Genomic DNA, 62,374 nt, shown 5'->3' on the forward strand with positions numbered 1-62,374 from the left:
ATCGCAGATTCAGAGATGTATGTTTTGTTGTCAAGTCATTTAACCCAACATATCTCAGACACAAAGAGTGTCCAAATTTGTGCAAACAATTAAATTAAAACTAAGACATTTATCGATTGTCATTACCTGCTGTATAATTTATTTGTGTACTGACATATATTCAATTGTGGTGAAATCAACCGGGATCACCTTGGTGAGAATCTGGTGGAAAAATCACTGCACTAACCTGAGGCATCAGAGTGTCATGATTGATTGCTCAGTTGTACATATTTTTCTAATTCTGGCTACCATAACTTTAAATGTCGCTTTTTATGATTTTTGACTGGCGCGACTTTATAGTTATGGACCAACCCCATTAGGAAAGTCAACCAGAAAATGCCGAAAGTCGACAGTTAACAAAGACCGGTCCAAAACAGCTTTTAAATGCAGTTATTGGCCCATATCAATCACTTGATTGGAAAGATTGACATTTTTCACATTTAACTGATACATTCTTTCACAAAATACTATCTTAAACATTTAAAATTTATCTATTCTGCTCTTTCATATCGAGAAAAACAGCGATGTGACAGACTTTCTTGAAATGCGAATCTCCCGAGATTTCACGGTCATATGATGGTATTTCTACTTTTAGTAACATACCATGTGCTCAAGTGTTTTCAAATTCAGAATGACATTTCCCGGTATTTTAGAATATTCTGGCTTGTTTTGTGAACAAATTGTAGTGTAAATACAAACTCAAAGTAAATATTTAAAACTACCCGATTCACACTGAAATCATTTTTATAATCCACCAGACTTGTTGTTAATCACAAATAATAGATTTCAGAAAACGAAAGTAATGTTTACAATTTCAGCAAAAAATGTCAAGGTCGTTCGAAAGTATCCAAATTAAAACTAGTCTTGGACAAAGCGACAATGGCGTCAAAATTGTGAATTTCAGACTGATGAGAGTTATTTTCATCTATTGTAAGATGCATTTGAAACATTTGAACCTTAAAATATTCCTCGGTGCAGTAATTTATATTCATTCACCAATATATGTAGAAATGTATCCAAGAAAATGAGTATTCTTTGATTTATAGCGTGACATAAATATGTTACGACTCTGGTTGACTTTCGATACGGGGTTGGCTTCATCATACAGGTATGTCAATACTATATCAGTGTCCGACAAATTTCTTATTTTTCAGGGAGCCCACTGGGCTACCAATAAAAATATTTGGTAGCCCATATAATTTTCCTACAAAATGATAAGATGCAGGCTTTCATCTTTATTTTATTTCTTCATTTACATATATACATAATATGTATACATACATATACATAATACAGCAAGTAGTCTGATGTACACAGTCAATATCGTTAATTAATGTTACAGTACAGGCACCGTGTACTTAAATGTAAATGTACCAAAGAAAATCATATACTACATGTAGATATTACATGTATGTGCACATGTATGTGTACTTAAATTCGGACAGCACATTAAGTTGGAAACGTAAATAAAGCGTTTAGATGATCAATACGACTGACTCGTATGGTGTTAATCAATGCAATTGCTCTTTTTAACAACAAATACCGAGTTTCAAGAAATCAAGAGTATTAAATCATTTGTTTACTTGTGTCCGACTTTAAGTTCTGTCCGAATTTACGTATTGCATCCGTATGTTACGACACTAGTGTGCAGTCAGTATACAATACAATAATTGTTTCAATAATGAAGGAACTGATACAGTGTAACGGTAACGATACAGCGTGTTTACATTATATTTTATGAAGAGGAAATGTCAATGCCAAATAATTCGCGAGATACCCCGGTACTTTAGTTGAAATTCACAACGAAACTTTTAATGGAAATTAAATGATCTCAATGATGTACCCACTACGAAATTTTTATTTACAAATAAATACACCCATGCCAATTTGTGCGCGCTTTTTATCTGGACCAGGGGCCTATACGTTTGTATAGGTCCCTGTCTGGACAAAGAAATTCATTTATTAAATGTAGAATTTTGTAACCTAAAATAGCTGTACACAACGTGTGCAAACCGTCGCAGGTGATTTACGCAAGTTGCAATTGAACGGTCCTGATTGGGAGCTTATTTCATCATATCTTTAAATAGAATCATATGCCGAAATTCAATTGACACTTAAGAAAATTTCAAACGTTTGTGTTTATGACTCTCGTCTATATTACCCTCCCATAATTTGGTTTAAAAAAAATTAAATTGGGCATATATGGGATTATTGATTAACAGTCGATCAATCCAATTATTAATTGACAATGCAAACTAATTAGCAGGTGTTAACCGCGTTGTTATTAATATTCATTTTCGGTTTCATTACCGTTTTGAAGAATCCGCTATTGTTTTGATTTATTTAATGTTCTGCATCCTTGGATATTTAACGACATAAAAAACGTAGTCGCTCTTACTCATTGTTGCGGTTAACAAAGAATTCCAAACTGCGAAATGATGTTGCATCATGTGCGCCAACTATCCAACCGGCTCTCATTATATTATTAGCAGACGACAAATGTTGATTCTGATTGAATGATTAAAATTCACTCTTACTGTTTACGACATTACCGCAAGTGATCGGTGACTGATAAGATAATTGATTGCACTTTGTTATCGGATTATAAACAAGACACGGTGTAGAAACACATGGTCAGCGTGTTTATTCTACGTATGTCTGTCAATAAAACGGGCTACCGCTCTTATAGATTTATAGTAGCCCGGCGGGCGTCAGCTGGAACATTTCAGTAGCCCGATGAAAAAATGGATTTGTCGGACACTGCTATATAAATTGTACGCTGAAGTTTCTTTAGCTAATATTTTTCTTATGTTGACAGACCATTGACATTGCTGGGGTTTGTTGAGATAAATACTTATTATCATCAGGGGCAGGAAGACATTATAGACATTTAACAGCGTATCATTACGTAGACAACAGTTGCATAACTGTATGCGTAAAAGGTAAATCAGTATATTAATAATTATGTTGACAACTAGCTTACGTAGCAACGTCCGAAAATATGAATAATCCGACATCTATTTCAATATTTAAAATTCAAGATATAATGACTACTGAACTGTTTTACTTTAAGGAAAAAACAGTAAAAGTATGTTTTTAATGAAAATGAAACACAACAAACAATATACTTATCATGATAACGGCTAAACGACTTATTATCCCAATATAACACTGTCATTGAATCGCACATTTCAATTTAAAATTATTCCCCTTGAAAGTAAATGCATATTGATATAACGAATTCATCAAACGTTATCAAACATGAGTAATTTGCATTGCATCGGATTCCCACAATATTATGTGGATGTAAATCGGATCCGGTTGTTGTTGATGTGTCAAGCTCATTTTGCCAGCGAGATACTTAAATTTCTTGCGTAGTAAAATCGGCTAGATTGAACTTTACCGGTACGCAGTTGTTTACCACTATCAAATCTACTGTAAAGTACACAAAGATACTTACATAATTCTGCCGTATCTGTCTTAATAAACATCCGCTGCACAAAATATAGACATTTGTATTAATGATTATAAAACACAATCATATTTTTCTGTGTTTATTGAATTAATGACACTGAGTTTCTTTGTTGCGTGACAAGATGGCGGATCTCTAGCGCTGTTTGTGAAGTGACGTCACAATGTTTATTTGAGCGCGTGCCCGTTCCCACAAAAAAAGTTTAAACACAAAATACTCGAAAACTTGATTTTTGCCAGGTATAACGCCTACGCCAACAGGTAGATCGCATTCTTGTCCATATACATGTCAAATTTCAGGCACAGTGCTGGGCCAGTTTTCAAGACTCCCAAATCGCAGTGATTCTCGCCAGCTTAACGAAACTTAGCCCCCTTTATCATTCGTTCAATTGAACGTCATCAATGATGACGTCCAATACATCACTCATTCCATACTAGAGTTGCGACACCTTAAGGGTTTCGCGGGATGGAATGAGTGGTGAAATGAAATAAAATTAAGAACCTATTTCTTTTTGTGCATTTAATGATGGTAACCAAAGTTCTCGCAAAAATTTAATATACACATCACATGAAATTAACCATAATACTCGCAGACATGTTTATTGTTTCGAAGCCGTTCGATTAGCTACCTTAAAAAGTAGAACTTCAATTCCCATTACTATAATATTAAAAACGTGAAAAGAGCAAACCACTGCATTGTGTCGGACATCCCCATCTTAAACACTATCGACTAGCATTAAGCCTTTTTCTGTGTTTACAAAATTCTGTGTATTTTATTGAAACATCATTATAGCGTTGCGTTCAAGATAGTGTTGAATTCATTTTGCAATGCAATCAGCGCTTTGATTTTATATTACGAAATGTACTACGCAGTACATTGTGTGACGTCATTTCGGTGACGAAACACAACAGTTTTATTTACACTCTCTGGAATTTAAGAACATGTCGCGGACGTTGTGTTTTTTATCTGTAAACTATTTGTTTAAAGCATCGAACGAATGCAAAACGTGTTTCGGATTGTGTGTTCATCATGCATAAATGTAAACATAGATAGAAATACAATACAATTGTGTGGTTTGAACTAAGTTTCGACAAAGACATGGATTAATAAAGGTGGAAGTGCATATCGTTTCAAGGTGTTTGTTATAAACTTTGGATTAAAGTAGTCAACTTATTGTTACAAACATTGGATTAACGATGTCATTTAGATACGCGTGACGTTTATACTTAATTAAGTATTTTTATAACTCTTGTTAAAGCTGAAATTGAGTCATCAAATTTCGCTACAAAACGGTGTCAGTTGCAATAGATATTTTAATGTGCTACGTGAAATTATAATTATGTTTGATTATTTTGTTTATTTGTTACGCACTTTATGCTGCTAATGATGTGTTGCTCACGGCAAGCCTCGCCGTGTAAACCTTTCTTCAACTCGTCGGACAAATTCAAGTACACGTGATACTTACATTGTATTTTATTTTTTCTGTGTATTTGATGATGGTATCCAAAGATATCACAGATATTTTAATATACATGAAACTATTTCAATTAATGCTATTTTGAGAAGTCCGTCACCACTCTATCGTTTGTTATTGTTTATATCATACTTTTTTGCTCCTCTATATAAACATTTCTCAAAACCGGCTTTCCGTACTTTTATTTTGCATGCAACTGATTGCGCAATTTATGACGTATGTTGTGTGACGTAATTTATTTGTCAAAGCAAACAATTTTAAGTTAAATTCTCTGGATGTTTTTAACAGTTATTTAATTGTTTAAAGCATCGAACGAATGCAAAAACGTATTTCGGATTGTGTGTTTATCATACATAATTGTAATTGTTATATTATATTGGATTATTGTCGTCATTAAGGTAAGCTAGTTGTTTATACTCAATTGATTTACTGCTCACGTTTCTTTATTGATTCAATAATTAAACTCTAAATTAACAATGTATTTGTCTCATGATTATCATGTATATTAAAGATATTATCGGATAAATAGAATACCTTGTTAATACCAGTGTGTACTTACATTTATCCGACACGTCTCGGAAAGCCTCGCCGTGTAAACCTTTCTTCAACTCGTCGCACACAATAACATAGATTTATGTCATGAATATCTAAACAACCACACTCGATCTGCACAAAAGACATGCATGTGTACTTCGTATTGATATTTAAACACAATTATTACGTCGTTGTTTATAGATTTAACGCATAACTGTATAATATTATATTGAATTAATAACGCGTAACTTAGTTTCTTAACAAGATGGAAGCTAGCCTAAGCGCTTTTAATGACGTTACGTCACAATGTTTATCTACGCGCGTTGTGTTTCGCAGAAAAAAAATTAAACACAAAATACTCGAAAACTTGATTTTTCCCAGGTATAACGCCTACGCCAACAGGTAGATCGCATTCTTGTCCATATACATGTCAAATTTCAGCAAACGTGTTCGACCAGTTTTCAAGCGCCTCAAATCGCAGTGATTTGCCCCAGCTTAACGAAACTTAGCCCCCTTTATCATTCGTTCGAATGAACGTCATCAATGATGACGTCCAATACTTCACTCATTCCATACTAGAGTTGCGACACCTTAAGGGTTTCGCGGGATGGAATGAGTGGAGAGTTCAAATCAAATCGAAAATCGATTATTTCTAAAAAAAAAATTGGTACGAAAAAATATGTGGGCAGTGGGTACGAAAAAGAAATAAAATTTGGGTACGAAAACAAATTGGAGTACGAAAAAAAAGGGTACGAACAAAATAAAGGTACGAAAAACTATTTGGGTACGAAAATAATGGGTACGAATAAAAAATTAGGTACGAACAAATTTGTGTACGAAAAAAAATTGAGTACGAACAAATGGGTACGAAAAAAATTTGGGTATGAACAAATTTGTGTACAAAGAAATAATGGGTACGAACATAATATGGGCAGGAAAAAAAACTAATTTGGTTACGAAAACAAATTAGAGTACGAAAAAATAAAGGAAACTAAAAAAAATAAGGGTACGAAAAACTATTTGGGTAAAAAAAATGGGTACAAATAAAAATTTAGTTTCGAAAAAATCTGGGTACGAAACAAATTTGGGTACTAAAAAAATGGGTACGAATTTTTTTATTTGGGTACGAAAAAAATGGGTATGAAAAAAAAATTGGGTACGAACAAATTTGGGTACGAAAAAGATTGGTACGAAAAAAAAATGGGTACGAACAAATTTGGGTACGAAAAACATTTGGGTACGAAAAAAATGGGTACGAAAAAAAAATATTTGGTACGAAAACAATTGGGAACAAAAAACATTTGGGTACGAAAAAAATGGGTACGAAAAAAAAAAATTGGTACGTAAAAAATTTGGTACGAACAAAAATTTAGGTATGAAAAAAATGGGTAAGAACAAAATTGGGTACGAAAAAAATTGGGTACGAAAAAAAAAGGGGTACGAAAAAATTGGGTACAACAAAAATTGGGTACGAAAAATTTGGTACCAAAAACATTTGGGTACGAAAATAATGGGTACGAATTTTTTTTAGGTACGAACAAATTTGGGTACTAAAAACATTTGGGTACGAAAAAAATGATTACCAAAATTGAAAAATTGGGTTATGAAAAATCTAATTTTAATTGTCTAGCCCTTGAATTGTCTCCTGGGGGTGAATTGTCTTGGGGTTGCTATTAAAGCTACATGTACTTCCGGCCAAGCCACGTGTTTATAGCGATTGCACAATAAAAAACACCACTTTTTCGTGATTTAATCAAAAAGTATATTTTTCCAAGTTATAACGAATACGCCAACAGGTAGATCGCGTTATATGTACAGTTAATGGAAAATTTCAAAGGGCCATACATTGTAACTCTGTGAAAAATCATCCGACCAGAACCGGCTGATAATATGCATGTGTCCTCTTGGTAGTGAAGCTACCCATAAAGTTTAATTGAATTCCAGTCATTAGTTGCTGAGAAATAGCCCAGACAAAAATTGTGCACGAACGGACAGACGAAGCGGCGACTATATGCTCCCCCCTTAAAAAATTTGGGGGGAGCATAATAAAGAAGTTGTGGCAATTTAAAGGTGGTACGCAAACTTTTAAATAGATTTATCAATTATATGCTTATTCTTAGTGAAAAAAAAGGCCATAATTGTTACAAAATGCTTGATACAGTTATCTGCTTTTGTTTATACATTGGGGTCATGTTGGTTAAGAAGCAAAATACATGTTTGAAAGCAATATGTCAAGGGACATAGAAAATATTTAAGGTGGTATGCAAACTTTAACATAGATTTATCTATAATATGCATATTCTAAGTGAAAAAGGGCCTAATTCTGTTAAAATGCTTGATAAAGTTGTCTGCTCTTGTTTATAGATTGGGGTTATGTTGGTAAAGAAGTATGCAAAATATAATAGCAATATGTCAATGGACATAGGAAATATATTTGAGGTGGTACGCAAACATTCCAATGCGGGCACCTACGCCGGGGTGAGTAGGATAGGTCCACTATATATATTTCATATATAATAGTCGAGCTAAAAAGTAAATATACTATAAACAACAAGCTTACCTCAATCACAATTTTAATGCAATGCAGTTAAACAATAAAGTTACAATGATATGCCAGGGATTGAAACTAACTTTTTACTATTGTGGGCAACCATCTTTAGTATTTTGGTTGCCCAGATAAAGAATAACGAGCCCAGAAATATGAACATGTGAATATTATTATACATTTTTTTAATAAAATAATAGATAATTATATACATTTGCTGACAATACACATGTTCAATGCATGATGTATTATTATGAGCCTGAATTGAATCATCTCCTATTCCTAAATAATGAATGTTATTTAACTAGTATTGATCCATGGTGATCAATTGTTTTTCAATTTTTATTGCACTGAATTGATTTAAACTTTAAAAAAAAGAAGTTTACCAACTTTTGAAAATGAGTTGCCCAGGCCAAAATCTACTTGCCCAGGGCTCACGGGAAACTACTTATTTCCATCCCTGTATGCTCTTCATTTTCTGTTTTTCCATCCCATTCTCAAAATTAATTTTAAAGCACAATATTTTTCAATAACATTTGTATGAATTGCTAACCATTGTCACCCAAAAAACAATTTTACAAAGCTGTAATCCTGTCGTAGAGGTTTAGTTTACTATTATCAGTGTTCTCTTAACTTAAATACCGGCAGCCAGCGATTTTGCCGGTAACATTTACTCTTGATGCCGGCTACTTTTCCCAAATATATCAAGTAAATGTCACAAATGCTTTCTTTTAACTGCATAGTTGCCGGCCATATGACTGGCTACTCAAATTTTTCTGGAAAACACTGAATTATGCATGACAAACACACAATACTTACATGTAAATACATCTTAGATTCGTTTTTAAAATAAATTGACACTTCCAGCTTGTCGTCATTAAAATCCAAAGATTCAAATAATTTTCCACGAGATACGTCAACAATTGCGTAATCAAATGAATGAAAAATAAAAGTAAAGAAAGTCGGATTTTACATAAATTTCAGGTTGATAAACACAACAAGGTAAAGGTAGTCGGTGAGATATAATAATAATACAGTTAGTAAGGCCCAAACCCTGGGTACGATAAATATACTAAAACATACCCGGGAATTTTAACACTAAATCGGTTGTTGTCGGCTATTTTGTAAAAATTAATTATGTTCACATTTATGTCAATTTTCTGTTAAATGGAATTTATATTATCAAAACTCATTGTTAAAATCATTAATGTGATTTAATTTTAAATCTTAAATTGTTTAAAGTCGCGTCATTGTATGACGTCGTCAAGTATAATATTTACCGCGATGTCGCACGTTCACTTTTTACCGCCATAGATTTTTTTAAAGAAACATTATTTGGTTTGCGAGGTCCGTTTTATGGGGAACACCATATTCGGTATTTATATTATGTTTTAACAATTAATTAATGCTGTGTAATAAATATTGTATAAGATATTTCGATATTTATTGAAAATGTTTCAAATTGTTATTTATGAAACCTCTTATTCTAATGAGTGTATGCTATTATATTATACTTTGAAAAGCATATCTGTTATTATTCATTTTTTATTGTTAATTTCATTTATTGTAGAGAATCGTCAATGTTACATCTAGTCGCCAATGCTTGTTGTGAGTGTTAGTCGTAAATGCTTGTGATCATTGTTGTCAATGTTAGTCGTCAATCCTTATCGTCATTATACATGAAGGAAATAAAAGCAGAAACAGAGACGTATTCTTGATTACTTGCTTATTCCTACGGCGTCCTCTCAACACTCATACTAAAAAGCATGTTGATGCAGATTTTTTAAAAGAGAAGTTTGTTTAAGGTTAACAATATTGTTTTACGTTAATCGGTAGCATGTTTAACGACATCGGATTTTGGGCGGATATACAACTCGGATACAATCTAATATTTGCGGGTATGTTTAAGTTTATTTACCGTACCCGGGGAACATGTAAGTAAAGTTAAGAGTACCCGGGGTACATGTACCGGTAAGTAGTACCCGAGCCGAGAATGACCAATCGAGCCTTAGTAAGTGATTTTGATGGTGTATGGGATAACATGCACTGAGGGTGTATATTTTTCATGAACAAGTCAATTGAAGGTGTTAGAGATGCATTGATCCATAACATTAAAAAGGGTAATTAACCAAGGGCTTATTAAAATTAAAACGATGATATTACATTGTACCAGCTGTTTATTGTTGAGTACTGTAAGCTTGCAATATTTTAAATATTGTAAACAACTTACCTTGTATTAAGTTGGCACATTGTTGTCAGGTGTAGAAACTTTTTATACTTATTTCTGTTAAGTTGCACTGGCTGAACCAAAAGAATTATGTAGTCGTTTCTGAATAATCACGAAACAACCTACTAATGCATATATGCTTGCCAGTTACTGAGTTTGTGCATTTCCATTCATTATATTATCGGCCTTGGCAAACAGCGTAGACCCAGATGAGACGCTGTGTGATGTCTGCTATTTCGTTACGCTGAAGATTTCCATATGCACGGGTGTTTTTGTGTCAAATGTTATGGTTTTTCAATAGATCGTATACTTATCTACAAAACAGCGAATTAGCGTTCACTTTACATCATCTATGTTATTTTGTTAATACTTTCTCGCGTTCTTTTCGAACCTGTATTGACAGCCATTGGTCGACGCCGTCTGCTATTTCCAACGATGAAGATTTCCATATCCACTGGCGTTTTTTTATGTCAAATGTTAGTATTTTCCAATTGATCGTATACTTATCTACAAAACGGATAAGTAGCGTTCACTTTACATCGTTTGTGATGATGTTATTTTGTAAATACTTATAAAGCGTTCTTTCTGTCGAGGTCGGCCATTTTGACGTGTGTGAAAAAATACCGACGTTCCCGCAATTACCAAAATCCCCAGAAATCCCCGAGATCCCACGAAATCCCCATTAATATTGATTATTTATCGAAAAACTGTGTATTTTAATATAGATTGATGCGAAATACACTGAAATCACTGATGAAACATTGTTTTTATCAAAGTTTGATTTCGGGGATTTCGGTAGGGAATTCGGTATATCCACATACCGCATTTTGTAATTCCGGTTTTGTCAAACTTGCGAAATTTTTTCGTGATTTTATCAAAAACTAGATTTTTCCCAGGTATAACGCCTACGCCAACAGGTAGATCGCATTCTTGTCCATATACATGTCAAATTTCAGCAAAAGTTCCCGACCAGTTTTCAAGCGCCTCAAATCGCAGTGATTTGCCTCAGCTTAACGAAACTTAGCCCCCTTTATCATTCGTTCGAATGAACGTCATCAATGATGACGTCCAATACATCACTCATTCCATACTAGACTTGCGACACCTTAAGGGTTTCGCGGGATGGAATAAGTGGGGAGATCATATACAATTTTCAGCTTCCGGAAGCAAGGACCCTCTTGACGTGAAACACCAGCTTTCCAACACTGTATGATTCCAGTTCCAAAGCACATATTGCATTAGTTCAATGAGAAGAACATAAAACGGCATATTCACAAATCTCTGAAAAACAAACAGTGCTAAAAAATATTTTAAGTAGTCATTTACTATTTAATTGATTATGTCCTCTGAAAGTTGCATTTTAAATTTAAATATGTGTTCCTATATGCATTTATTGTTGTATTGACTTAAAAAACTAAAATGGATGCCCATTCTTAGTTTGCTGTCTTAGTCTACCAGTGCTCACTCTGGCCTTCAGAAAATAATAGCCATAATTTTTTTCCTTAAAAAAATAATAGCCAAAACATATGCGGACTTTTCCGCAAAACGGTACTGAAGGCAAAAAAAAAAAGAAAAACAATGAATCTCATTTTATCTATGTTTTATGAAATGTATATCTATTGGTTTTAAGTTATAATTTAAATATATACTTAAAAACAAGCATAATATCAGTGTGTCATTTTCTTATAAAATATTATCATGGCTTTACAATAAAGAATACATTCAATGTTGTGGGTGTGACTTAACAAACCAGATCTAAGCTCCAGTTACATACACATAAGAATTAAGGGCAGAGGCCCCAACCCACCCAGAGCCCTGGGCTATACTATTTTTTATAGTTTTTCCAATTGCAATTTTTGGTGAATACAACTCGAAATATTATCAACCACACCTTCCGTATCACCGCATGTGTATTCGTCATTCTATTTTTGCTATTATGAACTTCGAAAATAAATCATAATCGACGAAAAAATACAGAATCCGAAAACGGTAATCCGAAAAATTGTACGCGTTTTGCACATGAAATATGCATAATATAAAATATTAATATGCATAATCTAAAATGTGCATATCGTTCGACTACTTTATCTCTTTATACGACGTTTGCCATCGGCCGCAATATTGTAGGCAGAGGCCAATATCAATTGTAAATGATTTATTCCATCAATTAACGTCACAGCGCGTGAGTTAAAATACACCACCTCAGTGTAATTCCAAACACGTGTTTGCTGGCCATGGAATATGCCGGGTCCCTTTGAATTGGAAAAACCAGGTTACCTGGTTAAAAATTGAAATCATTATGTTAAAGCAGACGACAACAGCGGTAATTACGGGGATAATTAGTTGATGGCGATTAAATAATTATTTCATCAAGCAATGTTCAGCGTAATCTAATTGCAGAAAAAACGGCGTGAAAAACTAAACCAGCCGACAATATAAGCGGCGATTTCATGACGATTAAATAATAATTGGCGAAAATTTATCAAAGATCTAACAGTTACCGATAATTGGTAAAGCAAGGGGAGATTAAAAACGTTTTTTCCGAAATATATCACTGCTGTCGGACACTGATTGAGAAAAACGCTCCAGGCCACAATGTCGCAAAAGTTATTGACGCGTGTATGACAATACACAGGGTCGAGTGTGTACACAGGTAATCTCGTTTATCGATTTTCCTGCTTGATGGACCGATTTGCAGGCGTTTCGCATTCGCCGGACAACATTAAGAGGCAATTTGTTTTTTGATGTAGGAGGATAAAATAATCGCCATTTTTTCTAGACAATTTTAAGAAATAATAGCCAGTTGGATAAAATAATCGCCATTGGCGATAATGTCTGGCAGCAGCGTGAGCACTGGTCTACCCTAAAATTATACATGTTTTTTGCATAATTGAATTATCAAAAACTGCATACTTTTAAAGTCATTGTCAGAGTTATTTGGTAAAGTTAGAGAGAAAGTAAAGCAAATATATTCATTTTTCTTAAAATGAATCATCCTCTGAAGCCCCCACTGGGATTCAAACCCAGATCTCTTTCCTCTGGGAAGGAAAGTATTCTATCTTGAAATACAAGGGCAAGTAAGAGGACAATTTGCAATTTTAAACCTATAAACATATAAACTTAATTTTTCACATGACCTTCGAAACAAAACAGACATCTCTGAATCTGAAATACATTACAGTTACAATTCAGGTTTTTAGTATTGTGCATTGTACATGAATGTTTAAGTATTGTATTTATCCTTGGTACACAGAACTGCCTAAAGATGCGTAAAATACCTGTATTCAAATCTGAAAATATCCCATGTGTTTGTTTTACTCTGTAAGTATCTCTATTTTATTTCAATAAAGCAGTTTTTTCCTTCTCCTGAAAATTTAACTAAATGTCAGTTATGCTTCTTAATATTATTAAACAGTTGATGTATGTCACCTTAATCAAAAACACAAAAATGGAAAAAAAAGATAAAATGTATAAAAATGTCAGTTACATGACTTATAACATTAAGTAGACGATATAGCTTTGATACTTTAGGATAAGAGTAGACCTTAACACAAATAGGATAAGAGTAGACCAGAACACAAAATTTAACCAAATTTTCAATTTTCTAACTATAAAAGGGGGCATTATTCTGTCAAAAAACAGAAAAAAATTGGTACCAAAAAAATGTGTGTACGAAAACAATTGGGTAAGAAAAAATTATGCCGAAAACAATAAATGCTGAAATAGCTTGGGGTCTTGACCACCAAAACGGCTTGGATTTTAATTATGCTGAAATAACTCGGGGTCATGACCACCAAACTGGCTTAGAATTAAATTATGCTGAAATTGCTCAGGATCTTGACCACCAACCTGGCTTGGATTTCTATTATGCTGAAGAAGCTAGGGGTCTTGACCACCAAACTGGCTTGGATTTTAATTATGCTGAAATAGCTCGGGATCTTTACCACCAAACTGGCTTGGATTTAAATTATGCTCATAGTTCGGGTTCTTGACCTCCAAACTGGCTTGGATTTTAATTATGCTGAAATAGCTCGGGATCTTGACCACCAAACTGGCTTGGATTTTAATTATGCCGAAATATTTCAGGATCTTCACCACCAAACTGGCTTGGATTTTAAATATGCGGAAATAGCTCGAGGTCTCGGCCATGAAACTGGCTAGGATTTTAATTATGCTGAAAAAGCTCGGGTTCTTGACCACCAAACTGGCCTTGATTTTAATTATACCGAAATAGTTCAGGATCTTGACCACTAAACTGACTTGGATTTTAAATATGCTGAAATAGCTCAGGGTCTACCCCACGAAACTGGCTAGGATTTTAATTATGCTGAAAAAGCTTGGGGTCTTGACCACCAAACTTGCCTGGATTTTAATTATACAGAAATAGTTCAGGATCTTGAACACTAAACTGACTTGGATTTTTATTATGCTGAAATAGCTCGGGGTCTCCGCCACCAAACTGGCTTGGATTTTAATAATGGTTAGAAATCTCTGGGTCTTTACCACAAAAATGGCTTGAATTTTAATTATGCTAAAAAAGCTCGGGGTCTTGACCACCAAACTGGCTTGGATTTTAATTATACCGAAATAGTTCAGGATCTTGACCACTAAACTGACTTGGAATTTAATTATGCTGAAATAGCTCGGGGTCTCTGCCACCAAACTGGCTTGGATTTTAATTATGGTGAGAAAGCTCGGGTCTTGACCACAAAAATGGCTTGGATTTTAATTATGCTGAAAAAGCTTGGGATCTTAACCACCAAAGTGGGCAGGGTCCTGGGGTGGGTAATGTGAACATGGATGGTCAAGATAGACTGTGTTGTCATAAGAAATCTTTAGTATTAATTTGAAGTCGATTGGTGAAAAATGGTGCGGCAGAGGCTGACGCGTATTCCCACGCCGCATGTTTGACCCAGGAGGCGCCCCCAGGGTTTGTAATGCGGCCATGCATGGTTGAGATTGACCGTATTGTCATAAGAGATTTCGAGTGCTTGACAGGTTAATGTAAGCCATCATGGAGAGCGGGGGTTTATGTGGGTTGGTGGTAATTTAAAAGATGAACTTTCAAAAATAATTATAAAAAAAAATTTGGGGGGGGGATTCTGGGGTGGGGCATGGGGGATAGTTTGGGTGCAGTGCATTGTGGTATGTCAGGTAAGTGTTGTTTTGTCAAAGTATGAATCAAATGTGATCATAAATAAAGAAGTTATGGCAATTTAAGCAAAATGTTCAATTATCTAAGTATAAAAGGGGCAATAATTCTGTCAAATGCTTGATACAGTTGTCTGTTCTTGTTTATAGATTGGGATCATGTTGGTAAAGAAGTATGCAAAATATGAAAGCAATATGTCAAAGGACATAGAAAATATTTGAGGTGGTATGCAAACTTTAACATAGATTTATCAATTATATATGCATATTCAAAGTATAAAAGGGCAATAATTCTGTCAAAATGCTTGATACAGTTGTCTGCTCTTGTTTATAGATTGGGATCATGTTGGTAATGAAGTATGCAAAATATGAAAGCAATATGTCAAAGGACATAGAAAATATTTGAGGTGGTATGCAAACTTTAACATAGATTTATCAATAATATGCATATTCTAAGTATAAAAAGGGCAATAATTCTGTCAAAATGCTTGATACAGTTGTCTGCTCTTGTTTATAGATTAGGGTCATGTTGGTAAAGAAGTACATGTATGAACTAGTGACCTCAAAATCAATAGGGGTCATCTGCGAGTCATGATCAATGTACCTATCAAGTTTCATGATCCTAGGCATAAGCGTTTTTGAGTTATCATCCGGAAACCATTTTACTATTTCGGGTTACCGTGACCTTAACCTTTGACCTAGTGACCTGAAAATCTATAGGGGTCATCTGCGAGTCATGATCAATCTACCTATCAAGTTTCATTATCCTAGGCATAAGCGTTCTTGAATTATCATCCGGAAACCATTTTACTATTTCGGGTCACAGTGACCTTGACCTTTGACCTAGTGACCTCAAAATCAATAAGGGTCATCTGTGAGTCATGATCAATGTACCTATGAAGTTTCATGATCCTAGGCCTAAGCGTTCTTGAGTTATTATCCGGAAACCACCTGGTGGACGGACCGACAGACCGACTGACCGACATGTGCAAAGCAATATACCCCCTCTTCTTCGAAGGGGGGGCATAAAAATATAAAAGTAATTTGTTAAAGGACAAAGAAAATATTTAGGGTAGTACACAAACTTTAACATGTGCACGCTAACGGTAATGCCGACGTGATCAGGATAGCTCCATTATATATATATAATAGTCGAGCTAAAAATGAGTGAAAATCTCTGACCCCACCCCAACCCCTATAACTTTTGACCCAAGGGTCAGATCAAAATTCCAAATAGTTCAGGGTCGCACATAATGCTCATAGCTACCATGTGTTTAAGTTTCAAGGTTCTAGTGCTTATGGTGTAAGAGATAGTGGCTAGGACAGACGGACAGACTGATTGTGGAGATAACCACAATGAACCTGTTAACAGCCAACTAACGCTGCCAACAAAGCACAAGCTTTACGTGTCAGGATGCGGCACTATCTTTACAAACTGCATAAGGAATAACAAGACGCTTAGGGTTTGAGGGACACCAAACCTGATTATGAGTCTTCCACACCTAAAGCATCTTAACCCTTTGCATGCTGGGAAATTTGTCGTCTGCTAAAATGTCGTCTGCTGAATTTTTAAAATTAGCATTTTCTTTGATTTTTTTTCAAAAAATACTATCAGAATAGCAAACAGTTTGGATCCTGATGCTACGCCACGTTCCGTGGTGTCTCATCTGGATCCAAACTGTTTTCAAAGGCCTTTAAAATTCGGTCCCCGCACTGAAAGGGTTAAATATACTTATTTGCTTGTGTACATGTACCTGATAATAAATTATTATTTTTACCTGTTTTGGCATCAACAAGCTTTATCAATTGGCCCTCAAATTTTGCACATAAACGCTACACGATCAACCAATATGCCTTTTCATTTCAAGTCGGAAAGCAATTTAGCCCTTATTCGGCCATAATAGGGTGGAGGATCGATTTAAAATACAACTATTCCAGATACAAAAATATGAATTCATTTATTTAATGCACTTATTTTCTTCTCTTTTGCTACGAAATGACCATAAACCAGCTTTCCCAGTCATATTTTGCACTAGCAGATGATATTTCTTTTTTTTACATACATGTATGAAAGGTAAAAAGAAATTCAAGCAGCATTTTATAATATAAATTTAAAAATGCACTCAATCATGCACTTAAAAACAATATTATTGTAATTCTGTTATTTATAATCATATTAATAATGCCTCATTTTTCTCAATTTTATGGTTTACTATCTATTTTTCCCAATTTTATGGTTTATCTTTCGTATTTTCTAAATTCAAAAGGCACTGGCTTAAAAAAAACTGTCTATGCATGTAACTGTATATTGAAATCTCTTTATGAGTGATTATAAATGCATGATAAAATTCTAACATGTTATGTAATAGATAAATCGATATTGAATTTGTTTGTATTTTTCGTAAACATTATTAGCCACCGTTGTGGTCAAACATATTTTTTGTTTTATTAATGATGTTGTTTCACAGATTACTGTAACAGAGCTACAGATAAGATGCGCATTTGTGTAAATACCCAATGTAAAATTGCCGATCACGCATAGAAAAATAAAACCATGCGTTCCCAAACCCAATTGAAATTGCCGATTATGCATAACATATTTTTCCTTTGCATAACGAGTAAATCTTTCCCGGAAATACCCTGGTCCGAAATACCCGGATTCTTTCCGCTTTGTCCAAGCGCTTTCAGTATACGTGTTATTGTTGTGAAAACGTCGAAACCGTGAGGCCTTAAAAATGGAAACATCGTATCCCAAGCACAAACAAACTCAATTTTAAGATATTTAACCGCAGGCAACACAAAATCAGAAGCGGAAAATATAGTGAAACTAATTCTTCACATTATGGTGTCAGAGGCAATCGCTGTCAGTGCTTACATTGTAAGAAAACTGGTGGAAAATATCGTAGAACTTTTTTTTTTAATCAAGACTGTATATTATGGATACATCTACATAATTACACAAAATCTCTGAAACTAATCAATTAAGAGTGGAACTGCAACCAGCTTATTCAGGTAAGCAGGTGAGAATTTAAGACAATGAACATACCCAATTTTAAAACAAAAGTACACAATTGTCAATTAAAGTAGTGGGTTCCGACTTTTTTGTACCCAATTGAATTTGAAAATACCCAATTGAACTCAAAAGTAGTGGGTATTTACCCAATTACTCAGAAAAGTTATCTGGAGCTCTGCTGTAACGTACGATCTTTATACGGAATGAAGGAGTTTTAATTTACCAGTACACTTTTTGTATTCTTTTGATAGTCTACTTAATTTTTGTTTTACTATTAAATAAAATAACGCCGCACCCGTCAGACTAATGTCGTTAAAATCTAGAGTTTAAATGAAATTATGTCACACGATATACGTATTAAAATATTTAACTGCATGTCCGACTTGTCGTCATTAAATTCAAGTCGTCATTTAATTCAAGACTTAAAATGAAAATACGTCACAAAATATATGTACTTCATACCATACGAGATTTTTAGAATATTTTTTATAGCGTATTTACGCAAATACGCAGCTTATCTGTAGCTCTGGTCGCTTTTTATGATTTTTGACTGGCGCGACTTAATAGTTATGGACCAACCCCATTAGGAAAGTCAACCAGAAAATCCCGAAAAGTTGACAGTTAACAAAGACCGGTCCAAAACAGCTTTTAAATGCAGTTGTTGGCCCAAATCAACCACTTGATTGGAAAGATTGACATTTTTCACATTTAACTGATATATTCTTTCACAAAATACTATCTTAAACATTTAAAATTTATCTATTCTGCTCTTACATATCGAGAAAAACAGCGATGTGACAGACTTTCTTGAAATGCGAATCTCCCGAGATTTCACGGTCATATGATGGTATTTCTACTTTTAGTAACGTACCATGTGCTCAAGTGTTTTCAAATTCAGAATGACATTTCCCGGTATTTTAGAATATTCTGGCTTGTTTTGTGAACAAATTGTAGTGTAAATACAAACCCAAAGAAAATATTTAAAACTACCCGATTCACACTGAAATCAGTTTTATAATCCACCAGACTTATGTTGTTAATCACAAATAATAGATTTCAGAAAACGAAAGTAATGTTTGCATTCAGCAAAAAATGTCAAGGTCGTTCGAAAGTATCCATATAAAAACTAGTCTTAGACAAAGCAACAATGGCGTCAAAATTGTGAATTTCAGACTGATGAGATTTATTTTCATCTGTTGTAAGATGCATTTGAAACATTTGAACCTTAAAATATTCTTCGGTGCAGTAATTAATATTCATTCACCAATATATGTATAAATGTATCCAAGAAAATGAGTATTCTTTGATTTATAGCGTGACATAAATATGTTACGACTCTAGTTGACTTTCGATACGGGCTTGGCTTCAGCGTACAGGTATGTCAATACTATATAAATTGTACGCTGAAGTTTCTTTAGCTAATATTTTTCTAATGTTGACAGACCTTTGACATTGCTGGGGTTTGTTGAGTTAAAGACTTATTATCATCAGGGGCAGGAAGACATTATAGACATTAAACAGCGTATCATTACGTAGACAACAGTTGCACAACTGTATGCGTAAAAGGTAAATCAGTATATTAATAATTACGTTGACAACTAGCTTACGTAGCAACGTCCGAAAATATGAAATATCCGACATCTATTTCAATATTTAAAATTCAAGATATAATGACTACTGAACTGTTTTACTTTAAGGAAAAAACAGTAAAACTATGTTTTTAATGAAAATGAAACACAACAAACTAAATACTTATCATGATAACGGCTAAACGACTTATTATCCCAATATAACACTGTCATTGAATCGCACATTTCAATTAAAATTATTCCCCTTGAAAGTTAATGCATATTGATATAACGAATTCATCAAACGTTATCAAACATTAGTAATTTGCATTGCATCGGATTCCCACAATATTATGTGGATGTACATCGGATCCGGTTGTTGTTTATGTGTCAAGCTCATTTTGCAAGTGAGATACTTAAATTTCTTGCGTAGTAAAATCGGCTAGATTGAACTTTACCGGTACGCAGTTGTTTACCACTATCAAATCTAGTAAAGTACATAAAGATACTTACATAATTCTGCCGTATCTGTCTGAATAAACATCCGCTGCATAAAATATAGACATTTGTATTAATGATTATTAAACACAATCATATTTGTCTGTGTTTATTGAATTAATAACACTGAGTTTCTTTGTTGCGTTACAAGATGGCGGATCTCTAGCGCTGTTCGTGAAGTGACGTCACAATGTTTATTTGTGCGCGTGCCCGTTCCCACAAAAAAAATTAAACACAAAATACTCGAAAACTTGATTTTTGCCAGGTATAACGCCTACGCCAACAGGTAGATCGCATTCTTGTCCATATACATGTCAAATTTCAGCAAACGTGCTGGGCCAGTTTTCAAGAAACTCAAATCGCAGTGATTCTCGCCAGCTTAACGAAACTTAGCCCCCTTTATCATTCGTTCGAATGAACGTCATCAATGATGACGTCCAATACATCACTCATTCCATATTAAATGAGAGCGTTTTGTTTCTCATAGATGGTGACTAATTCCCCAGAAGTGGTTGTCACACTCTCCTCATTATTGCTTGTTATTAAACGTTACAATAATCTGACTTGGTCAGTGGCATCACAGTTAGACGCCACAGAAGTGCTTGTTAAGTTTGAGGTCAATGTCAAATTAAAAATGAAGTCTGGTATATAGGATTTCCTAGCATTTGTCAAAATACAATGCCCTTGCATGAAACAAAGCTCTTCATAATCATAATTGATGCAAGATCAAATATATCATTGATGGTTACTCTCAAACAGACAGACAAAAAACAATGACTGGACAGCAAATTGAAATGAAACGTAAGGCAATACAAGGAGCTTTAATAATGACAATTATAACTAGAGCTTTGTCACAGACGTGACGAATACCCCCACATGACGCATTGAAACAGAATATTTTGCATGTTGTCTTAACAAAAAAAGCGAACACCATGCTCAATGTTTAAAACGCACTAAGTGACCCCGTGACCTAGGTTTTGACCCAGCATTGCCCATGTTTGAACTTGATCTACACATCATCTACATACAACTTCTGACTAAGTGTGGTGAAGATCAGATGAAAACTACTTGAATTAGAGAGTGGACACCATGCTCAATGTTTAAAACGTACTAAGTGACCCCGTGACCCCAGTTTTTGACCCGGCATGACCCATATTCGAACTTTACCTAGACATCACCTAGATATAACATCTGACCAAGTTTGGTGAAGATCGGATGAAAACAACTTTAATCAGAGAGCGGACACTTAATACGGAGCGACAGACCGACCGACGGACAGACCGACCGACCGACAGACAAGCTCAACTTCGTTTGGTGGGGTATAATTAACCAAGAACTAGGCCAGAGTGAAAAATCTAAGTACAAAATGAGGTTAATTTCAAGGAGAAACTAAAGATGGGTAAATTTGGTGTAACCAAAATTTAGACCTCCTGAGTTTAAGTTCCAAAGTTGGTCAATGTCATAGTCAAGATGAAGCAGGTGATTTTAGTTTATTAAGAGTGTTCATAGAAACCATCCATGTCAGCGTTTAAGCATTGTAGAAAGCGAAAATGTCGTTAGATGGAATGCATAAATTTTAGTTAAACAACAACAACAACATTTATTCAGCAATAAAGCTTATACAAGCTCTCAGCCAATATAAGCTCTTAGCCTACAAGAGATTGGACTCTGCAGCCTACAAGAGATAGGACTCTGCAGCCTACAAGAGATTGGACTCTGCATTAGTCTAAACCAAAAGTAGGTAAGCGTCAACAGCAACGTGCAGTAAGGTTGATATGGGTGTGTTGGTAGTCTTCAAGTACAAAATCCATGCAAGTAAGAAAGATATGTGTTCACTGTGTAGAGATGGAAGGATGGGTCAATCAATATGTACCTCCCAAATCTGTCAATGCAGGGGCATACACAATATTTTTGGTCTTCTCATAAATATATTAATTTTAGTACTAGACACATTTTGCTGTCACTTATTATTATTATTGTGATCAACGGAAATAACCACTGGTGAGGAGCGTCAAGCAGATCTGGTAAACGGAAGGGCATGCTTAAATGTAGACTGTGAAGAAAAGATAGCTAAGTATTACAATCATGTACATCCTAGTTCATGCATACAACTTCAACCAAATTAAACACGATAAAGAGTAAACCACTTTACAGTCATATCAGATAATTGCTAAAAATTGTTCTTTTTATTGGTAGCTTAGGGTTAATACAAACAGTGCGAATCATTATCAGAAAACACAAGTGGGACAGCCACATTCATGCTTACAAGAAAAGCCTAGCAAGGCAACATTAAGGTTATACAATTATCTACAATATAACATGTCTGCGCATTTTAATACAATTACCTAACAAGGGCTGTTTGTGAAACATGCATGCCCCCCATATGGGCTCTCAGTTGTTGTGACAGCCATTTTGTAAATATGTTTTTTGTCACTGTGACCTTGACCTTTGACCTAGTGACCTGAAAATTAATAGGGGTCATCTGCGAGTCATGATCAATGTACCTATGAAGTTTCATGATCCTAGCCATAAGCTTTCTTGAGTTATCATCGAGAAACCATTTTACTATTTCGGGTCACTGTGACCTAAACCTTTGACCTAGTGACCTCAAAATCAATAGGGGTCATCTTTGAGTCATTATCAATCTACCTATAAAGTTTCATGATCCTAGGCATAAGCATTCTTGAGTTATCATCCAGAAACCATTTTACTATTTCGGGTCACTGTGACTTTGACCTTTGACCTGAAAATCAATAGGGGTCATCTGCCAGTCATGATCAATGTACCTAGGAAGTTTCATGATCCAAGGCATAAGCGTTCTTGAGTTATCATCCGGTAATCATTTTACTATTTCGGGTCACCGCGACCTTGACCTTTGACCTAGTGACCTGAAAATCAATAGAAGTCATCTGCCAGTCATGATCAAACTACCTATCAAGTTTCATGATCCTAGGCATACGCGTTCTTGAGTTATCATCTGGAAACCATTTTACTATTTCGGGTCACCGTGACCTTGACCTTTGACCTTGTGACCTGAAAATCAATAGGGGTCATCTGCGAGTCATGATCAATCTACCTTTTAAGTTTCATGATCCTAGGCATAAGCGTTCTTGAGTTATCATCCGGTAACCATTTTACTATTTCGGGTCACCGTGACCTTGACCTTTGACCTAGTGACCTGAAAATCAAAAGGGGTCATCTGCAAGTCATGGTCAATCTACCAATCAAGTTTCATGATCCTAGGCATAAGCGTTCTTGAGTTATCATCCGGAAACCATTTTACTATTTCGGGTCACCGTGACCTTGACCTTTGACCTAGTGACCTGAAAATCAATAGGGGTCATCTGCGAGTCTTGATCAATCTACCTATCAAGTTTCATAATCCTAGGCATAAGCGTTCTTGAGTTATCATCCGGAAACCATTTTACTATTTCAGGTCACCGTGACCGTGGCCTTTGACCTTGTGCCCTGAAAATCAATAGGGGTCATCTGCGAGTCATAATCAATCTACCTATCAAGTTTCATGATCCTAGGCATAAGCGTTCATGAATTATCATTCGAAAACCATTTTACTATTTCGGGTCACAGTGACCTTGACCTTTTACCTTGTGACCTCAAAATCAATAGGGGTCATCTGCGAGTCATGATCAATGTACTGTAATATGTAACAGTTATGAAATTATCAATTAAATCTACTTACACATGTTTTATTAACTCCAGATACTTGCTAACAATCCATTGTTTGTCACAATTCAGTAATTCCAATCCAAAAATACGCTCCATGTTTGTTTACTATGACGCTGTCAGCCAGCTGTGTGTGTAGGAATACGACCTACATTTTCAATTGCACAATATAATTTGTTATTCCTAACTATTGTTCTCCAAAATTAATGGCTTTCACTTGTATTATAAATCTAAGGATGCATTTATGTATTGCATTTTGTTAAAGTTATGTTCCAGTTGCAAATGCTTTGGAACTATTTCGTTAGGCGTAGAAAGCCTATTCATCATTTAGTTTCATGTTTCCATTGTATTATAAAAATGTTTAACAGAATTTAAATGCAGAACATTTCTGCCTGATATTATGTATTAATGTTATGTGTTTTAATACAAATTGCTTTTTATAATGTAACAACTCATATTATTGACTTACTTTGTTGATTTAGGATTCCGAAATGCTGTTTAGGAAAATGGCTCTTTGTAAACTTGTTTTATTGGTTAAGGAATTCCTAAGTGCACGTTGATTGGTTGGGACGCCTAAGTTTCGGAATCCTAAAGCATCTTCACTATAAATAGCGCGCAGCATCACGGATTCTTCACCTCGGTCAATGACTCAAAATCCACGACATTTAAAAGTCGGAAACCTACCAGCTTAAGCTAAAGCCATCATAATGGTAGGGAATAGTTCTGTAAAATCTTAAGTATTCTTTTAAGTTATTTAAAATAGTAATCAAGTAACAGTGATGCTGCGCACCTTCATCATACTTATAGTTATTTATTCGTAAACCAAACTTCTTAAGACGCGTTCTACGATTTGAATGAATAGATTTGTTAAACCTTAACTCGGTCGTTTGTTCTATCCTGACAACTTAGAAGTGTCTAAGTATTACAGTACCTATGAAGTTTCATGATCCTAGGCCTAAGCATTCTTGAGTTATCATCCGGAAACCACCTGGTGGACGGACCGACCGACTGACAGACCGACCGACCAACCGACCGACATGTGCAAAGCAATATACCCCCTCTTCTTCGAAGGGGGGCATAACAATTGTTTATATTAATTTTGTATGAGAGAAGTTTTGCCTAACTGCTCCAGATGTATGTTGTTAAAAACAATAAATACAGAAGAAATGTAATGAAGTAGTTTTTGGATAATTAACATGTATTAACTTACAAAAATGAGGTTTATGCCCTGCAGTGTTGTAACCTTCTAGCTCTTGAGCAATATATCAAAGGGAACATATAACGCTGCCATTTGAAAAACTCAGATATCAACAAGAACAGCAAATGAACGCAAAATCAATTCCATACATTACTGAAAAAACTAATTTCTTTGTCATGGGATGGATCGCCATGATTTAGTTGTATTATGCAGTAAACACAATGACCTTATTGTTGTTTTATGCAGTGAACACGTTGGTCTCATTTACATGTATTTGTATTATGCGGCGAACATGTTAACCTTATTTAATTGTATTATGCAGCGAACACGAGAACTGATTATTGTTTTATGCAGGGCCCCACATCAATTTACGTAGATCATTTCTAAGGGGTTAAACAATGTATGATCATCATCATGCTTCTAAGTGTATAACAGTCCTGCAAATCCCTTTTACAGTAATATTTACCTCTACCTTTAATCTTGATTAACATCACAGGTATCAGGGTGTTATATTTTACTACACAATTGTACCACTCTTACCACACAGGCTTTTTTATTTAAATGAAGCACAAGACCACAAAAGCCAATAAGAAACATACAAATATTGCTACATTTATAAATATAATCAGTCAATATGTTAGGGTCGAATAGTTTAGCAAGACAGTATACAAAATAAAATAAAATTTTGCGACAAAATTTGATTTAATTTCCTTTGTTTAAATTATAAAGTAATTTACTTAAGTTCAAATACATGTACTTCTTCAGAATGTGATTCAAACAGAAGAAAGGGAGAACAAACATAAATGTATGTTTCTCTCCTACCAGTTGATAATTTACAAATTATAATAAGTTTAAACTAAGTAAGAAATTTGAGTTGTAACCTATGTAACTATTTTTTATAACAGACAATGGGTATAATAAATATTCTAGTCTGATCGGAATATATGTCATTCCAACGTCATGGCATATTTACATTATTCAGGGATTGGTTGCAATATTTTACAATTGGTAGCATGAACCAATGATTTTTTTAAACATAAGTTATTGATTACAAATGATTGCAGGACACCTATTAAAGATTTCAGAATGCATTTTCTGTTTGTTTAAATGAATTACTCCGCGTATTTGTTAATGATTTTTATTTCGGAACAAGGGATTGCAAACTTTTAAATAATGCTATTGGATTTCTATCCAAAAACTGGTACTATGAGATTACTGCAGAAAATGCTCACATTCTAAAAAACATTTATAGTTCTGATGTTTATTCTTGAAAATGTATCTTCTTCAGGCCACGACTTTTTTTTTTATTGGGTTACAAAAATTATTTTGAAAATGGTCCATCGGGCGGTCGAAAAAAAAAACATTGGAAAAATAAGTTAATACTAATAACATCAGAACAAAGACATCATATCTTTTATAACCTTAACACAGAGACGAAAAATCAAATTATGCAATGAAACACATCTATATCTTCAAATGAAATGAGTCACCTAAAAGCACCTTTTGTAACATCAGGCAATTTTAAACACTCCATTAAATGGCATGCGTTCTTCTCCCATTAAAACGAAAAACTGCGCTTCATTTCCGTAATTCGATGTGCACCATTACGCAATGCGATGCCCGTTGCATAAATCTTATATAAGATAAACTACTCATACACAAAGTATGTGTTTGCTCTTATTGGACTTATGACATCGTCCATGAAAAAAAATCGAGGTAGATCGATCCCCGCGTCGTCGCGGTAATGTTTGTTAAAGTTGTTGTTGTCATGAAAACTCGTTGATTTACACTGCAAAACGTCTTATTTGAACTGACGCGAATCAATACAATCATATTTGTCAACTTGGCTTTTGCTTTATTTTGATAATTTAATCCAAAGTTTAATGTTAGCAAGTGTTTTTACTGGAATTGTAAACAAGGAGCCAGTTAAAGTCTTCCGAAAATGTGCAGTTTGTGTGAATTGACAGTTTGACGTCATCAAAGGAAAGCCGCTTGCTGTCTGAAGCAATAAAGCGACAAATTTCGTGCTGACAAAATTGGCTTCCTTTGTCTAGCAATCAACATGCCGAACCAATCGTGCGTTTGTTTCTCAATTGCAATCCTCCAATTTAATAATAGCACGTGCATAGCTCCGCCTTCGAATCTTTTGCAGAGAACGGAGGCGGAGTTTAACGGTTAATTGAGCTAGTATTTTACGCAAGTTGAGTTCCGATTTGCCGAAATTACTCGGCCCTAAGCATTAAAACGACAAATACATTTATCAATGATTTTCCGAGATATACCGGTTTGTTCCGATTTCCAAACTTTCTGTACAGTTCCTATAAACTATGGCGGACGTGTTTACAAAATTCCTAAACACATATATTGTAAATAATGGGAGTGTTTTATTGGATTATTTATACTAATTATCAGATTGCAAGGTAATACTTTTTATCTACTATAATATCGGGTTTGTTTAATATAATTAACATGTTAAACAATATAAATGCGTCATAGACTCGGAAATAAATTTTGATGCGGTCGACATTTTACTGACGCTGATTTTCCTATTGTCTGTAATTAAATAAATTTTGAGAAGTGCCCATAAAAGGACTGGTACATACTGTGTCACATTGAAAAATATCCCGATCTCTGTAATATATGTGAACCAATCGTTGATTGTTCTTACTTGATTTTATTCGCAACCGAACTCAAACCGGATCGTTTTTTTTTTCTGGTTTCGCTCGTTTTTCAGTGCGGTCGGGAATAAAATATATAAAAAAAAAACGATTTTCCGATTTTATTTTTTTTCCCATTTTCCAAAAATTAGGGTCGGCGGTTTTGTAACCCAAGAAATATAAAAGTCGTGGCCTCACTAACAATAAATGCCACTTTTGCTCAGAAAGAACAGATACTGATGCTTAAGTTGTTTTTTTGTCTTTAATTTCAATCAGCATAAAGCCTATTTTCAAGTGCATTGTATATTCAGCAACAATGCAGAGTTTATTGACTTTTTATACTGAATAAAAACATGTTCAAGAAAAGTAAAACATTTCATTAAACACTCCATGTCTAAACAACAAAATAAAGGCAAAGTAATTGACATATCATGTACTTCCTAATAGTTACATGACAATCCTAGGATGGCACCCTAGCAACCCAGTGATTAGTTCTTATGTTCAAATCAATCTGTTATGTCATTATTGTTTTAGGAAAACATTTTATGTTTGTAATATTTTTTTAATAAATCAATAAATTAATAATGTTTTAGACTAATAAATTAAAACGTACTGATTTAAAGTAAATATTCTAAAAATTATTGGCATTTTATTTTACATGTGTAGCAAATTTAGCTAAATCTTAAACAAATGCCTTTTTTCCAAACTATATATAATATAAATATTTTGTTAACAAAAAAATAAATGTGATGTGATAGCATTTTTAAATACAAAGAAATAACTCAAGATTAATCAGATACATGTATGTGGCATAATGTCCAAAATAAGTGGGTGGTCGAAGTTATAGGAATTTATGGAACTATCGAAAAAAAGAATAACATGAAATATGTAGGGCCTGGGGGGTTCAAATATTGTATGCACTAAATTTGTGGCGTCTTTTTAAGCAATTATATAAAGACTTCCTGACCAAAATCAAGGTAATATTACTTTTATATCATTAACGTATTCGCATACACCAAGAAAGTTGTAGAAAATTTGAAGGAAAACATACGCATTTATACGAAAACTTGTGATGTGAAATGTCCAATGGTTACGAAAATTACTGAAAAACAGCATGTCGCGGTTTACAAAAAACAAATGACTGCACCCAAATATTTTAATGTTACTGACTATAACGGGTTGATACATGTATGATTTTGCTTCTCATTTAATAAAGTGACAATATCAAGGCCGACACACTTGAAATATGAAGGATATTCTGTTCTTTGGCCTACGTCTATCAATACAGTGTATATAAATACGATCGGCAACTTCCGAAACCAATCGGAAAATGTTGACAGACACGAAATGTTTTCAAAATTCTTATTTCTGCAAATATTCTACCACATAATGACATTTCTTGTGTATACCAATAAATAAATGATTTTGAAGCAATAGCACGTTGATTTCAACAAGGAACACTGTCTATAACCGTGAAAACAAATATTCCAATCTTTTTGGTTTACAATTTTTGTGATGTAAATAGCTTGCATGTAGCATGGAATTGAATGTTCTGTCAGATAAGTGTTTCGACTTTCTGGAGTGGGTGATTTCAGACTGTTTAATCCAACTAGAAAAGAGCTCTTAAAGTTAGTTAGACTCATGTAAAGTGAAGTAATAAAGAACCACTTTTGGTAAACAACCCAAATGTGACCTCCCTTGTAGGATCATGTTACATTTGGAAATGGAGTGACATATACGAGTAATGCCAGTCCAAGGGAGATAACTCAAAATTATTTTTTTTACCAAACTTCTCTGTTTGTCCAGGAACTAAAGTCATAAACATGATGTTTGAGGTAAATATATGGAATTTATGAAATACTCATTCAAAATAATTTGACCGCATTAATACTGGTGATAAATAACAGGCTTGATAATGAATTGCTTAGAACAACTTGCTATTATCTGGAATTAATAAATAATTGTCTTTAACTTCAATGTTCAACACAAATTTCCAACACACAGTATCAAATATGGATTTTTTCTCTATTGGGTATATAAAGACTGCAAAGACATGTACATATTTTCCTGTGGTTTAAAGGAAGGTTTCAAGAGCCAAAAGTGGTACTTGAAATGACAGGCAACACACATTTGACAGCAGACAATGAGGGATCACAATATCCCATACCTTAAACTTAAACCATAGTTCAGCACCCAATCTGTGATTCGGCTGCATGTGGCTGTTATTGAAATATAGTTTATTTTACCTGACAAGACTTGGCTTGTAATTCTTGACTTGACAACTATCCAAGCCGCAGTCACTTCCACCTCAACAAGTTGGAGGTCAGACCAGGTCCAGTGGCTGACTTGAGTTCAATTCCTGCTGCTCACTTGACAACAATCCCAGCCACAGTCACTTCCACCTCAACAAGTTGGAGGTCAGTACAGGTCCAGTGGCTGACTTGAGTTCAATTCCTGCTGCTCACTTGACAACAATCCCAACCTTAGTCACTTCCACCAAGACATGATGGAGGTAAGTACAGGTCCAGTGGCTGACTTAAGTTCAATTCCTGCTGCTCACTAGACAACTATTCCAACTTAAGTCACTTCCACCAAGACATGATAGAGGTCCGTACATGTCTAGTGTCTTGATTTAGTTCTGGTACCACTACTCACTAGACTACTATTCCAACCAGTCAATGTCACCTAGACACTGGATCTTGTCAGTAGATTTCCATGATCTGATTTAAGTTCAATTATTAATTCTGCTGCTCAACAGAAACCATAACAACTACACTCACTTCCACATGGACAGGAAACAGGTGAGTAGATGTCCTGTGTCTGGCTAGAATTCCATTTATTCTCAATACCCACAGAACATCTTTCACTGGCTGACCAATCTGTCTCCAGTACATCAACTGTGAATATACAAAAACAAAAATGAATGAGATAATTAATCTGATTTTTGTAAGTAAAATTATTTGTAAAGAAATCCATTTTGTTTACTACATACATGTACTAAGTAGACCACCTGTTAGGGCAAAAAGTGCACCTAAACGATAAGCAGGTTTTTGCAAAAATTCATACCTGTATCTACATTGTATTTATATTCTTTATTAAATACCAAACACTACTTTGAAATCATGAATCATAGGATAAAAAATGTTCCAACTTTTATTGTGTTGAGTGTTGTTTTTTTCAAATGTTTGTATAGCTCGATTAAATAAGATCTGAACAAGAGCTGTCAGAGGACAGCGCGCTCAACTGTTCAAGTGCTTGACAGCATAACGTAAGCCATTATGGGGAAATTGTTCATATTCAATAATTTATTAGACGATCTTTCAAAAATAAAAAAAGGAAAAAATCATTTATTTTTATTTTTTGTTTTTTTTTTTTTGGGGGGGGGGGGGGCGGAGGGTTGAGAGGGGGTAAAATGTGGGGTGTGGTCATTTATAAGACAATTTTTATTGTTTGGGTGGAATCCATTGTGGTATTCAAGTAAGTGTTGTTTTGTCAAAGTAATAATAAAATGTGATCATAAATAAAAAACTTATGGCAATTTAAGCAAAATGTTCAATTATCTAAGTGTAAAAGGGGCCATAATTATGTCAAAATGCTTGATACAGTGGTCTGCTCTTGTTTATAGGTTGTGGTCATGTTGGTTAACAAGTATGCAACATATAAAAGCAATATGTCAAAGGATATAGGAAATATTTGGGGTAGTAAGCAAACTTTAATATAGTTTTGTCAATAATATGCATTCTAAGTATAAAAGGGGCATAATTATGACAAAATGCTTGATATAGTTGTCTGCTCTTGTTTATAGGTTGGGGTGATGTTGTTAAACAAGTATGCAAAATATGAAAGCAATATGTCAAGGGACAATGAAAATAAATGGGTAGTACAAAAACTTTAACATTTGCTGCATATTCTAAGTGGAAAAGGGGCCATAATTATGACAAAATGCTTGATAGAGTTGTCTGCTATTGTTTATAGGTTGGGGTCATGTTGGTTAACAAGTATGCAAAATATGAAAGCAATAAGTCAAGGGACAAAGAAAATGTTTGGGGTGGTACGAACACTTTAACATTTGCACGCTAACGCTAACGCAGACACACACGCAGATGCTCACGCCGACGCCGGGTTGAGTAGGATAGCTCCACTATATATATTTCATATATAATAGTCGAGCTAAAAATTGGTTACCAATTGTTGAAGACATTACTAGGTTTTCTAGTTTTTGACCACAATTGACTTTAATTCAGACATACACTGTAGCCTTTATAATGACAAGATGAAGTTTCAATAAGATTTATAATTTAATAATGATTAATAAAACAGTACATTTGGATTTCATTTTGTATATAAATGATTATTTTGTTATGATTTACATAATAATGCAATAATGTATCAATATCTTCACATCTTGAATCATCATCATGAAGTTAAATGTTATATTTTATTATGTTTGGGTTTTAAATTATGCATATTCTCTTATACATGGTGTTGATCTAATATGTTATTATTATAGTTTGTTCCCTTAGCATTCTTGCAGTGATGTTTTGTTGTAAGATATAATAATCAATAAAAGTTTAAGAAATAGCTTCTCTTTTCTTTATGTTATTATCCACCGCCATAGGTGGACGGATATAGTTTTAGCATTGTCCGTCTGTAACAATATCTCAGAATTGCTTGAACCGATTTCATGGAAACTTGATATAAGTGTATATATCATTATAGAATGATGTGTGTAACATGCTGTTGCAATCCTTGTGCAAATAGCAGAGTAATGGCCTTTTTTACTTGAAAATAATCACACTATTGTTTGTGTCTGGAGCGAAATCTTGGAACTGCTTGTGCAGATTTCATTCAAACTTGGAATGAGTGTACATACACTGTAACTCCAATATAGCGTGGTCAATGGGGTCCAAGCCGCGAAACAGCGTTATAACGGATCCGCGTTATAAGTTTTGAGCTCATTTACTGCAGGGCGCTATAAAAAAAAACAGGTATAGAATAGCCTATAATATAGGTCATGTATATTGCCATGCTGTGTTGACGCAAATACATGCATATAAACCGAATCGTATCGATAACAGTATACATACCGCTTTTCTTATGTGCACATTATCCGATAATCCAATAAAATTGCAACATCACTTAAAAAATAATAATCTTGAACATTTATGACGATATATGTTTAAGAAATTCGTAAACACAACCGTACGCATATATGCCATTTTCAGAAGTGTTAAGAGTACAGTGCATTATGGGGCAGAGCTTTTATTGGACGAGCGACTTTAAATTTAGATTGAATGCAATACGACTCATGTACAAAAAATGGTTTTATTGCGTCATACGCATGCAAAAAACGTGTTTCCCGGGGACTTTCTGATACCGCGCAAAAATGAAAGTGAAACTCTGTTAACAATTGCCGGTACACTGCCTTCGCATGTAAATAAATCGTCTGCATTATTTAATTTCTTATACACGAACTGAAAGATTAAATGACATAATACTAGAATTATAATGAAATGACAGAAAAAGTTGTTTTATACAGTAGGCAGTATATTTCACAGCCGCTCATTTAATATAGTCAAACTGCAACCATATCAAAGTAAGAATGTTTCAATCGTTTTGAATTACTTGAATTGTATAACTATCCCGCTCGCATTTAACTTATGGAAATTATCGCACTGAACCGCTCTGATGAGGAATACATGTAATAAACACTGACACGTGAGTTTTTCACACCTTTATTGACATTACACAACAGATTACTACCAATTAGCTGTCGATGTTGTTTAACCTTGAGGCGATTATAATCGGTTCAACGAACGGTAGAATAAAGCAATCAACATGACTGTGATTGCCGCCATCTTTGGATTGTCTGAAATACATGAAGTTGCATAATACGGATTTGAATCAGAAATCAAATGGAAGGTTGGAGAAAAAATGGGATCCAAGCACCCTCCTCGTTATATTGGATTCAGCGTTATATAACGGAGCGCTTTATATTGGAGTTACAGTGTATTGATAAGAGGTTGGCAAAGGTCAAATTGTCACTCAAACAATTGGTCAATAATGGAGTTATGACCACTTTTTACATAAAAATACATGTTTATATTGGTATTTCACCTGCTTTTTGGATTTCATTGAACCTTTATTTAAGTGTATCAATGTATGAATCTAAAGCAGTAGTTGTTTACAGAATTTGGCGTTGCAAGCATGTGGCGTGTGATATCAATTTAACAAATGTGCTTGTTTATTTATATTTTTATCCAAGAATAACAGCAAAATCAATAACACAAATTATACTACTCTATATTCATGAAACAAAAATATGATTGATTCAAGTTAGAATCAAAGTTGACTTTTTTCAACAATTTGCCACATCAAAATTCAATTATTTTCTAATTCCATCTATTACATGTATTTATCTATGAATAATCATCATCAGTATTCAAGACTATTAATCACTAAAACTAAAATCCTCACTTTTAAATCATATGATGTGTGCCTATAATAATATAGTGTGTGCTTGACATAGAATGCTGTTTGTTTGTGATTGTATGCTGTGTGTTTGTGATGGTACATGTATGCTGTGTGTTTCTTTTGGTATGCTGTGAGTTTGTGATGGAATGCTGTGTGTTTGTTTTGGTATGCTGTGAGTTTGTGATGGTATACTGTGTGTTTGTGATGGCATGCTGTGTGTTTGTGCTGGTATGCTGTGTGTTTGTGATGGTATGCTATTGTGTCTGTGATGGTAATGCTGTGTGTTTGTGATGGTATGCTCTGTGTTTATGATGGTATGCTATGTGTTTGAGATTTTCATCTTGAAACAAGCGAAACAACAGTCCTTGCTAAAAGAAATGTAAACAATATTGGTCCTGACTAAAATAAATGTAAACAATATTGGTTCTGACTAAAAAAATGTAAACCAGAAATGGCGCGGCAGAGGCCAACGCGTATCCACGGATGGTAATGGGGGCCATGCATAGAACTTTGAGATTGACCGTATTGTCATAAGAGATGTTCAGTATCAATTTGAAGTAAATCGGTGTAGAAATGAAGAAGTATATGTAAAATAACCTTAAAGAAGATATGTGTTTGTCAGAAACACAATGTCCCCTAATACACCCCTTTTTTTATTTGGCGTAGCTGTATTAAGCCTGCTTTTCAGCTGACCTGACGTTTGTAAGTGCCAAATAAAATTCAAATAAAATTCCCGCGGCCAGGTACAAATGAATACACTTCATTTATTTCATTGGCTGATTTGAGTAAACCACCAGAACATTGGAAACATATCCGCATCTTTGTAACACTGTTTTACTGCATGAAACAATTTTATCTCTTATGAAAAGGCAACAGCTTTACACTCAATTCTCTCATAAATACAGTTTGTGCATTTATTTTCAGAGAATTACCAGCGCAAAAGCGTTTATACTTAAAGGCTATGTTCTCATATTTAGTTCTTACTGCCATATTCCTGTCAACATGTTAACATGTAAAAGTATAAAGAGCAGTGGAAGCGAGGCCTCACTTTAATGCATTGCATTTCAACCCGCGAGGTATCGGGTCAATTCGCGGCCAGTGTGTGAATGCCAGAGTTTATATACAGTTCATCACCGGAGTTCGCGGCCAATAAAAAAATTGTTATATAATAAAGACGCTATCCGTGAACTAGGTGACCTGGAATATTCTTTAGACCAGAAATATGTTAAAGGAAGATATTCAGCAATATAATTATGGCATGTCAATAATAGATTCTTAATGTGTTTTCAACAATACAATGATAAATATTATTTTTGATTAATTTATCAATAATTATTCCCCCATATTGCCTAATGTATTAAGCATGAGCACGATGATTCTCGATACTGTTAATAATTAAATCAAATAGCAATGCCCGACAAACCACTAAAACAGGTTTGTTCGAAGAACGCACATATAAATACGGATACTTCTCGTGTGGCCGGCTCACTCATATGTTTTTATTTCACTTTCATTCTTCTTTTGGTTTTCTGTTTTGTATCGATAGGTTTATGACCAGCAATATGTAATAATATAAAATAAGCCGCGAAAAATCCGCGTAACAACCCGAACTGCGTGTGATGCAGCTAAGAACTGCACAGAAAAAGACAATCGCTATCCTTGATCTCATTCATTGAACTATCAACGCCGTATATCTTTTTTAAAGATATTTCTTGTTTAATTATTTTTTTACCTTTGACCTTGAAGGATGACCTTGACCTTTCACCACTCAAAATGTAAAGCTCCATGAGATACACATGCATGCCAAATATCAAGTTGCTATCATCAATATTGCAAAAGTTATGACCAAGGTTAAAGGCAGGCAGGCAGGCAGGCAGACCAAAAACAATAAACCCCAAATCATTTGATACGGGGGCATAAAAATGAGTGAAAATCTCTGACCCAGCCCCACCCGAACCCCCATAACTTTTTACCCAGGGGTCAGATCAAAATTCCAAATAGTGCATTGTGGCACATATGCTCTTAGCTACCATGTGTGTAAGTTTCAAGGTTCTAAAGCTAATAGTGTAGGAGGACATATATAGTGGCCAGGACGGACTGACTTTTTCTCTGAAAAGTGTGGGGATAACAATATTTGATAACCATATGATATTGATAAAATAATTAAGCATTTGTAATTATTTTCCTCAACAATCTGGAAAATACGTTGAGCAGCGTTTATATTTTGCCTTTAAATACTAAAGTCTGCATGGCTCCGTGGTAGCACATTAGCTTTGGCTTCAAAAGGTCCCTGCTTCAAATTCATGGTATTTTTAATCATCTGTATTTTCTTGCTATAATAATTAGTTAAGAATATTTAAAACATTATTATAGATTTGTTGATCAACAATGACATGTTTCAAAAATACAAAACGTGCAATTCAATGAGAACTGTGAACAATTGCATTTCTCTTTTTACCTTGTATGTCTTCTTGACTTTCAATCCAAATGGTACAACATAGTATGTCTTTAGGGTTATCTAAAGAATGCTCCAACTTAAGGGATCAATACAGAGACCTCCCAGTGACTAAGCCAGTTAGCAGACACCCCATCCACTATACCACAGACACCGAACCAGCTATAAATTCCTGTGGCTAGAAAACAAAAAATTAAAAGATGCTTAATCTTTAAGCTTGGAACATGTAACTCGTTTTAAGATTGATTTTTTTCGATGCATTACTTAATTATTGCAACAATTATAATATTTTGAACACAATCATGTCCATATATTTATTAAAAATACATGGTAATCAAAAAAACTTAAAAAGCTTTTGCCCGTAAATTAGGTAGCACCTAAAATCATATTATTTGTATATAGTACTTGAATATAAATTTTGAACAAAATCTACTTGTTGTAAAAAAATCAGCAAAACTGCAGAAACACCCCTAAAGTATCGTACGATTCCCTTATTTCGAGCATAACCTAATTTCGCTCACTTTGTTTACATTAAGAACGCGGCTCTCATGATGACGTCACACACATGCGCTCCGAGTATTTTGTTTTACTAATATTACTACGCTTGAAAATAATTACAGACACGACTAATATAAGAAAAACACCAGTTTAATTGTATTTAAAAATCTTACTTCAGCTAAAATAATCCAAATTTATGCCTATTTCTTGCATATTTTCAGTACTCTTCATTAAACTTGTACATAAATTGCAGACCACTGCCTTATTTTAAACACAACAAATTCATGTGTTTGATTTATTTGAATGAAAATTCTGTTATTTTTTCACGATTCTCAGAAAATGTTGCATGGAACAATCTGTGAACGCACATCGCGAAAATAGGTTACATGACAATATACACACGTTCAGTGGGTAAACCCTGTCCCGATTGGATGATAATTTTATCAAATCTTTTAATAGTAACATATATATGCCAAATTTTTATTTGAACAAATTGCAAATGTTATTTCTTTTTCAACTCTTGAGCACTTTTCATGTCAATGTTGCTCAAAAGAGGATCAACCGATAAAACAGAAACTTGTTAAATGGTAAATAGAAGATATGCAAAAAGTTAAATTAATCCTTCAGTTTCTCTAAATTTGTTCAGTGAATCGAATTTTTGAAGTTTTGTTGACCTCCTGCCTATTGCAATCGAGTACTCTCGCTTTTCGGATGTGACCTCTCGACTCAAGGTAAACAACGCGAGTAGTGTATGTCATTTGCGGGTCTGTATGGAACTATCGGCTTTGCGTGGTTAAACACGCTGTAAATAAACAATTTTGACATGGGTTGAACGGGAATGAAATAAATCTTTAAAGGTACATTGTTTATTGCGGCATTGTTTGAATTAATTCAGAAATTACTTAAGTTGTTTCCTTAACCGCTCGACTCAAGGTAATTGAAGGATACTGTGCTTTTGTTGAAACCCCACTGAAAAAACCTGGTGGTGCTTGCGTTCAGGTAAATGAGATTTTCTTAGAAGTTGCAAGACATACCTTTTTTATTCTAATGTAATACCTTTTTTATTCTAATGTCCAAGAAGCCATGTTCGTATTTAAATTAAAACTAGGCTTTCACAATCTAAAATAAAGCAAAGACGGGAAAAATGCTTAACATTTGGCGGTTTCATTATGGTTACAATATACTAAATCATTTTGGTGTTCAATGCTATACCCTCTAAAAAATGGAACGTCATTTATTTGAAGACACAATTCTCTGTATGTGCACTTGCCATGACTTTATTTTTGAATATTTCTGTGTGCATGTGGTAGGGAAAACATTGTTGTACACTACAAATTCAGTGTTTTGCTTATAGGTTGGAGACTACGTGAGATTTTGACAGATGGCGGGAAACCCTCATCAACTGGAGTTCAGCTGGTAAAAAGGTGGCCTTAAAACAGTGACCGTTGATTCGCGTTGAGTTCTTTCTTACATACTGCATGACCTGTCTTTTTTATTGTTTAAATCCATTCGACTTGGCATACTCTTTAAGAAAAGGTATGGGTATGGGGGTGTCTACGAGCAAAAGTTTGACTTTTTTTTCGTTGAAGTTGTTGATTTTACATTGAATTTGTTAAGGAAATCTTTTGGTATATTGTAACCTTATTGGTCTCAATGGCAGCATTGGCATTTGATTTAGTGTAAAATAACATCAAACATAAATTGAACGTATACGAAGCCGTCAGTCAATTGAACGCGTATTTGTGTACCGAAGCAACCTACTAGTAGTTTTATCAATAAGAAAAGTAAGAGATGTTACCTTTTCATCTGGAAACTGTTTATTTGCGTGTTAGAGGTTACAATATAGTAAAAGATTTCCTACACAAATTCAATGTAAATGCAATAACTTTAACGAAAAATAAAGTCAAACTTTTGCGCATAGAGACCCTCATAACCATACCTTTTCTCGAAGAGCATTCCAAGCCGAATTGATTTAAGCAATAAAAAAGATAGGTCACGCGACATGTAAGAAAGAACTCGCCACGAATCAAAAGTCACTGTTTTACGGCCATCTATTTACCGGCTTCTATCCAGTTCATGAGGGTTTCCCGCCATCTGTCAAAGTCTTATGTAGTCTCCAATCTTCAGATAAAAGAGTGAATTTCTAGTAAACAACAATGTTTTCCCTGCCACATGCACACAGAAATATACTAAAATAAAGTCATGGCAAGTGACCCTACAGAGAACCGTGTCTTCAAATAAATGATGTTCAGGTTTTTAGAGAGTATAGCATTGCACTCCAAAAAGATTTAGTATATTGTAACCTAAAGGAAAAATATCTTCTGATTAAAATGTGTTTTTCTTGCATATTCTTATCTCCCTATTCATATTGCACACATGTAATAAGTTTGGCTGGATTATCTGTCCGTTTGGCCATTTTTTTTCATATTTTCACACGCAGGTGTTTTCGGTCCAAAGAAGGCCATTTTAGGCCTGTTAAAGCTTAAATGTCCCTTTAAGGTTTAAATGTGCTAAGTTCAATATCTGCAACAAAATACCAAAACAAACCAAATGGACATGCACGTGGGGCTTATGCGGGGTGGTGAAAGAATGAATTTGTTAGATATTTTCACTCTAAGCAATTTTGATAATGTCTTTTTTGTGTGTTTTTTTTTAAATCACCCCAAAAATGTCAATTTCAAAGCAAAGAAAATCCAATTTCATCCAAGACAATAAACAAATTAGTACAAATGAGAGATCAAAGATACTTTGAAGAGAAGAAATCAATAAGCTTCCAATAACTTGTTGTTTAGCACCAATAAAAGTGTGAAATCTTGAAACGCGCCTTGTCGCTCGGAGCCCATTTATTTGCCAGAGGCCAATGATATATCCTAGCATATAATGTCATGGGTGCCTTTAAACTGCAGCAGATGGTCAATATGCATTGCCAGCTGTCATTTAGAGGTTCAAGAGAATACAAATTTTCATATTTTGGGCACAAAATAAGTACTTTTGACTATTTTTATGGTGGCAATCTGGGTAAAAAATGGGGATTCAGAACCAAGCGAAAGAAAAAATGCTCATTTTGGGGGTATAGAATGGACGGAAAGGTTAAAATGAACAAGATACATATATGTAGGCAAGCATTTTAAGCTTAGAAATGAGGTTCCATGTAGTAACAGGGGCAGAAAGGCAGCTCAGATCAATGCAGGCTTCCTGAAAGGGGTTTCTAGTACTTCTTTTGGGGACACAGCTTCCCGCAGAATTCTCAACACATCAAACATCATTGATCCATGTCACCTCTGTATGCAAAGACAAGCGAATAAAGTCAATACTGCCCTTAAATCACTGAATGAGAGAAGCATTTACCAAATAAAAAACAAAACTGGTTGCTGAAAGTGCCAAATTTTGTCAAAAAGATCCCTCTAATGTAAACGATGAAGGGGACACTCGCTACAACAATCCTATGTTTAAGTCGGACGCGACATCTTCTCAAGCCGGAACCATGACTGTAAGCATATTGTGAGAAAACAGTACCAAACACAAGCTAATTGTAGGGTAACAAGTAGCAAATCAACTCAGCTGTGCTGCATTCATGCTCAGGAACAAGGATAAACATGTTGAGTGCCAACTTCTGCTGCCAACAGAGCAGGAGCTTTACGTGTCAGGACGCGGAATAATTGATACAAACTGCATGGGAATTGCACGACGGCAAGAGTTTGAGTGACCACAAAACTGATTAGGACAGTATTTCACACCTTAAGCATCATAAATATGCTTAGTTGCCTGTGTACATGATAACAAATTAGTATAATTACCTGTTTTACCATCAACAACCCTTATCAAGTGGCCCTCGGCTTAGCCGCAGACATTCTTCTACCTGAAAAAGTCAAAATACCCAATAGAAATAGATATAAAATGAAGAACAAAACATGCATTTATGTATTTTAAGTGTATTTCTATGACTAATATGAGGTGATACAGCTTGTTATATGCATGATTGTACTAAATATGAAAGATGGCTCAGTTAAGCATCTGTTGCACTGTCAAAACTGTAAAAATGTCCGCAATTTCATGTAGGTAAAATGGGGCTCTGTTTGAATGTTCATGCTTTACGCACAAGCTATTGTTGCGTTACTGGATTGCGGAGTCCTTGGCGTTGAATTCTGACTGCATGTAGCACAATAACGCTACACAGTCAACCAAAATGCCTTTGAATTTAAGTCGGAAAGCAATTTAGCCCTTATTTGGCTATACAAGGGTGGGGGGTCAACTTGAAAAACAACTATTCCAGGTCAAATAATCTGAATTCATGCATTTAATGCACTAATTTTCTTCTCTTTTGCTAAGAAATGACCAAAAATCAGCTTTCCCAGTCATATTTTGCACTTGCAGATGATATTACATTTTTTACCTAAAGCTAGTTTAAAGGAAAAATATCTTCTGATTAAAATGTGTTTTTCTTGCATATTCTTATCTCCCTATTCATATTGCACACATGTAATAAGTTTGGCTGGATTATCTGTCCGTTTGGCCATTTTTTTTCATATTTTCACACGCAGGTGTTTTCGGTCCAAAGAAGGCCATTTTAGACCTGTTAAAGCTTAAATGTCCCTTTAAGGTTTAAATGTGCTAAGTTCAATATCTGCAACAAAATACCAAAACAACCCTTGTCAAAAAGTGGGCAAAACCCGGTTTTAATCCGTGTTAAAACCGTGTTAAACCCTGCGGTATTGGCACCGGGTTAAAGCGTGTCTTTTAAACACACTTTTTGCTTACCGACTTGGTTTTTTGTAGGTAAAACCTGGATTTCACTCACATAAACCAACACGCTTATACCTTCTTATACCCACTTACACCAACTAAAACTAACTTAAACCAACTTAAGTGGGTTAAAAGTGAGTGTGTTTTCCTTCTTTATGTTGGCTTTTAAACCCGCTTCTACACATCAAGTCGGTTTTTCCTGTTCTTAAGCGAGTTAAAAGTGGGTTTTTGTTTGAGCGTTAAGTGAGCTAAATGTGTGCTTTTCACAGATTAAGCGCAGTTTAAACTCACTTTAAAACCGTCTTATACCAACTTAAGTTGGTTAAAAGTAAGTGTGTTTTCCTTTTTTATGTTGGCTTTTACACCCGCTTCTACACATCAAGTCGGTTTTTCCTGTTCTTAAGTGAGTTAAAAGTGGGTTTTTGTTTGAGCATTAAGTGAGCTAAATGTGTGCTTTTCACAGATTAAACACAGTTAAAACTAGCTTTAAAACCTGTTAAATGATCAGTAAAACCCAACTTTTCACCCACTTGAACACTGAAAAACTTTTTTATGATACAAACAAAAATATCATAAATTAAATTCTAATTACTTTTTTAAACGATAAAACATAAAACTTTACATATATATCCATATACACAGCATGATGAAACTTTTTTGACAGACATGGCATTGTTATAATAAAATATAATAGTGTTACAACATAACATTGAACACAAAGAAAGAACTGAAAAAAGTAAGATTGTATGGAATAAATACAAACAAGAGATGTGTTTGTCAGAAACACAATGCCCCCTACTGCGCCGCGTTGAAATAAAATTTCTATTTATCATTTGGCAGGTATAGAAATTATCTCTCTTTAAAGCTTATTACTTCCATTGGATTTTGACCTCTTACCTTCAAGGATGACCTTGACCTTGCACCACTCAAAATGTGCAGCTCAATGAGATACACATGCATGCTAAATATCAAGTTGCTTTCTTCAATATTGCAAAAGTTATGACCAATGCTAAAGTTTTCGGACGGATAGACAGACAGACGGACAGTTCAACTGCTATATGAGACCTATCGGGAGCATAAAAATAAGTTAATGTTGTTGAAACAGGTGCAAATCTATGTAACAAAGTGAAAACAATGGTTAAATAATCATTTTAACAGCACATTTTATTTACAAAGACTACTTGTGCATCAGCCGCAGACGCCTTATACAACCTCTCATCTTTTCTTCAACATCAACCAGAGGCTTGTCAAAGGTTTTGGCTATGACATCTGAAAAAATATAATAGACTATTCATTTTAAAAACATGCCAAAAAAACAAAATCTGTTCTTAAATAGAAAATACTCTAGCCAGAAAAAGAGGTTAAATATTTGCATATTAAGGAAGTCAACACAAATGAGATTATTACTGATTGTCTTGGAGACAGTGACTAGAGACACGGACAAAGTTTTTCAATCCCTGTCTTATGGAATTAAAAAAACAAACTATTGTTAACTGTCACTTGGATTATAAAAACTCCCCCTTTTCACAAATGATGTAATATAATGATCATTTATGCGACTGTAAACAGTAAGTGATCTGAAAAAATATTTGTAGGTTGTGTATTGAATTTCTATACAGATAACTGGTACTTAAAATTTTTATGATGAAGAAAAAGTACCAATGATTGCATTTCTCTCAGCAGCGGGGAGGCTTGGTCTTGGTGACCCCGTTGTAGTTGTTGCTCCCTTCATGGAGCAAGTCACAAGCTGGTGGGGAGTGAATAGTCGGCACATGGCCTGTGCGATGGCCATCACCTTCCTGGTTTCATGCTGGATTTAAGCTTAAATGATACTCTGGAACCAAAAAAAGAAAAGGAGTTTTGACAAAATATTTACAATTGGTAATTTTCCAAAGCTTGTTATTTACTTTCATCACATTTCAAACTCTAAAAATATTTCACATTGGTCAGAATTGTGACGTTTTTAAAATGCAATAACCTGTACAGTTTTACCTCTCAACAAATCCAGCTTTCTTGTTCAAGGACAGGGCGAGGTTTGCCCACTTCAGTTGGTCCTCGGATGTTTCGCCCCCAAGACGTTTCCGCCCTGGTCGTTTCGCACCTGGTCGTTTCGCCCCCATATTAGGTGCGAAACGACCAGGGACTAGGTGTTGAGAAGTTTAATTGGTGACCATTATATAATCATCAAAGAAAGTACCCTGAATCAAAAATGTAAGTATATTAGTGGAACACTAGGTGTTGAGTAGTTTAATTGGTGACCATTATTTTCAATAATGTAAGTATATCACGCATTAATCCGACAAAGGGTAGGTGATAAAAGCAATTAGCCACCATAAGTATATATATTAATGTAAAATGAATGCAGTCAAAAAGTCAGACCAGTGCATAGATCTAGTGTCGGACCTATAAAAACAGGATTTTTTAATAGTGATTTTTTTTTATAACAATCAACATTTTGTCGTATAAAGTGTAACATTATAGTCTTTGAAACTGTTGATAGTTTAATAGTTGTGAACGGGAGTAGTGTGCAACATGGATTTTCCATGCATAAGATGCAGGACTGAAGTACGTCCTCGGCAACACGCGGTCCAATGTGATTCATGCTCGGGTTGGCAGCATCGAACGTGCAAAACAGGTGAGTCAGTTGAATAATAGTTAGTTACTCATACAAAATCAAAGATATTTTTTTAATTGACTTGATAATCACAATCCAATCAATTTGATATGAGTATCTTTTTGTCAAATAATGATGAGAAATTGGGTGAAATATTTGGGTTTTCTTTATGTACGAAATATTGACAAGTATATCAGTAGCGAGTATGCATTAACAACAAAGGGGTTACAATGCTGTTGACACAAGCCTTAGGCTGTATTTGCATTATTTATTATTTGTACCACAACGCTCATTAACGTGTGCATACTTGAATAGTGACTTCTCCAGATTGTAATTCAGCCAATCAGGAACAAGCACGTATAGAACACTGACCAATGGGATTCATAACTGAGTTTCACGGGTCAGATGTTAGAGGGAAACAAGACAGTTAGCGTTTAGACTTGGAGACGTACGGATCGAGAAAGATACGATGATGTAGCAATCACAACGTATTTGTATAACTGAAAATATTAAGTATGTTAGACATTAAATTGGACTAGAAACTGATACATGGTGTTGTTGAATATTTTATCCTGTTTTATGCAGAGAAATTAACATAAATAGAGAGGGACCGACTTGTCCCATGTGCGGCACGAGAAAATGGGAGTTAATGCAAAACTCGTCATCTTGGCAATTTGCGCATGACGAGATATCGAATGATAGGCTACATGCCGGTAATTTAAGAGTAATGAACGTTGTTAGTAACTATGTGTTGTCTATGAACTATGAACGATTACGGGACATTTTATAAGCGGGTTATATATATATATATATATATATATATATATATATATATGAGGCAATTGACCGTAAATTTAAATAGCATGAGTCTTAAATTAACAATGTATTTCATTCCCTCGTTATGTAATTGTGATAAAACAGGTGTTAGTTATGGTAGCTATAGCGCTTACCATTTGTAGAAAACGAAATGTGAAAACATTTGGAGATCTGTATTAAAAGAATAACAGTGCTGCTATATATTGTAATTTAAATAATTACGACTCATTCAGTTTATAAATGTGCTTTGCTGTAATTTATTATTATGTGCTATGTATACTCGAATAAACTATGTGTTCTATAGTTGATGGTATATTGAATATATTTTGTGTATAGAATCTATTATATAGGATTAAAGATGATAAATTCTCTTTAACGCTCAATTATAGTTGTTTAGGTTTTAATGTAATAAGTGGTTTATTACATAAATGTTTCTTATTATTTTACCATCTTAATTAGCTGTTTTATTAAAATACAGAAAGCCACTGTTAACCAGTTCACTTAGGTCGTCGCTCTTTTACATCATTTTTCACTATGCCCATTAGTACCCAGTTTCACAAACACCAGTGTTGTATCAACTTCAGTATTTTATAACAGGTGTTTAACGTAAGGTTAACAGGGGCATTATGGTTTTTTATGATGTATGTCTATAAAACATGTATTTGTAAAAAAAAGCAATAGTTTTAAGTGTAATATTACACACTTAAATGTCTTTTACAAATCTGTAAGATTGGCCATGCATGTTTGTAAATTGTGTTATTTTATGTATTATTATATTGTACATGTCATGGACGAGACAATAAACCTTGAAACTCTCTGTTAAAGTCGTAAGACATAATTAATCATCTTAATTGCGATAAGTTCCATTGATTAACTTGACAGCTTACGCACAAAGTGGTGCTTAGGCAACAATCAATTACTGTCACCCGCCTTCGATTGTCAATAAATAAACAAATCAGTTTTCTTTTAAAGTGCTCCCTAAATGGATATTTGATTAACAGTATGAACAGGTGTTACAAACATGCCATTCAATGCGGACAGCTTATCTTAACATTGCCACTAATCCGATGTTGTTGCGTAATGTTATTTTAACTATCAGATAAAGATCGTCGTGTATTCGCTTCACAGTAAAAATGATTTAAAAAAATGTTATTATATAATCCATCGTTATATTTTATGTAATTAATTAAATAACAATAATTGTTTTGTATGTAGTTGACAAAAAGACAGTAATTCATCAGTACTTAATCAATATAATTATATCTTAAATTGTAATACGAGAAAATTGAAGAATTATTTACTTATACAAACATTAAATTACATGGCAGTAGTTTTGTATGTATTTTTTCGTATTAATTTATAATAGTGAAAAGTCTATGTAGAGCTCTATTTTCGCGTTCTGCTAGTGTTTGGGCTGTTATACCTAAGTATTTAAAGGATGTCACTATTTCTAATAATTCTCCGTAAAGGTAGAAGTTGTAATTTGTGTGGCGATTACTTTTTTCTTAGATCGAGGCCTTTGTTTTAGATGTATTTATTTTAAGAGACGCTATGCAGTAATTAAACAATAATTTCTTCGTTTCACAGGTATTTCTCTTGAGGAATACAAAGCCGCTGTGACGTCAGGAGGCGAGCTTGACTTCGTCTGCAGTCCTTGTTCTAAAAAAGAACAGAGACATAGATCAGAGGCCGATATTGATGTTGATGACTTTGCTGCAAATTGGGTAATGGGATTCGACATAAGCGACATTCATGACAACGTCACCGACGAGGACTTGATCAAATTGGTCATAGTGACTGCTCATTGTGTTTCGAAGTTACATGATTACATGTTCTTATACTGAACTCACTTGCATGACTTTAATGGATGTAATCTAATTTCATTGTGAAGAATTGCCCATCTACTTTTCTAAATCGTTTTATGTAACAAAACTACTGAATTATCGTGTTCATCGTGATCTTTTACACCACTGTTATTCTACGTTATTTTATGCCAAATAAATAAACAAATAGACTCTACGGACTTTTCTTTGTGTTGCTTATACGCTGTTGTGTTTATGTAGTTCATAAAATATATAAATAAAGAATGCTTTCATTGTCGTTTTATGTAACTAAACTACTGATATATCGTATGTGTTCATCACGTTGTTTTACACTGTTATTCTACGTTATTGTATGTCAAATGAATAAATAGGTCAGAAAAAATATCTCTTTTTAGTTTTTTATTACTACTCTAGAGTCTAGACTATAAGTTTAGTCATTGACGTGATAAATATCCTCATTAAAATTATATAATGGTCATCAATTAAACTACTCAACAACTATTGTTCCGCTAGTAATGGGGCGAAACGACCAGGTGCGAAACGACCAGGGCGGAAAAGTCTTGGGGGCGAAATAACTAGGGTGCGAAAAGACTTGGGCGCGAAACGTCTGTAAATCCTTCAGTTCCCCTCAAGTTGGCCAGCTCATGCAGGGTAAAAGCCTGGTGTAAAAGTCCATACATCAGGTAGTATGATTGCCCCTTTTGCTTTTGGGGCAAAAGTTTTACCTTCAAAATTAACATATGAGGGAAAGAAATCTGTTCAGTAATGAGCAGAAATATCTATAAATAACAATAAAGATGACAATAATCATAAAACACAACCACAATAATTCACTGAACACAACATTTACACTTTGTCATGTGTATGTTCATCTATTTTTGCTTCAAATTGTGTTGTTTTTCCTTTAAATTGCAACACATTAACTTATCAATTTACATTTCCCAGTGACAATACATAAATATAATAATGATCATAATTAATTCAATAAACTAAATAAAAAAAAGGATGAAGAAATGACAATACAAACCTGTTAAAACTGTTCTTCAGTTTTCCAAAAAAACAGTTGAACTTCTTTTCCAACAAACTTATTGTTGATTTCCAAATTGTAGTAAAAAACACATTGTTTTCATCTCACAATACTTCATGCTGACAGTATTTCAATACATTTTACAGAACAATTATTAGTCTTAATGTTAATTTAATTTAGCTCAATATTCAATTGCTGAAACCAGCCTGTTTTTCAAAAGTTGTTGTTTTCAAATAATTTCCTGTGCAAAAATTTGAATTAATCAAAAGTCTTATACTTCATTCCAGCCTTATGTCTGGGCAAACCCTATCAGTAGCCTTATCTACCTCAGATAATCAGTACCCTGTTTAGCTCTCAATGCCTGACAGATTGTTATCTGTTTATTGTTAGTGGTGTGGAAAGGGGTGTTTAGGTATTGTCTTGTTATTTTGTTGACTGTTAATGTAACACAGGTCATGTTTGGCATCTTATTATTTTATTGCAAATTAAGAAAATGGATATGATGGTATCATATGAAAATATCAAAATCTTGCATAACTTTTATACACAAATAAATAGATTATTTCCAAAATAATGTTTCCAATACCATAATTATTTAAATATGCAGATTTAACAAGTAAATACTGTTTTCAACAAATATAAACAATCATATAAGATTGTTTTAAAATTTAAAAAAATAATAATTTTAAGACATAAAACAATCATAAGATATTGTTTATAATAAAAACAAATATAAAGAAAAAAATCAAAGTGAAACACAAACTCTTTCATTTTCAGGTATAAAACTAAGTTTGATAATTTTTATAGTTTTTGTCAGTGATACTTGTTGTCCATCTGTGAACCTGTGATGTTCTGAAAGAACATTTTCATCCAATATTCCCTAAAATATTATGGGGAGCATTTACAATAGGAACAATGGCAAACAAGCTGTAAAAAAGCCCCTTTAAAATTGACTTGTTTTATATATGGCTATAAACATGAAACAAAGACCTATTTGAAGAATTATTGTTTCATTGATGAGTATTATTTATAAACAAAAGACCAACTTATTGAAAAGTGTGTTAAAGTGAGTCTTTTAGCCTGGTTTCAGCTCTCAAATTATTTACAAAAAGACCAATTTAAACTCGCTTAAACCCACTTCTGTTTAAAAAGGACCAACTTCTGTTGTAAAAGACTCGCTTATAAAACAAAAAGACACACATAAACCAACTCATAAATAAAAAGGCTTACTTTTGACACACAAAAAACTGACTCCTTACAGAAAAAAACTCGCTTAAACACACATCATCTTAAAATAACCAACTTTAAACTCAGTTAAGCACAGTTTAGCGCACATAAAACTTGCTTTTAATAGCAAAAACCAACTTCCGCTGAGAAAAACTCAGAATAAACACAGTTTTATGTTAGTTTAAGTGTGTTTTGGTATGAAAGTGGGCTTATTTTTTTGACAAGGGAAACCAAATGGACATGCACGTGGGGCTTATGCGGGGTGGTGAAAGAATGAATTTGTTAGATATTTTCACTCTAAGCAATTTTGATAATGTCTTTTTTGTGTGTTTTTTTTTAAATCACCCCAAAAATGTCAATTTCAAAGCAAAGAAAATCCAATTTCATCCAAGACAATAAACAAATTAGTACAAATGAGAGATCAAAGATACTTTGAAGAGAAGAAATCAATAAGCTTCCAATAACTTGTTGTTTAGCACCAATAAAAGTGTGAAATCTTGAAACGCGCCTTGTCGCTCGGAGCCCATTTATTTGCCAGAGGCCAATGATATATCCTAGCATATAATGTCATGGGTGCCTTTAAACTGCAGCAGATGGTCAATATGCATTGCCAGCTGTCATTTAGAGGTTCAAGAGAATACAAATTTTCATATTTTGGGCACAAAATAAGTACTTTTGACTATTTTTATGGTGGCAATCTGGGTAAAAAATGGGGATTCAGAACCAAGCGAAAGAAAAAATGCTCATTTTGGGGGTATAGAATGGACGGAAAGGTTAAAATGAACAAGATACATATATGTAGGCAAGCATTTTAAGCTTAGAAATGAGGTTCCATGTAGTAACAGGGGCAGAAAGGCAGCTCAGATCAATGCAGGCTTCCTGAAAGGGGTTTCTAGTACTTCTTTTGGGGACACAGCTTCCCGCAGAATTCTCAACACATCAAACATCATTGATCCATGTCACCTCTGTATGCAAAGACAAGCGAATAAAGTCAATACTGCCCTTAAATCACTGAATGAGAGAAGCATTTACCAAATAAAAAACAAAACTGGTTGCTGAAAGTGCCAAATTTTGTCAAAAAGATCCCTCTAATGTAAACGATGAAGGGGACACTCGCTACAACAATCCTATGTTTAAGTCGGACGCGACATCTTCTCAAGCCGGAACCATGACTGTAAGCATATTGTGAGAAAACAGTACCAAACACAAGCTAATTGTAGGGTAACAAGTAGCAAATCAACTCAGCTGTGCTGCATTCATGCTCAGGAACAAGGATAAACATGTTGAGTGCCAACTTCTGCTGCCAACAGAGCAGGAGCTTTACGTGTCAGGACGCGGAATAATCGATACAAACTGCATGGGAATTGCACGACGGCAAGAGTTTGAGTGACCACAAAACTGATTAGGACAGTATTTCACACCTTAAGCATCATAAATATGCTTAGTTACCTGTGTACATGATAACAAATTAGTATAATTACCTGTTTTACCATCAACAACCCTTATCAAGTGGCCCTCGGCTTAGCCGCAGACATTCTTCTACCTGAAAAAGTCAAAATACCCAATAGAAATAGATATAAAATGAAGAAAAAAACATGCATTTATGTATTTTAAGTGTATTTCTATGACTAATATGAGGTGATAAAGCTTGTTATATGCATGATTGTACTAAATATGAAAGCTGGCTCAGTTAAGCATCTGTTGCACTGTCAAAACTGTAAAAATGTCCGCAATTTCATGTAGGTAAAATGGGGCTCTGTTTGAATGTTCATGCTTTACGCACAAGCTATTGTTGCGTTACTGGATTGCGGAGTCCTTGGCGTTGAATTCTGACTGCATGTAGCACAATAACGCTACACAGTCAACCAAAATGCCTTTGAATTTAAGTCGGAAAGCAATTTAGCCCTTATTTGGCTATACAAGGGTGGGGGGTCAACTTGAAAAACAACTATTCCAGGTCAAATAATCTGAATTCATGCATTTAATGCACTAATTTTCTTCTCTTTTGCTAAGAAATGACCAAAAATCAGCTTTCCCAGTCATATTTTGCACTTGCAGATGATATTACATTTTTTACCTAAAGCTAGTTTATAAAGGAAAAATATCTTCTGATTAAAATGTGTTTTTCTTGCATATTCTTATCTCCCTATTCATATTGCACACATGTAATAAGTTTGGCTGGATTATCTGTCCGTTTGGCCATTTTTTTTCATATTTTCACACGCAGGTGTTTTCGGTCCAAAGAAGGCCATTTTAGGCCTGTTAAAGCTTAAATGTCCCTTTAAGGTTTAAATGTGCTAAGTTCAATATCTGCAACAAAATACCAAAACAAACCAAATGGACATGCACGTGGGGCTTATGCGGGGTGGTGAAAGAATGAATTTGTTAGATATTTTCACTCTAAGCAATTTTGATAATGTCTTTTTTGTGTGTTTTTTTTTAAATCACCCCAAAAATGTCAATTTCAAAGCAAAGAAAATCCAATTTCATCCAAGACAATAAACAAATTAGTACAAATGAGAGATCAAAGATACTTTGAAGAGAAGAAATCAATAAGCTTCCAATAACTTGTTGTTTAGCACCAATAAAAGTGTGAAATCTTGAAACGCGCCTTGTCGCTCGGAGCCCATTTATTTGCCAGAGGCCAATGATATATCCTAGCATATAATGTCATGGGTGCCTTTAAACTGCAGCAGATGGTCAATATGCATTGCCAGCTGTCATTTAGAAGTTCAAGAGAATACAAATTTTCATATTTTGGGCACAAAATAAGTACTTTTGACTATTTTTATGGTGGCAATCTGGGTAAAAAATGGGGATTCAGAACCAAGCGAAAGAAAAAAATGCTCATTTTGGGGGTATAGAATGGACGGAAAGGTTAAAATGAACAAGATACATATATGTAGGCAAGCATTTTAAGCTTAGAAATGAGGTTCCATGTAGTAACAGGGGCAGAAAGGCAGCTCAGATCAATGCAGGCTTCCTGAAAGGGGTTTCTAGTACTTCTTTTGGGGACACAGCTTCCCGCAGAATTCTCAACACATCAAACATCATTGATCCATGTCACCTCTGTATGCAAAGACAAGCGAATAAAGTCAATACTGCCCTTAAATCATTGAATGAGAGAAGCATTTACCAAATAAAAAACAAAACTGGTTGCTGAAAGTGCCAAATTTTGTCAAAAAGATCCCTCTAATGTAAACGATGAAGGGGACACTCGCTACAACAATCCTATGTTTAAGTCGGACGCGACATCTTCTCAAGCCGGAACCATGACTGTAAGCATATTGTGAGAAAACAGTACCAAACACAAGCTAATTGTAGGGTAACAAGTAGCAAATCAACTCAGCTGTGCTGCATTCATGCTCAGGAACAAGGATAAACATGTTGAGTGCCAACTTCTGCTGCCAACAGAGCAGGAGCTTTACGTGTCAGGACGCGGAATAATCGATACAAACTGCATGGGAATTGCACGACGGCAAGAGTTTGAGTGACCACAAAACTGATTAGGACAGTATTTCACACCTTAAGCATCATAAATATGCTTAGTTGCCTGTGTACATGATAACAAATTAGTATAATTACCTGTTTTACCATCAACAACCCTTATCAAGTGGCCCCTCGGCTTAGCCGCAGACATTCTTCTTCCTGAAAAAGTCAAAATACCCAATAGAAATAGATATAAAATGAAGAAAAAAACATGCATTTATGTATTTTAAGTGTATTTCTATGACTAATATGAGGTGATAAAGCTTGTTATATGCATGATTGTACTAAATATGAAAGCTGGCTCAGTTAAGCATCTGTTGCACTGTCAAAACTGTAAAAATGTCCGCAATTTCATGTAGGTAAAATGGGGCTCTGTTTGAATGTTCATGCTTTACGCACAAGCTATTGTTGCGTTACTGGATTGCGGAGTCCTTGGCGTTGAATTCTGACTGCATGTAGCACAATAACGCTACACAGTCAACCAAAATGCCTTTGAATTTAAGTCGGAAAGCAATTTAGCCCTTATTTGGCTATACAAGGGTGGGGGGGTCAACTTGAAAAACAACTATTCCAGGTCAAATAATCTGAATTCATGCATTTAATGCACTAATTTTCTTCTCTTTTGCAAAGAAATGACCAAAAATCAGCTTTCCCAGTCATATTTTGCACTTGCAGATGATATTACATTTTTTACCTAAAGCTAGTTTAGGTTACAATATAGTAAAAGATTTCCTACACAAATTCAATGTAAATGCAATAACTTTAACGAAAAGTAAAGTCAAACTTTTGCGCATAGAGACCCTCATAACCATACCTTTTCTCGAAGAGCATTCCAAGCCGAATTGATTTAAGCAATAAAAAAGATAGGTCACGCGACATGTAAGAAAGAACTCGCCACGAATCAAAAGTCACTGTTTTACGGCCATCTATTTACCGGCTTCTATCCAGTTCATGAGGGTTCCCGCCATCTGTCAAAGTCTTATGTAGTCTCCAATCTTCAGATAAAAGAGTGAATTTCTAGTAAACAACAATGTTTTCCCTGCCACATGCACACAGAAATATACTAAAATAAAGTCATGGCAAGTGACCCTACAGAGAACCGTGTCTTCAAATAAATGATGTTCAGGTTTTTAGAGAGTATAGCATTGCACTCCAAAAAGATTTAGTATATTGTAACCTAAAGGAAAAATATCTTCTGATTAAAATGTGTTTTTCTTGCATATTCTTATCTCCCTATTCATATTGCACACATGTAATAAGTTTGGCTGGATTATCTGTCCGTTTGGCCATTTTTTTTCATATTTTCACACGCAGGTGTTTTCGGTCCAAAGAAGGCCATTTTAGGCCTGTTAAAGCTTAAATGTCCCTTTAAGGTTTAAATGTGCTAAGTTCAATATCTGCAACAAAATACCAAAACAAACCAAATGGACATGCACGTGGGGCTTATGCGGGGTGGTGAAAGAATGAATTTGTTAGATATTTTCACTCTAAGCAATTTTGATAATGTCTTTTTTTTGTGTTTTTTTTAAATCACCCCAAAAATGTCAATTTCAAAGCAAAGAAAATCCAATTTCATCCAAGACAATAAACAAATTAGTACAAATGAGAGATCAAAGATACTTTGAAGAGAAGAAATCAATAAGCTTCCAATAACTTGTTGTTTAGCACCAATAAAAGTGTGAAATCTTGAAACGCGCCTTGTCGCTCGGAAGCCCATTTATTTGCCAGAGGCCAATGATATATCCTAGCATATAATGTCATGGGTGCCTTTAAACTGCAGCAGATGGTCAATATGCATTGCCAGCTGTCATTTAGAGGTTCAAGAGAATACAAATTTTCATATTTTGGGCACAAAATAAGTACTTTTGACTATTTTTATGGTGGCAATCTGGGTAAAAAATGGGGATTCAGAACCAAGCGAAAGAAAAAATGCTCATTTTGGGGGTATAGAATGGACGGAAAGGTTAAAATGAACAAGATACATATATGTAGGCAAGCATTTTAAGCTTAGAAATGAGGTTCCATGTAGTAACAGGGGCAGAAAGGCAGCTCAGATCAATGCAGGCTTCCTGAAAGGGGTTTCTAGTACTTCTTTTGGGGACACAGCTTCCCGCAGAATTCTCAACACATCAAACATCATTGATCCATGTCACCTCTGTATGCAAAGACAAGCGAATAAAGTCAATACTGCCCTTAAATCACTGAATGAGAGAAGCATTTACCAAATAAAAAACAAAACTGGTTGCTGAAAGTGCCAAATTTTGTCAAAAAGATCCCTCTAATGTAAACGATGAAGGGGACACTCGCTACAACAATCCTATGTTTAAGTCGGACGCGACATCTTCTCAAGCCGGAACCATGACTGTAAGCATATTGTGAGAAAACAGTACCAAACACAAGCTAATTGTAGGGTAACAAGTAGCAAATCAACTCAGCTGTGCTGCATTCATGCTCAGGAACAAGGATAAACATGTTGAGTGCCAACTTCTGCTGCCAACAGAGCAGGAGCTTTACGTGTCAGGACGCGGAATAATCGATACAAACTGCATGGGAATTGCACGACGGCAAGAGTTTGAGTGACCACAAAACTGATTAGGACAGTATTTCACACCTTAAGCATCATAAATATGCTTAGTTGCCTGTGTACATGATAACAAATTAGTATAATTACCTGTTTTACCATCAACAACCCTTATCAAGTGGCCCTCGGCTTAGCCGCAGACATTCTTCTACCTGAAAAAGTCAAAATACCCAATAGAAATAGATATAAAATGAAGAAAAAAACATGCATTTATGTATTTTAAGTGTATTTCTATGACTAATATGAAGTGATAAAGCTTGTTATATGCATGATTGTACTAAATATGAAAGCTGGCTCAGTTAAGCATCTGTTGCACTGTCAAAACTGTAAAAATGTCCGCAATTTCATGTAGGTAAAATGGGGCTCTGTTTGAATGTTCATGCTTTACGCACAAGCTATTGTTGCGTTACTGGATTGCGGAGTCCTTGGCGTTGAATTCTGACTGCATGTAGCACAATAACGCTACACAGTCAACCAAAATGCCTTTGAATTTAAGTCGGAAAGCAATTTAGCCCTTATTTGGCTATACAAGGGTGGGGGGTCAACTTGAAAAACAACTATTCCAGGTCAAATAATCTGAATTCATGCATTTAATGCACTAATTTTCTTCTCTTTTGCAAAGAAATGACCAAAAATTCAGCTTTCCCAGTCATATTTTGCACTTGCAGATGATATTACATTTTTTACCTAAAGCTAGTTTAGGTTACAATATAGTAAAAGATTTCCTACACAAATTCAATGTAAATGCAATAACTTTAACGAAAAGTAAAGTCAAACTTTTGCGCATAGAGACCCTCATAACCATACCTTTTCTCGAAGAGCATTCCAAGCCGAATTGATTTAAGCAATAAAAAAGATAGGTCACGCGACATGTAAGAAAGAACTCGCCACGAATCAAAAGTCACTGTTTTACGGCCATCTATTTACCGGCTTCTATCCAGTTCATGAGGGTTTCCCGCCATCTGTCAAAGTCTTATGTAGTCTCCAATCTTCAGATAAAGAGTGAATTTCTAGTAAACAACAATGTTTTCCCTGCCACATGCACACAGAAATATACTAAAATAAAGTCATGGCAAGTGACCCTACAGAGAACCGTGTCTTCAAATAAATGATGTTCAGGTTTTTAGAGAGTATAGCATTGCACTCCAAAAAGATTTAGTATATTGTAACCTAAAGGAAAAATATCTTCTGATTAAAATGTGTTTTTCTTGCATATTCTTATCTCCCTATTCATATTGCACACATGTAATAAGTTTGGCTGGATTATCTGTCCGTTTGGCCATTTTTTTTCATATTTTCACACGCAGGTGTTTTCGGTCCAAAGAAGGCCATTTTAGGCCTGTTAAAGCTTAAATGTCCCTTTAAGGTTTAAATGTGCTAAGTTCAATATCTGCAACAAAATACCAAAACAAACCAAATGGACATGCACGTGGGGCTTATGCGGGGTGGTGAAAGAATGAATTTGTTAGATATTTTCACTCTAAGCAATTTTGATAATGTCTTTTTTGTGTTTTTTTTTAAATCACCTCCAAAAATGTCAATTTCAAAGCAAAGAAAATCCAATTTCATCCAAGACAATAAACAAATTAGTACAAATGAGAGATCAAAGATACTTTGAAGAGAAGAAATCAATAAGCTTCCAATAACTTGTTGTTTAGCACCAATAAAGTGTGAAATCTTGAAACGCGCCTTGTCGCTCGGAGCCCATTTATTTGCCAGAGGCCAATGATATATCCTAGCATATAATGTCATGGGTGCCTTTAAACTGCAGCAGATGGTCAATATGCATTGCCAGCTGTCATTTAGAGGTTCAAGAGAATACAAATTTTCATATTTTGGGCACAAAATAAGTACTTTTGACTATTTTTATGGTGGCAATCTGGGTAAAAAATGGGGATTCAGAACCAAGCGAAAGAAAAAATGCTCATTTTGGGGGTATAGAATGGACGGAAAGGTTAAAATGAACAAGATACATATATGTAGGCAAGCATTTTAAGCTTAGAAATGAGGTTCCATGTAGTAACAGGGGCAGAAAGGCAGCTCAGATCAATGCAGGCTTCCTGAAAGGGGTTTCTAGTACTTCTTTTGGGGACACAGCTTCCCGCAGAATTCTCAACACATCAAACATCATTGATCCATGTCACCTCTGTATGCAAAGACAAGCGAATAAAGTCAATACTGCCCTTAAATCACTGAATGAGAGAAGCATTTACCAAATAAAAAAACAAACTGGTTGCTGAAAGTGCCAAATTTTGTCAAAAAGATCCCTCTAATGTAAACGATGAAGGGGACACTCGCTACAACAATCCTATGTTTAAGTCGGACGCGACATCTTCTCAAGCCGGAACCATGACTGTAAGCATATTGTGAGAAAACAGTACCAAACACAAGCTAATTGTAGGGTAACAAGTAGCAAATCAACTCAGCTGTGCTGCATTCATGCTCAGGAACAAGGATAAACATGTTGAGTGCCAACTTCTGCTGCCAACAGAGCAGGAGCTTTACGTGTCAGGACGCGGAATAATCAATACAAACTGCATGGGAATTGCACGACGGCAAGAGTTTGAGTGACCACAAAACTGATTAGGACAGTATTTCACACCTTAAAGCATCATAAATATGCTTAGTTGCCTGTGTACATGATAACAAATTAGTATAATTACCTGTTTTACCATCAACAACCCTTATCAAGTGGCCCTCGGCTTAGCCGCAGACATTCTTCTACCTGAAAAAGTCAAAAATACCCAATAGAAATAGATATAAAATGAAGAAAAAAACATGCATTTATGTATTTTTAAGTGTATTTCTATGACTAATATGAGGTGATAAAGCTTGTTATATGCATGATTGTACTAAATATGAAAGCTGGCTCAGTTAAGCATCTGTTGCAACTGTCAAAACTGTAAAAATGTCCGCAATTTCATGTAGGTAAAATGGGGCTCTGTTTGAATGTTCATGCTTTACGCACAAGCTATTGTTGCGTTATACTGGATTGCGGAGTCCTTGGCGTTGAATTCTGACTGCATGTAGCACATAACGCTACACAGTCAACCAAAATGCCTTTGAATTTAAGTCGGAAAGCAATTTAGCCCTTATTTGGCTATACAAGGGTGGGGGGTCAACTTGAAAAACAACTATTCCAGGTCAAATAATCTGAATTCATGCATTTAATGCACTAATTTTCTTCTCTTTTGCTAAGAAATGACCAAAAATCAAGCTTTCCCAGTCATATTTTGCACTTGCAGATGATATTACATTTTTTACCTAAAGCTAGTTTAAAAGGAAAAATATCTTCTGATTAAATGTGTTTTTCTTGCATATTCTTATCTCCCTATTCATATTGCACACATGTAATAAGTTTGGCTGGATTATCTGTCCGTTTGGCCATTTTTTTTTATATTTTCACACGCAGGTGTTTTCGGTCCAAAGAAGGCCATTTTAGGCCTGTTAAAGCTTAAATGTCCCTTTAAGGTTTAAATGTGCTAAGTTCAATATCTGCAACAAATACCAAAACAAACCAAATGGACATGCACGTGGGGCTTATGCGGGGTGGTGAAAGAATGAATTTTTAGATATTTTCACTCTAAGCAATTTTGATAATGTCTTTTTTGTGTGTTTTTTTTTAAATCACCCCAAAAAATGTCAATTTCAAAGCAAAGAAAATCCAATTTCATCCAAGACAATAAACAAATTAGTACAAATGAGAGATCAAAGATACTTTGAAGAGAAGAAATCAATAAGCTTCCAATAACTTGTTGTTTAGCACCAATAAAAGTGTGAAATCTTGAAACGCGCCTTGTCGCTCGGAGCCCATTTATTTGCCAGAGGCCAATGATATATCCTAGCATATAATGTCATGGGTGCCTTAAACTGCAGCAGATGGTCAATATGCATTGCCAGCTGTCATTTAGAGGTTCAAGAGAATACAAATTTTCATATTTTGGGCACAAAATAAGTACTTTTGACTATTTTTATGGTGGCAATCTGGGTAAAAAATGGGGATTCAGAACCAAGCGAAAGAAAAAATGCTCATTTTGGGGGTATAGAATGGACGGAAAGGGTTAAAATGAACAAGATACATATATGTAGGCAAGCATTTAAGCTTAGAAATGAGGTTCCATGTAGTAACAGGGGCAGAAAGGCAGCTCAGATCAATGCAGGCTTACTGAAAGGGGTTTCTAGTACTTCTTTTGGGGACACAGCTTCCCGCAGAATTCTCAACACATCAAACATCATTGATCCATGTCACCTCTGTATGCAAAGACAAGCGAATAAAGTCAATACTGCCCTTAAATCACTGAATGAGAGAAGCATTTACCAAATAAAAAACAAACTGGTTGCTGAAAGTGCCAAATTTTTGTCAAAAAGATCCCTCTAATGTAAACGATGAAGGGGACACTCGCTACAACAATCCTATGTTTAAGTCGGACGCGACATCTTCTCAAGCCGGAACCATGACTGTAAGCATATTGTGAGAAAACAGTACCAAACACAAGCTAATTGTAGGGTAACAAGTAGCAAATCAACTCAGCTGTGCTGCATTCATGCTCAGGAACAAGGATAAACATGTTGAGTGCAACTTCTGCTGCCAACAGAGCAGGAGCTTACGTGTCAGGACGCGGAATAATCGATACAAACTGCATGGGAATTGCACGACGGCAAGAGTTTGAGTGACCACAAAACTGATTAGGACAGTATTTCACACCTGTAAGCATCATAAATATGCTTAGTTGCCTGTGGTACATGATAAAAAATTAGTATAATTACCTGTTTTACCATCAACAACCCTTATCAAGTGCCCTCGGCTTAGCCGCATACATTCTTCTACCTGAAAAAGTCAAAATACCCAATAGAATAGATATAAAATGAAGAAAAAAACATGCATTTATGTATTTTAAGTGTATTTTATGACTAATATGAGGTGATAAAGCTTGTTATATGCATGATTGTACTAAATATGAAAGCTGGCTCAGTTAAAAGCATCTGTTGCACTGTCAAAACTGTAAAAAGTCCGCAATTTCATGTAGGTAAAATGGGGCTCTGTTTGAATGTTCATGCTTTAACGCACAAGCTATTGTTGCGTTACGGATTGCGGAGTCCTTGGCGTTGAATTCTGACTGCATGTAGCACAAAACGCTACACAGTCAACCAAAATGCCTTTGAATTTAAGTCGGAAAGCAATTTAGCCCTTATTTGGCTATACAGGGTGGGGTCAACTTGAAAAACAACTATTCCAGGTCAAATAATCTGAATTCATGCATTTAATGCACTAATTTTCTCTCTCTTTTGCTAAGAATGACCAAAAATCAGCTTTCCCAGTCATATTTTGCACTTGCAGATGATATTACATTTTTTACCTAAAGCTAGTTTAAAGGAAAAATATCTTCTGATTAAATGTGTTTTTCTTGCATATTCTTATCCCCTATTCATATTGCACACATGTAAAAGTTTGGCTGGATTATCTGTCCGTTTGGCCATTTTTTTCATATTTTCACACGCAGGTGTTTCGGTCCAAAGAAGGCCATTTTAGGCCTGTTAAGCTTAAATGCCCTTTAATTTTAAATGTGCTAAGTTCAATATCTGCAACAAAATACCAAAACAAACCAAATGGACATGCACGTGGGGCTTATGCGGGGTGGTGAAAGAATGAATTTGTTAGATATTTTCACTCTAAGCAATTTTGATAATGTCTTTTTTGTGTGTTTTTTTTTTAATCACCCCAAAATGTCAATTCAAAGCAAAGAAAAATCCAATTTATCCAGACAATAAAACAATTAGTACAAATGAGAGATCAAAGATACTTTGAAGAGAAGAAATCATAAGCTTCCAATAACTTGTTGTTTACACCAATAAAAGTGTGAAATCTTGAAACGCGCCTTGTCGCTCGGAGCCCATTTATTTGCAAAGGCCAATGATATATCCTAGCATAAATGTCATGGGTCCTTTAAACTGCAGCAGATGTCAATATGCAATGGCCAGCTGTCATTTAGAGGTTCAAGAGAATAAAATTTTCATATTTTGGGCACAAAATCCGTACTTTTGACTATTTTATGGTGGCAATCTGGGTAAAAAATGGGGATTCAAACCAAGCGAAAGAAAAAATTGCTCATTTTGGGGTATAGAATGGACGAAATGTTAAAATGAACAAGATACATATATGAGGCAATCATTTTAAGCTTAGCAATGAGGTTCCATGTAGTAACAGGGGCAGAAAGGCAGCTCAGATCAATGCAGGCTTCCTAAAGGGGTTTCTAGTACTTCTTTGGGGACCAGCTTCCCGCAGAATTCTCAACACATCAAAACATCATTGATCCATGTCACCTCTGTATGCAAAGACAAGCGAATAAAGTCAATACTGCCCTTAAATCACTGAATGAGAGAACATTTACCAAATAAAAAACAAAACTGGTTGCTGAAAGTGCCAAATTTTGTCAAAAGATCCCTCTAAATGTAAACGATGAAGGGGACACTCGCTACAACAATCCTATGTTTAAGTCGGACGCGACATCTTCTCAAGCCGGAACCATGACTGTAAGCATATTGTGAGAAAAAACAGTACCAAACACA

At 34.8% G+C, this 62,374-nt stretch overlaps 1 long non-coding RNA gene across 2 annotated transcripts; it reads right to left on the reverse strand.

Moving 5' to 3' along the window:
* Positions 1-39,543: 39,543 nt before the first annotated feature.
* On the reverse strand, positions 39,544-60,608 carry LOC127836494 (uncharacterized). 2 transcript variants are annotated; one of them, XR_008028788.1, is made up of 7 exons: positions 60,575-60,608; positions 58,471-58,532; positions 56,735-56,796; positions 55,898-55,959; positions 51,219-51,280; positions 41,285-41,346; positions 39,544-39,608 (listed from the first exon to the last, which is right to left on the reverse strand). It is a non-coding gene; the product is annotated as an uncharacterized LOC127836494 (long non-coding RNA). The 2 variants fall into 2 exon arrangements; XR_008028789.1 differs by lacking the exon at positions 55,898-55,959.
* Between the last annotated feature and the right edge of the window lie 1,766 nt (positions 60,609-62,374).

The sequence above is a fragment of the Dreissena polymorpha genome, chromosome 6, assembly GCF_020536995.1.
Source record: "Dreissena polymorpha isolate Duluth1 chromosome 6, UMN_Dpol_1.0, whole genome shotgun sequence".
Lineage (NCBI taxonomy): Eukaryota > Metazoa > Mollusca > Bivalvia > Myida > Dreissenidae > Dreissena > Dreissena polymorpha.